Here is a 72,089-nt window from a genome sequence, read left to right as displayed (position 1 = left end):
CGGATGTTTTCGCAAAGCAATGCAACACTGAGGTTAAGAGCGAGTCCAGACAGACTGTGACTATAAAATGATGGACACACGGGTACATAAAAATATCGCCCTTCAAACAACACTCAGAAATCCAAGTTTTATGACAATGAGCCTCACTTTGTAAGTGCTCTCACATTTTCTACTTTTCTAGAAATAAAATTCATTTTCTAATCAGTAAAGGTGTTTCTGTCCATACTTCTAAAAGTTAAACAAAAAAGAGGTTATAGTTCACAAGAAGTATCAATGAATTGGTTTTAAATAAATGGGGGGAATTTTTTCCATCTCAAATATATCTAAGCAGATGAAAAACATAGTTTACATAGAAACCTTTCCTGCTTTAATTTAACGTTGTCTTCCTCTGGAAAATTTCCCGGAGTCTACAGACACTTTCAGGATACCTGCCTCTATTTTCGGTCATTTCACAACCTGACCCTTTTTAATTCAACCTAAATGCGTAAATGTATTAAGGCAATTAAAGTAAACCTACAGGAAGGAAGCAGTGGGGTGGACAGTTGAAAAATCACATTCAATTTGGTAAATATATTTGTACTTGTATTTATTAATGGCTGTATGAAGACGCTTTTCAATCTGGCTGCCGGGGGCCAACTCTGCGCGGTGAGTCCCTGTAGTTGTGCTGATGCTGAAGGGAGACTCCGGGAGGTCCGCCTTCCCTCCGGCCTCTTCTGTGACTTGTCTGGGGTCAATAAATGTTCGGGTTCAAAGGGCTTTTCTCTTCGCAAAGTAAACAGAAGGCACGGAGATGTGAAAAGTGCAAGTCACTAAGGAGGAATAGATAGTTTGCTGCCATTCTCAGGTTGGCGGGTCGTTTCCTACGATGTCCTCACTCACCCACGACGCGTATTTCACGCGCACCGTGCAGCACGGCGGCTCACAGGCTGGGCCACAGCCCAGGGGTTACCGGCAGTGATGCGGGGGTTTATCTACACCCACCCCGCAGGAGTGGTTTGCATCAGAGCTTATAACCGAGATGAGGAACTGATGGGCCGATGATGGAATCGACACTGCAGAGTAAGAACTGCACGCATTTTACAGCAGCTGGTTTACACACGGCTGCAAATACATCAACTTCCTATCCCTGCTCTCGCTCTTAAAACTCTGAGCCAGGCGGACAACTGCATCGTCCCGCCGCTGCACGGAGTCTCCTTCCCGCGCTACCCGGTCTCCCGGCCCCTGAGGGCGGCCGCTCCGGGGAGGGCGCCGTCTTCGTTCCGCCCCGTCCCGGCGGCCTCCCGGGGGAGGGGATCTCGCGGACCCGGATTCTCCCGCGGCAGCTCCGCGTCCCAGGCCCTCGCGCCACGGCTTCCCGTCCGCATCCGGCCCCATCGGCCTCCTGCGCCACTTATCCTGCACCTGTGCAGAGGCGCGGGGCTGCGCGGAGACCCCCACGCCACGCCCGCGCTGGGCTGCAACGCGGGGGCCCGATATTTGCGCGCGAGGAAACCTTCCTCCATCCATCCGGGACCCGCCCGCCCGCCGGCCTCGCGAGGCCCGGAGGTCGCCCCGCGCCGCAGCTGGCCGTGACGTCACCGGCCCCGCCCACCGCGCGGTTGCCAAGGTCACGGGGGCAGCGCGGCGGCTGTTGAGCTCCCGGCGAGCGTGGCCTCGCGCCTCCGCCTCGACGACGGGGCTTCGTAGGTGAGCGTGACAGGCCCTGGGAGGAAAATCACGAGCAGGCCGAAGACAAACCGCGAAATCCCCTCGGCAAACGGCCTTCCTGGGGGAGGGGGTAGCCCGGCGGTATCCAACCACCCGGGGGCACAAATCCTAAAATGCCGAGCGACCCGCGAGCCCGGCTTCAGGTAACGACCGAGAGACCAAGGGGCGGGTACATTTCCCTAAATTAGCCGGTTACGAATATCCATCCGCGACGAGGGCTTGAGATTTAAACCCAGGCGAGCCCTCGGGGGCCTTAGAGAGCCTAGCGGGGCCAGAGGGGGACGACGGCTGCGGGGCCCCGACTGCACGGCACGTCCGCACCAGCCGAGGTGTGCGGGGTGCTTTGCACCCCGAATCCTGCCCTGAATGTGCTGACGTGTCTCAAGGAGATGCGGTTCCTGCTCTACATTCTGTTGGCGTCATAGAGCCGCCCAAAGAAAAAGGCCGTCGCCGTCGCTCTGGGAACTTGCGCGTGCGGGCGTCTGAAGATGCCAACCCCCGCCTGGTTTCAGAGAGAGGAAGGGGGCGCAGCACTGACTTGTTCCAATCCTTAGCGCATTCGTGGGTTGATGCTCACGTGTGCCCGACCTGGGGCCCGAACCCGCACACCCGGGGCATGCGGGTGACGCTCCAGCCGTCCGAGAGGCGCCCGGCGAGGGCTGCGGCCGCCGCGGGTCCGTGAGGCGAGGGGCGCGTCTCAGACGCTCCGGAGGCAGCGCCGGGCTTTCAAAGAGCAGGGCTCGCTCGCGGGCGGGAGGCGGCGGGCTGGCGATGCAGCCGGCGGTTAGGGAAGGGGGGGCTGGGCGGCGGCGGCGGGGCGCCCGCGGGCCTGGCGCGCGCCGTCGTTTCCCGTGGGTTTCTAGGACCTCGTGCGCCTGGCATCGGGTCACCCCGGCGCCGGGCTGCGCGCGGGGAGAGCTCTTTTGCTCTGTTTGTCCTGGTTCAGGGTGACGTGCATTCATACCTTTTCCCCTCTCATCGTGCACCTTTTTATTTTTCTCCCCCGACAGATACAGACAAGGTGATAGACACTCATTTTGATTTCACTTTTTATTTTTGTAATGAGGTGGGGTTTTTTTCTGTTGCAGTAATAGAATGCTAAAATGGGAATATTGTCATTTTTAAAAACAAACAAAAAAAAAACATATCTATTGATTTGAGAGAGAGGAAAGGAGAGAGAGAGAGAAATATCAATTGATGAGTCGTTGATCGGCTGCCTCCTGCACGCCCCCTCCCGGGGACCGAGCCCAAAACCGGGGAATCAAACGCAGTGTCCTGGATTATAGGTCGATGCTCGACCCCTGATTCAAGTAAGCCGCGCCGGAGTATTGTCATTTTAACAAGACCCTTTAAGCAGTTATCCAGCATTTTGCATTATATTTGGTTAAATAAGAACATTAAAACAAAATCCTTTAAAAAGGAAAAATATGTCTCCAACATGTGTGTATATGTACATAATGTATATGTGTGTGTGTGATAAAGTGTATACAAGTAGTTCTTTACTGTAACACCTTACTACTGATATTAACTTGGAGATGTCATGATCAAGGAAGATGCATTGCCCTAACAATGTAAAAACACCATTTGCAAAATTCTCCGTGCTTTCAAAGTTTCACCCACTAAGTCCATAAGAAAACGTTATTTATATACAGGGTGTTCCCCCCCAAAATGTATACTCACTTTAACAGCTGATAGCCCAATTTTAAAAATGAAGTGTATTTTAATAAACACTGCCTTTATAATTATCAAAGTGTATGTATGTATACCTTTTTTGGGGACACCCTATATATGTGTGTGAAATATGGGCCTAATTTGATATTTTCCAGTCTTCACATGCATTTCTGCATAGTGAGATGTCTTACTCTACTGATTGTAAGAACATTATTAGAAATTATATGTTTGGTGTTGCAGTTTCAAATGCAACATTCAGCCTCTCAGTCTCTCAAAATAAGCAATAAAGTTGCAAGCAAAAGTTAGAGCCCTGAGCACTTAGAGAAGCTTTCCCTAAAGTGTGTTCTGTAGACAGCAGTTAGAACCTCTGTGAAAGCCTGTTTTTAAAAAGGTGGAGGGGATTCCTTGTTAAAAACATTTGGGAAACATTCTATATCCTCCCTGTAGGAGATTCACAACATCATTAGCATATTAAAGTCTCTTACATCTATGCTCAATTGAATTTCAACAGAGGTGCCAAAGCAGTTTAGTAGGAAAGGATAGTCTTTTCAACAAAAAATGCTGGGACAATTGGATATCCACATGCAAAAAGATATATTTAAACCCTTCTCTCTCATCATACTCAAATTTAACTCCAAATGTAAAAGCTAAAATTATAAACTCTTAGAAAACATGAGAGTAAATCTTCGTGACCTTCATAGATACAATGAAAAAACACAAGCAATAAAAGAAACTTCATAAATTGAATTTTACCAAAATTAAACATTTTTATGCTTAAACACTATTTAAAAAGTGAAAAGAAAAACCACAGAGGGAGCAGATATTTGCAAATCATACTTCGTTAAGGTCTTGTATCCAGAGTACAAGGAATTCTAGCAACACAATAATAAGAAAATATCCCAACTTTAAAATGGACAAAAAACTTAAATAGATATTTGAGAAAGAAGGTATATGAATGGCCAATAAACACACGAAAAGATGCTCAACATTACTGGCCACCAGGGAACCCAGAAACCACTATACATCCACTAGTTGGTGAAAATGTGGAAGTAACTGGAGCTCTCATACACTGCTGGTGGGAATGCAAGCGATTTGGAAGTTCCTTTAAAAAATAAGCAGGAATCTACCATGTGACTCCCAACTTCAATTCTAAATATATTCTCAAAAGAAATAATAGTGTGTCCATGCAAAGTTTTATACATGAATGTTCATAATAGTTGACAGCAGCCAAGAAGTGGAAATAATCCAAATGCCCATAAACTCATGAATGGGTGAAGAAACAATGTGCTATATCTGTATGCAATACTATTCGTCACTCACTTAAAAAGAAAGTAAATTCTGATACATGCTACATACTGAGTGAACCTCAAAAACTTTATGCTGAGTGAAAGGCCAGATAAAATTTCCAGAAGAGGCAAATCTGTAAAGGAAAGGAGATTAGTGATTACCTGGGGCTGGAGGTGGGAATTCAGAGTAATGGCAAATGGGAACGGGATGTTTTTGAGGCGATGGAAATGTTCTAAACTTGGATTTCAGTGATGATTGCTCAACTTTGTAAATTCATACAAAAATCATGTAACTGTACCTTTAAAACGGAATTTCGTATCATGTAAATTATATCTCAATAAAGCTGCTGTTGTGTTTTTTAAAGGAAAGAGTGTTCTCTGTTCAAAACAATTTGAGAAACATTTTATATCCCACCTCTTCGAGATTATTCACAATATATATTAACATAGACCAAGAAACTCTGGCAGCTGTGGGGAAGATCCATCCAGCCCAAGGGCCTTATGTGGCCCTCAAAATCATTTAGTGTGGCCCTGCCAAGGAAACCACAGGTGGGACTCGAAATTCAATAAATCTAGGAGATTTTTTTCATAGCTAGTTTTTAAGTTGATAATTTTGTATGGCCCACGAATGATGTTATAAATATCCAAATAGCCCTTGGCAGAAAAAAGGTTCCCCCCACTCCTGCTCTATGGTAAAGAAACCTACTTAATCTTTTAATCCAGCATAGACCAAATTTATGTGAACCACAGGAACTTTTAAAAATATTACACCAGTTAAACCCTTTCAAAACGAAAGTTAAGGGAAATGTACTTAGGGATTGCTAAGTGTAGTTCCTTTCACTGGCTGTCCCTTAACTTCTCCAAGCCCTCAGGTCCAAGTAAATGGCATAAACTTGACTAATTCCTGAGATTTTTTTATTTTAGCAAAAATAAATACAACATATAATAGTGAGCCTATAGGAACCCACAAGCTGGAAAGGCCTCTGCACCCGTTCATGGCTGCCTTTGTGTTCAGATTTGTGCTGGGGTGTCATGCTGACAGGCTGAGATTAAACAGTAATTATATTTGAAGCCTCTTATAATTAATTACATAATTTTGAGTTGTTGCAGGTTACATCCACTACTAAAATTACATCCTAAAATTAGAGCAATAAGAAGGATTACTGTCAAAAGAAAAGTAGGTGTGAATCAAGCACCTGACTCATGTATGAATCATGTCCGAAGCACTTGGCTCACACTTGAGTCGTGTATAACAGCTGAGTGACAAGTACTTGCTGGATTCCCCATAGTCATTAGTTCAGTCATGGATGCAGACTGTTCACATAAGAGCCCTGATCATGAGACTGCCATTGGAAAACACGGGAAGCCCCCCACGCCGTCCGTTGTTTTCTATGGGAGTTGAGTGTGGCACAGAAGACGTGAGGAAAGTTTGTTTAGGTATTATACCCAATTGAGTACTTTTTGGAGAATTTCTTATAACCATGTTAACAAAGAAGTATGAAAGCCACATGTCAGGACTATGAAATGGATTTGCTATGAGAATGATAGTTTTTAATGGTACTCTTTGGGGGGAAATGACTTCAAGCAAGGCACAGATGTTATTGGCCCTTTGCCTTTATTTCAAATACATGCAAATAATAATGATATTCACAAGACCAAAAGACATCAGCCAGAATTTCAGGAATATTGGTTTTCATATTTGAGAAGTGAATGTAGACTTTTGATGGAATTATTTTGGATTCATGCAGGGTAAAAAGCAAAAGGAACATTTTAAAATGCCATTTGTATAAATTTTGCATTAGCCTATTATTAATCATTTGTAACTAGAATAATCTTTTACACACAAGTATGTATTGAACAGGGAAATGAAAATCATCCAAGATTAAACTTGTTTAGGCAAGAGGAGAAAACTCTCCTTCTTAAAGCAACGGGAGGAGATCAAGAGCTTTGTGATAATCTCTAAAATCTGCATTTGTGTTCCAAATACACATGTAAACTGCAGCTTCGTAACGTGCAATGACAGAAGAGCAGGCCAAAATGCCGACAGGTATGCGGCCCTAGACCACTTTGGAAACCCAAAATACCCCTTCTCCCAACCACCCCCGTCCAAGTTAATGTAATTTTTGTTTATCGTCTAACTTTTGTTTATACCAGCACTTGTCTGTAAAGTTTGTGGTTCAACTACATCTGTTTTGCAAATTCCACTTCTTACTGGCTTTCCTACGTGAGTTTTAAGGTTTTTCCCTCAAAACCAGGCTCACCTCTGACGGCATCACAACATACAGTCTTCATTATCTTTTCCTGTAGACTGGATCTTGTTTTCTCAAAAACAGCTTTGCAATTCCTGATGTGCATTTTGCTATTTTCTAAATTCAAAAGAAATATTATTCACTCGTACGTATAAGCAGAATGCCTTTTGTTACCTCTGGGTTGTATGAGGGGTTGAGGATGTGACGAAGTGAGATGGAGAAGTCAAGCAAAGTCTCTTCCTTTTGAGGAACGTTAGGAACGGGAAGAGAGTTTACTTGTAAGAGAACTGTGTCCACCGGTGGAAGTCACCTCCGTGTGCCTCGTGGATCTGGGTCGTCGGATAAAGGAGGGGCCGCTGTCAAGACTCTTCCATATTTAGCCGTAGCTCAAAATGATCCCTGTTCTCTCCTGCTGGATCCAAGCATTGTTAAGTATTTAACAATTGTTTTAAAAAACATAACAATAACATAATTACCTTTACGGGATGTAGGGGGGAAAAGAGAAAAGAAAAATACCCCCCTTTATCCTACTGCGCTAGTGCAGCCTCTGTTAGCATCTGAACGTTTCCTTCCCTCTCGTAGGAGCTCTCCCGCACAGCTGTGATCACGGTCTGTTACCCAGCAGTGCGGGCGACTGTCACGTAAGATCCCCCAGTGCTGACCGGCCTGCACAACCCTAATGTGTGGGCCCTGCACGATGCAGTATACTCGACCGTCTTCAACTCTTTGACATTTTAAAAAGATCACAAACAACACTGAGATGAACATCTCTCTGCATAGGCTCTATCACTATTTTGAGTTTAATAATTCTCTTTACTGAATCTCAGTCCTCCCAGACGCAGGCAGTAGGGCAGAGTGGAGCTCCGGGAGGACATCCATTTGGATGCTAACCACCTCATTTTAGAAATTGGCACTGATTTTAAACCTTCAAAAATATGATTAGGAATCAGATTTGTAGTTTACTTAAATCAGCGAGCACTCGAGATTATAGGCAAGCCCGGCCGGTATGGCTCAGCAGTTGAGCATCGACCTAGGATCAAGGAGATTGGGGTTCAATTCCCGGTCAGGGCACATGCCTGGGTTTTCGGCTCGATCCCCAGTGGGAGACGTGCAGGAGGCAACCGATCAATGACTCTCATCATCAATGTTTCTATCTCTCTCTCCCTCTCCCTTCTCTCTGACAATAAGAAATATATATTTTTTAAAAAGATTATAGGCAAAAAAGAGGAAAAAAACATTAAAAGGATGAGCAGAGGGTGTTCGTGTCTGTTCCTTCCAACTTTACGAGCCCTCCAGGGTGTCTGCCAGAGAGCAGGCGGAAACGCTCGCATCTGTTCGGTTGGCTGTCTAAAGGAAGGCACCCTTGTTAGCAAAGTCAGACTCCTGTGGACTCGACAGCTGCCATTTTCAAAGACAAAAATTGGTAGTTTGACTTAAGTGGGAATAAAAAGAAAATTAGACTCTAATAGCCGTTAGTTCTCAGTAAAAATAGTTTACATTTTATCTTCATTAAAGAACCAGGGCAGAGCTACTCAGGGTTCTGCGCTGCAGTCTTTCGTGGGCTGAAATGCTTGATAAGCCCCAAACCGGTTTCTTCAGTCTCATTCTGCACCGCTTCCTCCCAAATAATGTATCTCATTGTTAGTATAAAAGTGCACTGCTGTGCTCTCAGAAGAACTTGGCAGTTCATAAATAATGTGGGGAAAGTATGCAAATCTCTGCTGGCCTCCCAGTCCCTTAAGGTTAATTTAACTGTCACAAGTGATTTCCCAGGAAAGAAAACAGCCTGTGTCCCCTGAACCAGGCAGTTAACGTATCTGCATTGCACACTTCACTCCTGTGTGATTTTTTTCATCACGATGTGGTTTAATGTATCAAAAGCATCGATGAGGTTGGTAACCACATTCTGTTCCTACTGACTCTTCAGTAATTTGGGGCAAATCATGCAGCATCCTGCAGCAAGTAATAGGCTCTTCATCACAAGATCACAAAACACTAGCTTTAGAGACTAAAGTTCCCACACCTGTAACAGGATTTTAACACATCAGTAAGATATTACAAGAGTGTGCCACAGTCATTCTGTAATCGCTTAACATATTTTTCTCTGCCTTTTCAAAAAAAAAATTAAAAATTCCAGGCATCACAAATGCATTCTTAATGTTTCTGTTTGAAAGTAAATAGGCCCTACTTAATTTTCCAGGGACTTTTGTCCTAGCTTGGGGTCATCCTGCTGTTTCTAACCCTACTTCCATTTGGCCATGTCACTTCTCACTGCACCTGGAATAAGAACAGGAAATAGAAGAAAGGGCTCCGAGGCCCTAGCTCTTCCCTCCTTCTCCATGGCAGGTGAGCTGGTGGTGGCCGTTCTGGTTACCTGTCGCTGTATAACAAGCTACCTACCTATACCTACTGGTTTAAAACAACCACTGCTTATTTTGCTTACAAATCTGTAATTTGGACAGGGCTCAGCAGGGACAGCCTTCTCCCTGCAGCATCAGCTAGTGACAACAGCTAGGGGCCAGAACCATCATCTGAAGACTCACTGGCATGTCCAGCAGTTGATACTGGCTGAGAGCTAGGACTTCAGCCTAAACAGCCACATGAGGCCCATCTCTGAGCCTGCTTGGATTCCTCGCACAGTAGCTGGGTTGCAAGAGCAAGTGTCCCAAGGGGGACAAAGCAGAGTCCATTGCATTTTATGACCTACCTTTGGAAGTCAGGTGACATCTCTTGCAACTATGCCGTGTAGATTGAGGCAGTCGCAGAGGTCTGCCCAGGTACAAGAGGAGGGGACATAGGCCACACAACTCGATGGGAGGAGCATCACCTTCCCATTGGATGGGATATATTGTGGCGGCCATTTTTGGAAAATAAAATCTTCCACAGCCGCTAATTAAATTATTCAGATGGAAATATTCATTTAAAAGAAGAACTGCCATTGATATGTAAGTACCATAATCTACACACTGGCAGCATCTCAAGGATAGTCCTGTGTGTGCTGAGCACTATGCCAGGGGCTAGAGTTCTAAGGAGGAATAAGGCATCGTCCTTGCCTGTCAGGGGTGTATCACCTATTGGGAGAGACCCTGAAGTAAAGAATTCCAATTATATGTGAAAAGTGCAATCGTGCAGGTAAGTATTAACAATGTGGAAGGAGAACTGCATCTTGTTCTACCCGAGTGAAACAGGTGCCCTTGCAGAGGAGGACCTGTGTGCGGGCTCTGGAAAATTGTGGTAATGAAAAAATGGGAGGGAGTCATTTACAGCAGTGGGAGCGGGGTACCCAGCAGCTAGGTTTCTAACGAGGACACCAACTTCAAGGCAACTGGCAATAAACGATCTTGTACTTGGATTGTTCTGGCTGCATCTCGAAGTTAGCTTCTAATGTAATATATCTGAGCAAATCGTACTTGGCTTGGCGACACTACTATCTCATGAAAGAGAATGACATGCTAAAAATGGTAAATTAATACATAATAGGAAATGTTATAAATGCGATAACTCTAAATACCTGACATTTCCATGAGACACTTTGTACTGGTTTCCAAACCATTGTTTACCAATAAATATGCATTGAGTAAGTGATTAAATAGCCATTTGTCATTGTCCTCAAATAGCTTTGTCTCTCAGGTATAAAGTGTTCCTTATGACTCCCAAAACAAACAAGACATGTCTGTGTGAGACCAAAGAAGGTGTTTTTGGATTAAAAAAATACATACAAATCCTTCTCATCTATGCCGTTTTAACATAAATGAGATGATTTCATGCATATAGCTCTGAGACTTTTTCACTTGCAGATTGGTGGTAGATATTTCCCACATCAGTTCATGCGGCTCTACTTCATTTTTTAACACGTACATACAGGGTGTCTTAGCATGTGTCTACCATAATCTAACCATTCCCTGCTTATGGACATGGGAGTGTTTCCCGTGTTTCACTGTCACACACAATGGTATCTCTGGGTGATGGACTATGGATTGGCTTGACTTTGCTGTATTTTCCAAAGTTGCATTTTGTAAATAATATGAAAATATATCTTTAAAAGGACACCCATGCGCCCTGACTGGTGTGGCTCTGTTGGTTGAGCGCCGTCCTGGGCACCAAGAGGTCGCCTGTTCAATTCCTGGTCGGGGCACATGCCTGGGTTGTGGGCTCGATCCCCAGTAGGCGGCGTGCAGGAGGCAGTCAGTGGGTGCTCCTCTCTCTCTCTCTGTCTCTTCCTCTCTCTCTGAAAAGCAATGGAAAAAATATCCTTGGGCGAGGATTAAAAAAACCATATTAAAAATCAAATAAAAAGACACCAATGCATCAAATGCATGATAGCCAGAGACAGGTAACTTATTGCATAAATCCATGATTCTCACTGGGTTCTAATTCTTCCCATTCCGTTTCAAAATATTTGTTTTCTAAGGGGAGTCTTCCAGAAGAAGAGCCTTCTGATTGGCCTATTCTTCATTCCACTTTTACTCCAACTAGGCAAACAATATAGGATTGAGAGAAACATTTGGGTAAACAGCTGGGAACAGGCTGGAAATAGTATCCTTATTTGGATAACTTTTAAAGAAATACCCTCCTGCATGTGGAATGATCTATTGGAGAGTTTAGATTCTTTTCTTGTTGAAAAGGCCCCCCCATGTTAGAAGTCAGGACGGTGGTTACTCTTGGGTGGAGAGAGTAACAGGTAGGGATCCCTGTCCCGTAGACTTCTGGGGTACAGGCAGTGTTGTTTCTTAAAAGTGGTGCAGGTTACACACAGATGTGCTCACTACTGAAAACATCAAGCTCTGCACTCTTGTTTCCTGTACTTACTGTATGAACGGCATTCTTTAAGTACACGTTTACAAAGGGCCCGGTGTGAAAGACGATGCCATTTTGGCAGCCCAAAGAAATCAGTGAAATAAAGGGCTGAGGCCAGAGGGCTTGTAACTTAAGGAGTGCTTTCAGGACAAAATGCTATCTACACATCCTTCAAGAAAACGAGAAAAGGTAGTTGATCGCACAGTTCCCACCATGTCAAATCATATTTTTACTCTTCACAATAAATTTAATGCTATTGCAGGCTCTGACTATTATTCCTTTGTTTATCCATAAAGTGGTCACCATGCTAGTGACTTCTCCCAGGTGGATCCCTCCACCTCTGTACTTGATCTCCCATCCCCACCCCCAAATCCACCAACACCTACTGCCTCAGTTAATCAGGCCCTGTCTCTGCCTCTCCCTGGGTTCCTTTCCCTCAACCTGTAAACATTTTTCGAATCTCTTCCTAACCTAGAAAAATCTCTCTGCACAACCAGGCTCCTTGCCCAGTGTTTGCCTTCATCTCCTGTCATTTCCTCCCCTACTTGCAGTCTCCATTTCCTCTGGTTTGGTTTGGTTTTTTTCCCATTGCTTTTCAGAGAGAGTGGAAGGGGGTGGGGGAGGGAGAGAGACAGAGAGAGAGAGAGAGAAACATCTATGTGAAAGAGACACACATCGATTGGTTGCCTCCTGAGCTGGGGATCAAGCCTGCAACCGAGGTCATGCCCTTGACTGGAATCGAACCCGGGACCCTTCAGTCCTCATGCCAACGCTCTAACCACTGAGCCAAACCGGCCAGGGCCATTTCCTCTATTTTTAACTATTCCTTAATTCTATGAACTCCAAAATGGTTACGCTGGCCTAATGCATTGTTGCGTTGCGTTGTCATTGTTTGTGTGTGCCCGCCCCACACTGTCAGAGTAGCAACAGTGAAGGGACGCTTCACGTCAGCAGAGCCAAGCACAATGTCTTCCTTTAAAACTGCATTCGTGTCAGCACCAGGAAACCTTGAGTAAACGACTCCCCCGGTGCTCTGACGTAAGGCGCATTCCACCTCCTTCCCCACGTTACTGCCCATCCCGTGGGGGTTGGATCTCTTCTGACTCAGGTTCCCGTAGAGCTGGTTAGTCCTGTAAGCGCTGGAGCCTCCCCTGCCCCCCGCCCCGTTCCCCATAACCGGCCCAGTGCCCAGCTCGTGGCAGGGGGTCATGGGTATTCCTCTAATAGATGAGGGAATAGGTGGATGAATGACAAAGAAATGTGGGCATGAACCTGACGTAGGCTGGCAGTTGGTGGGGCTGCCGCAGGGAGAAGGCATTTCTTGTTTTTATTCATTCTGTAGCCCAGGCTAGAGCAGTGTTCTTCAGACTGCTCATTAGGGTCAAGCAGCAATTGTGAAGGCAACTCTGTGAGCCACAGTTGACATTTTAAAATGAAATAGGATAGAATGAGACAGAGGAACAGAGTAAGATGGACTGGGATGGGATGGAAAGAAATGGAGAAGAAAATAGTGAGTTGCAGGTGGTAAAGAAAAGCAATATTTCATAAGACTTTTTCTCAGTCATGTGTATGGAGGCCATTCCCAGAGCCCACACTTAAATACCTGTGTTTCTGGAGTGTCGATAGGTAGATAGCCATGAGAGAAAGGGTATTGTAATGATCGGCAAAGTTTGAGCTGGTTATTTCTTTATTATTTTTGTAATCTTTTGGTATTTTTGGCAGCACAAAGTCTTCTAAACAAGTTAATCTTCAACTCAAAGGCACAGTTCACTTCGAACTGTCTGGAAATACTTTTTGAAATAGGAGATGGGTAAATCAACTCTCTGTAGAGAATATATTAATGTACCAATGTTTCAAAAACACTCTATACAGGGCTTCCTGTGGAAATAGCATGTGTTACTTTTTTTCTTTGTCAAAAAATAAGTTTTGATATATTTCAGATATATATGACATTTAAATACAGTTTAGGAATATTTTTACTTGACTCAATTTGCAAACTGTTCTCAGGGTTGGGTCTGCCTTCACATTGTCCGAATTCATTAGCAGTCAGTTTCTTAATGAAATATCACTTTATCTAATTCCTAGCTACCCTTCCAATCAGATTGAGCTGGTGACCTCCATCGTGATCTGTTCACTTGGATTCTTGTTGACTATGTTCCCCTGGAATTGAAAGTTACATTATAGCATCTGCTACTGGGTCTTGCTCTGGACATGCGTGTCTAGAGGCCATTCCCAGAGCCCTAGCAGAGGTGAGGGGTGACATGGTGGCGTCCATCGTCACTGTGGTTGGCAGGGGTGGGTTAGCTCTGCCTGAACCACGTGGACTAAGAATGGGATGACATCAGAGATTTTGAGAAGACCAAAGACCAAACATCATGAACAGAGGCTGCTCCCAGGAGGGCCCCCAGCTCCCAGGCTGCAGCCCACAGTCAGCTGCTCTCTGTACCACTGATTGGTTTGCACTGATGTGGAAGACTCGCCTGTCACATATTAATATTCAGTTTATTTTAATATTTCCTAAATCCAGATTGCATTCAGGAAGAAAGGAAGCAAGCCTGAGGCGGTCAAGATGTGGAACCAGACCAGACACGGAACCCTAAATACTTTCAGGTACACAAGAGAGCAGTTTTGGGACATTTCCTCAGAACCTATGGCAGTCGTAAAGGTGAGCGGTGACCTCAGGTTTGGTGACCCGTTGTCATTAGAGCTGTTTGAGTACAGGCCACGTGGTTCTTGTCTGAGCACTAGGTGAGGGAGGGAATGCCAGCCTTGGGGGGCGGGGGATGACCCCGCAGCTCCGAGGAGGCCCTTTTATCTCCTAGAACACATTTCTAGACGTTCTTCCAAAGCACACAAACAAGCAGAAGGTTTGTTTCCCAACTGCTTGGTGCTACTCGAGGTCAGCGTCTCTACTAAAGGCCTGAAGCCACTCAGGGAACTCTCTGACAGCCACTGATTTACAGATGGACAGATGACTCGGAGACACGGACGGCAGTCCGGGGCCTTTATCAGTTTGCTCCTGTGCTTTAGGAGGCCTATGCAAGAAAAAGGGCTGAACTCTATAAGCTTTGAGTATGAAAGCCATTTAAAATTATTTCAGGGAGGGAGAAAGTGACCTTGTTTAATGGGTACAGAGTTTCAGATCTGCAAGATGAGAAAGTTCTGGAGATGTGTTTCACAACAATGTCAATATGCTGAACACTAGTGAACCAAATGGTTAGGAATGGTTAAGATGGTAAATTTTATGCTGTTTTTTTTTTTTACCACAGTAAAACACTGTGTCATTATGTATGTTTTAAAAAATACTATTGAAATAGGAAAATTAGATCAACTGCCCTCTCTTTGCTCTTCAGTAGTCCCCAGATTCAACAAGGGATTACAATCAAATCAGGTGCTTCAAAGTTCTGTGCCATGTGGTTGTCACCCCAATAATAATGATGATGGCTGTAAGAACTAGGCACAAAGCTGCCGCCTGGGTGCAAAATGCTATTAGTGACCTCACCCGATACACAGTTGGAGCTGCACGTATCCCATGGGCTAGAATGCAGTTCTCATGAGCGCCTACTCAGCGCTGACCAGTGAAGATCTATGAGCCAGAAGAGGAGCTTGGTGGATTTTACAAACGGAATGTGCCATAGTGATCATTAGATGGTCTCCTTTACCACTCAAAATAGAGTAAAAGAGATGAATATAAATTAGAAACTTCCTCAGTTCTGTAGGTTGAAGTGTGCTTGGAAAGTTAATTGCCACAACACGGTCTATGTTAGAAAGCACCCAGCACAGAGCCAGACGGAGCACAGGTTTCTGTCTCTTCTATTTTATAATACACGCAGAACAGTGCTTGGCACATAGTAGATACTGAACATGTATTTGTGGACTGAAGGGATAGACAGGGCTCAGTAAGTGTTAGCTAACAGTGTCTTAGATCTCCAACTTGAAAGGAAAAAAGCTCTCTGTGGAACACGTGAGAAAACGGACAAAACTGGAATAAATCGTAGCTTAAGTTATTGCACGTGAGGAAGCTGTTGCAAAAACTTCAGACCCAGTAAGAAAGATGGTGAAACCTGTGAAAGATAATACAGAAGGGCAGCTTTGGGGACCCTGAGAACACGCGGAGGTCATACACTGTGTTGTTGCCTAATGTCCCTGCACCGAGGCACGCGGCTCTCAGACTTCCCTTTCCTCTTAGTGACTCAACTTAGTCACTATTCACTTAGCACACATCTCATAAGTGCCGGCCCTGGGCTTGCTCTGAAGACATGAGCACAGACGAAACCTAGGCCCGGTCATTGAAGGGTCTCCCAGTGAGGGGGAGCGCCGACAGACAACTAAGTAGCATATTGGGATCAGGCGACACACACAGCACAGCACAGCAGAACACAGGGTGACATAGCGGGGTGTCACTGGCCACACGGGAAGGCTGTGAGGGATGGAAGCATAGAAAGGGCGTCCCAGAGAAATGTTTTGATGGGAGTGGGGGTTTGCCAGGCAGATAACTAAACAGCAGGAAAAAAAGATAAATGAAAGGGAAAAGAGAAAATGCTACTTTTAAAATAAACATAATAATAATAATAGGACCTATCATATACCAGGCACTGTAGCAGGCACTTGAAGTGCATTATACATTACACATGTATTTCATTGACTTCTCTCTGTGTGTGCGCACACACGTGTGCGTGCACATCTTTGGGAACATCATCAGAGACAGAAGGAGGTCCTGATAGAAAAGAGAGAGGCAAGAAGCTGGCAAGCAAGTTCCCAGGCCCAGTTCCTATCCCATTACCTGGAGCCCCACCACCCTGCTTCCTCTAGCACCAGATTTCCTCTGCCCCCTTTCCTTTCTTTCTTCAGTGCCTGCCCCCCTCCTTACTCATTGCATCGGGAGAGACTCAGACCTGAAAGATGGGGCAGCTCAGTCCAGGAACAGCAGCATCAAGGGCCAAAGTATGGAAGAAATGACAGTGATTCTCACCTTTTTCATGTGGAGAACAATATCAAGGCGGCATCAGTCATTGTTTGGCCCCAGTATTGTGAGCACTCTGCTCACAAATATACATACTCTGCAGAAATGCACTAAGTTATCAAGAGCCTGCAGACCTCAATTACTTGCCTACACCATGACAAACTGGGGAAGAAAAGATGTACACACACCAAATAATCTTGCCCGGCTTTCTAGAATGGACCCCAGCAAGCCTGAGGCTGGGCCAGAGGACTCCAGAGTTGGTGTTGAAGCACAGAGGCTCTCCTCCTCGTCCTCCTCGCCATTTGCTTGGTAATAGTCACAGACCGTGGTCGGTTGTATCTGCTAACCAGCCTCACAGTGGCACTCCTGCCGTCACCTAAGAGGGAGCAGAGCCTGACCGGGCTCCTCGTGTGTGCTCCTCCCCCTAGAATTCCACACGACACTTGACTGGGGCTCCTTGGAAATAGAACTTAAAAAAAAGACTCTGGACAGGTCAGGTTATGGTGCAGATGTTATGTGTGGCCGGTGATGGGAAAGGATACAGTCCTCCCTCTGTGTTCGCCGGGAGTGGTTCCAGGACCCCCGCCAACACCCAAATCGGCAGGTGTTCAAGTCCCTACCAAATGGGCAGTACTTGCACACGACCTACGCACATCCTTCCGTGTGCTTTAAATCACCTCTGGGTAACTTACATTGCCCACTACAGTGTAATAAATGTTGTTATGCCGTATTGTTCAGGGAATGACAAGAAAAATGTCTGTACGTGGTCAGTACAGACACAACCATATTGCCTAACTGCATAGTGCAGGTCAGCAACAACGTGACGTTTTTTTTCTGAGTATTTTCCACCGATGGTTGGTTGGATCTGTGGCTGTGGAACCCGAGGCACCCTGACTGTACACTGTGGACTCAGGGCGGCTGTTCTGACTCACGTGCGTAAGAATCCCCAGGGGGCCTGTTACAAGACAGACTGGGGCCCACCCTCTTGCCCCACCCTTGCCCCAGTGGACCCAGGATTCTGGATGGGGCCCAGAATCTTGTATATCTTGTATATCTAACAAGTGTCGGGTGATGATGCAGCCTTTGAAAATCACTGGCTTAGGGCAATTAAATTTAGTTGGCCTTTAAACTGGGTGGGGAAGGGATGTTTGGTTTGTGTAGCTGCAGCAGCTGACTCAGCTGTCAGGGGTCGGAACAGTCCCATTCAGACATCCCAGCTCCGCCTGTGCTTCTGGCCGTGAGACACGTTGTCCTTCCACCTCTGAAGGCTCGCAGAGGGACTAGAGCTGAGGCTATCGGAAAACCACTTCTTCAGTGAGAAAATACGGTTTGCTGCTAGCAAAACAGAAAAGGGGTGGGTGGTGGGGTGGTGGCAAGCGTTGGTTCCTGGAGGAGAAGTTGATAATCTGAATCTGAGTGCAGTTTGGTGAGTCAGTCTTGGTGACACAGCACTGGACTGAGGCTTTTCCTGCCAGTGTGCCCAACCTGGGCTGCTGAATGGTCCGTGGAGGCAGGTGCTGCTCTTCAGCTCACACGGTGCCAAATCCAACATGATGGAGGGTGTCGGAGGTTCTGTGTTCAGCAGCACTACCCCACCGAGTCCCCCTAACCCAAGAAATCTTACTTGAGTCTTACCATTTGCAACATGGATGAACCTAGAGGGTACTGTGCTCAGTGAAATAAGTCAGACAGAGGAAGACAAATACCATATGATTTCCCTTACATGTGGAATCTGAAGAACAAAATAAATGAACAAACAAAACATACATACTCATAGACACAGAGAACAGACTGATGGTTGCCAGATGGGAGGCACATTGAGGGGCTGGGTGGAAAAAGTGAAGGGATTAAGAAGTACAAATCAGCAGTTCCAAAACAGTCATGGGGATATAAAGTACAGCACAGGGAATATAGTCAGTAATATTGTAATAACTATGTATGGGGCCAGGTGGGTACTTGAATTATCGGGGGAATCACTTTGTAAATTATATAAATGCCTAACCATTATGTTGTATACCTGAAACTAATATAAAATAATATTGAATATGACCTGTAATTGAAAAAAAATCTTACTTGGACCCCAGAGCACTGAGTCTGAGCCATGGGAGGGATAGAAAACCACTCTCTAATACTGAGCTCAGAAAAACAAACAAACAAACAAAAACCAGAAACAAACTCGCAATCCCAGAATCTGAGAGGCACCTCAAGAAAGTTCGAGGTGAACAACTGGCTTCAGGGCCTTAGGAGGGGCATTGGAGGCACAGACGTGGGTTTGAATTCAACCCTGCGCTTTATTTCATGTGAGTTTGGAAAATTTCGCTTAACTCCTCAGCCCGGGTTTTGGACACTGAGCTCTTTATTTTTCACAGTTGCAGACAATCGGTATCTGTACGAACACCCTTGAATTAATCTGCGGTTATGTAGAAGTGATTACTAGATGCAGCATCACCTGGTCGATGGCATGAGTTTGAGGCATGTGGTCAGATTGCCCTCCTCTCAGCTTCCAGCATTTCCTACACATTGACAGCGTGTGGGAGGGCTTGTTTCCCAGAATTCTTGATATCATGGGATAGTTAATTTTTTAAAAATCTTCATTTTGTGGATTTTACATGAAAATATGCATGCCGCTGTTGTGTTATGTGGCAGTGCTGTAAATGCTTATGAAATCGGATATTTTTCACGTTTATTGCCACTTGTATTTCTTCTTTTGTGACTTGTCAGTTCATGGCCTGTACCCAATTTTCTATTAGTCTCTTTGGATTTTCCTGTTTTGTAAGAATTCTTTGTACACAAAGAGTAGTACATTTTTATCTGCCATAATTTGCAGGTTTTGTCTTCTTCTTTTATAATGGCTTGTCACATATTCAGAAGCTTTAAGGTTTATATGGACTGAACAATTTCTGACGCTATTTGAAATTATTCAAATGTCCAATGTTTAGAAACATATGTATAAACCAACATAGGTATGTATAAACCAAACACCAAGGTATTTTGGTGTTTAAATATTTAAATAATACATTTACAGATAGAAATGATATAACGTGCTTTTTTCTGGAGCTAGCAAATGCACAATACATCAACAAAATATTCCATACTTATATTTATTCAAGCCACAACAATTGTGAATGTGAATGGAGCCTAAGAAACACGTGAATACTTTTTCTATGCTAAGACAGGATGCCTGTGTGTAGGAGAAAAAATATTAAATACAATTGAGATAAATAAAAGTAGACACATGTAGCACTTATATTTATTATCTTCTTTACCCCTTTTCCTTCCCTCTCGCTAAAGCAGTCAGAACTGAATCACTAATGTGCTGTTTGATATATTTTTTTAATGTGACATGAATCCTTTGAAGAGGACCCAGAAAATCACGAAAGAACAATCTAGATGAATTAGCCCATTTCTAGGCTAATGGCAGGTAGTGCCACCGCCCACCAGTCCTGTCCGGTGGGCCCCTCTCATAAATCATTCCCAGGATGACCGTCAGCACATTAAGGAGGGAACTAAAAGGTTAGAAAGGAAAGCTTCAGAAAAGGTTAAAGGCCGGGCTGGAGGGGCTAAGGCTTCAGATTGGCCCAGACCTGGTATTGAATTCCATTCTCCTAAAGCAAGTGATGCTACAAACACGGATGACATTTAGCTGCTAGTGTTTTGTTATTTGGGAGTTTGAAAATGGAGCAGTAGAAACAAATTTCTTTTTTATTTACTTTTTAATATATCTTTATTGATTTCAGAGAGAGGAAGGGAGAGGGAGAGAGAGAGAGAAACATCAATGATGAGAGAGTCATTGATCGGCTGCAGCCCGCAACCCGGGCATGTGCCCTGACCGGGAATCGAACCCCGATCTCCTGGATCCTAGGTCGACGCTCAACCGCTGAGCCACGCCGGTCGGGCTGAAGTTCGCTTAAGTCTTGACTGGCTTCACTTGAGCCTCTCTTGGGGCAGTTTTCTCTATATGCTAACTCAGTAAATAAGTTTCCTCAAAATGGCAAAATTATAATCACCAGTGCTTGTGATCAAAGAGCTAACTCAATCTTCTAAATAATAAATACAGAAATCTTTTGGTTTTCAAGCATTTTCTCTCATCCTAAGAAATACTTCCATTAAAAAAAAAAAAAAGACAAAGGATGTGAAACAATACTCAGAACCCATACGCCTTCCCACCATTTATCAGTCAGCCGCGCACTTTCCTTTCCCGAGCTCTGGGGTTTTCTTCTTTCCCTACAGTGCTGCTGAATAAGTCAGTGGCTTGATAATTATTTTTTATATTTTGCTGTATTTTTATTTTTGTTTTTACTCAGAAATAAAGTTATAATGATGTCAAATAATATCTATTCCAATGTCTTTTAGTAAAAGGGAATATAGGTCTGTGTTTTCTTTTCCAAATAATTATTTTCTACTGTAAAAGTTCATGTCAAAATTTTGAAAATGACAAAAGAAAGTGTAAAGAAACTGAAAAAATCACCCGCAACGCCACCGCTCAGGAAAACCCTCCGCACATTATGCTCTTTGCAGGGTTTTCTTCTCCCGTGGATACAGGCTTTTCTTCTTCTGCACTGAGTTCATAACCTCTCTCAGTTAAACATATTGCTTTTTCTCACTTACCTCTACAATCTACGGGTTGGCATTTCCAATCAGAAAAAACACAAGAAATGTGAGTGGACTTAACCCCACATGCTACTCAGGAGCATTTCAGAAGAAGCTGTGGAACTCCATGAAGAGCCTCCGTGGAGTCAGAAAACACGCAGGAAGAAAGTACTGTGAGTGCCAAGGGCCACCGCCCAGATCAAGCCAGCGGAGCCCGCTGGGCGGACGGAGAATCTGTGACTAGGACAGACGAAGAAGTCGGGCCTCGCGGGAGAGACTGAAATTTTAGCCGGTTCCTCCGTAAGCAACGCGTGGAGCATCCACTTGTGTGTCACAGGAGCACAGAAAGCCGTACAGCAGGCAGTTTCTGAATTAAAGTTTCTCTCCTGGGAAATTAATGAGACCATTGAAGAAAACTCATTTAAGATGTGAGCTAATTATTTAGATAGCAATCGAGATTAATCTGTAGGAAAAGAGCAGGCTTCCACACTTCCTGGGCTTCTCTGCAGTTAATAAACATGAGGCTGTTGTTTCAAAGGTAACTGGATCTGTTCAAAAGTGAAGTTAAATTTGAACATGATAAATTCAGATAGCAAGACTGGTAATGGAGAAGAGAATATGACAGTAAAATTGTCTAACTTGTTGGGCCTGAAATCAAGGCAAAAGCATACTAAGCTTGGTTTCTCTGATATGGACTTCTACCTAATAAATAGCCAAGCAGTTTTCCAAACGGCCTGGAGATTAGTTTCCTAAAGAGAAACATTTAAAGGAAAATAGATGACTTTTTAAATAATTTTGAAATGGGGAAGGTCTTTCTATACAAGACACCAAAGGCAGAAACCATAAAGAAAATAAAAAAGAATTTATTTGCCATGTTAAAAAATCATCTATACATTTACATACAAAAATCTATACAGAAAAAAAGATAGTAAATAAAACAATGTTTAAAAGTTTTTGAGTGTGGTATGGTAGCAGGGAAAAATATACCTTGATCCACTGCAGGGTTTTTTAATGTAATTATTTTGTTGAGCTAAATTCATTCTGAGCCTCTGACCATGCTGCCAACCAACTTGTAATTTGTTTTGGGTGGGATATGGGCCTTTGTAATTATATTAAAATAACCTCTAACAAAGGTTTTCTTAAACAACAAAACTTATACTTCACTGAGTGGCAAATAAATTACAGGGATGCAGGCTAGCACCGCTCAAGAGCACTTGTGGCCTTTGAAGGCTCACAAATCTGAGTTTAAATTCTGATCCTGCACTTGGTAGCTGGGCAGGTTATTTACCTTTCTCACCCACAGTTTGTTTGTTTTTAAATATGTTCTTATTGATTTCAGAGAGAGGAAGGGAAAGAGAGACAGAAACATCAATGATGAGAGAGTCAGTGATCGGCTGCCTCCTGCAGGGCCCCTGTTGGGGATGGACCCAGCAACCCAAGCAAGCATGTGCCCCGACCGGGCATGGAACCATGACCTCCTGGCTCACGGGGCAACACTCAGCCACTGAGCCACACCAGCCAGGCACTTTTCTGAACCATTGTTTTTAATCTGTGCAGTGGACCTAAGTGCCTACCACACAAGGCTTATATGATGATTAAATGAGATTAGGCTCTTGGGACAGTACTTGGCAAACAAAATATGTCTAAATATATGGTCACTATTAATACTCAGTACTACTTGGTGGTGGTCAATTAAGAAAAAAGAGCAGTATTTAAGCAGTACAAACTGTTAAAAACAAAAACCAAAACAGCAAATGTAGAGGCTTGGGAATGTGGCTTCCAGGAGACAGCAGTGAGGCAGGGCCTCCTTCCTCAATATCAAGTCAATTTGGTCTTGGAGAAAGTATAAAAACAATAGGAGGGAGGGAGGGAGGAAGGAAGGAAGGAGGGAAGGAAGGAGGGAAGGAAGGAGGGAAGGAAGGAAAGAAGGAAAGTTATAAAGTACACCAGTGCATTCCGTGAGCATGTCTGTGTCTGGAAAAGGAGAACAGTTGTGATTCTAAAATGGAAATGAAGGGGTTCATCCTGCCTCTTCATTTTGGTTTTAGGACTTGGGTGGGAACATGTGACAGAAACAGCAAGCTAGGCCAGAGGTATGATTTTTTTCTTTGCTTTACTCCTTCAGGATTTTCTGTACCATGAAAAGAATAGTTTCTGCCCTGGCTCGTTTTGCTCAGTGGTTAGAGCGTCGGCCTGCAAACTGAAGGGCCCCGGGTTTGATTCTGGCCAAGGGCACATACCTCGGTTGCAGGCTCGATCCCTGGCCCTGGTCGGGGCACATACAGGAGGCAACCAATTGATGTGTCTCTCTCACATCAATGTCTCTCTCTCTCTCTCTCCCTCTCCCTTCCACTCTCTCTGAAAAGCAATGGAAAAAATATCCTCCAGTGAGGATTAAAAAAAAGAATAGTTTCCAAGGATAGCATCTAACTGATGGGAACTCAGTTGTGACACTCACTGATATACATCATAGCAAAAGGTGACAGCTTTGAAGGGAAGCATTCAGCTACAGGAGTCAGCAACGTGTGGCGCAAATCAGACATGCCCCGTTTTTGTGTGACTGGCACACTAAGAGGAGGGAAAATGGTTGTACATTTTGAAATGGTTGAAAAACACTTTTCATGACATGTGAACATTATATGAAACCAGATTTCCGTGTGAATAAATAAAATTTTAGTGGAACATAGCCAATCCCACTCGCTTGGTATCCCTCGGCTGCTTTTCCACTGCAAGGGTGGAGTTGAATAGTTGTCATGGAGACTGGGTGGTCTACAAACCGAAAATATTTACTGTCTGACCCTTTACAGAAAAAGTGTGCTGACCACTGAGCTGGAGATAAGCTTAACTGGAAAGCAAAACAGATGACTATTTTAATAATTTAGACGTGGAGAAGGTGTTTCTAAGCACATAAATACAATGCAGCTGTTAAAATGATGAACTGGACCCACGTTTATTCACATAAAAAGATGTTACTATATTGCTAAATGAAAAAAGGGCATACAAATTTTTTAAAATAAAAAATTGAACCACCAATTGGTTGATCGATTGATCAGAAAAGGGTGATAGTCAACATATTTTGCCACCAGTAGGCATGGAGGCCAGGCCACCAGAACAGTTGCCAGTTGCAAATACCTGATGTGATTCTTTATCAGCATCTATCCCTGAGCACCAGCCCCGATGCACACATCCTTTCATGAACATTCTTTGGAAGAATATACAATAGATGTTAACAATGACTGTCTCTGGGTGGTTCTTTATCAGCACATGTCCGTGGAAACCAGCGCTGGGTGCAGACTTCTATGCATGGACATTACCTGGAAGACTATACAACAAATGTTAACAATGACTGTCTCTGGGTGGTGCAGTCGTGGATAATTCTTCATGTCTCTTTTTCATTTACTCACAGTTTTATGTATTTTCAGATATTTTTTAAACTAACAGCATTATTACTCTTAAAATCAGAAAAAGCACTATGTATTTGGAAAGTGAAATAAAGCAAAGGGGAAGAAACCAACCAACTAATCAACCAATAGCACCATTTCCATCAATCATGAAATGGAACTATGTTTCCTAAAAATAATAAGAAATGCTTTGATTTTAATTTTTTTTCATATAATTTTCTGATTTAAAAAAAAACTTGCAGAAAATTTGGAATACAGTGAAGGATAAAAAATAGTAAGTTATCCTATGTACTTACTATTTATACAAAGTTGAGAGCATATTACAGATCGTGTCTTTTTTCTTAATATTTACCCAAGATAATATATTATCAAACGTTCTTTCAAAATATTATTAATGGGTACGTAATATTATGAGAATCTACCATTATTTATTCCTACATAATTGGTTGTTAGTTTTTATTTTTCTCTTATAAATAACGCTTTGAGAAACACCCTTGTATGAAAATCCTCTATGCTTGGGACAGTGTCCTAGGAGCACACTGTGGGGCACGGACACTTGAACGACTCTTGAAATGGATTGTCGGCGAGCCTCTTCCAGCGGTTCCTTAGCCTCAGCTCACCTCATACCGGCCAATTTAGAGTAGTAAAATTTTAAAAAATAACACCGCCCATTTCCTAGAATGTTTTAATTTATATTTAACAATTCATTTCATTGAATTATTTGTGTATATTTATTTGTTATGTGAGTGGGATTTTGAAGGCAAGTGCTATTGCCATAGCACTATACCGGTGACAGTTATCTACTAAGTAATGAGCCAGAAGTTTTATTGAAAGGTTTTCTAAAAAAAATTTTTAACAAGACTTTAAGGGAAAATTTTATACATATGATTCTTACTTTTTGTTTCCAAAAATGTGATAGCCTTCTATTAAGTCACAAGATGGGAGCATTCTGATCTTACAGTATTTTAATTTCAGTTTAAAACGGTATAGCTGTTAATACTCATATTAAGCCTAGATCATAACCATTCAGTATATCATTAAGGAAAAAAAGAACTAGATTCAATTTCTAGCTTATGATACTTGCCATTTAATATATATGTTTGCAAAATAACATTCAAAAGGACTTTTTATTTCTGTGGAATCTTTTTCATGCAGTTAGTATGTGGTAGCATCAGATAATGACAGTGGCATATTTGTTTATTAAAAAACAAACAAACCCCAAACTTTAACTTGTAATGTTTAGGCTTAGATGCTTTAATAAAGTCACTTAGAAATGTCAAACTTTTGAAACAAACACACATAACTAACCTTTCTCACCAAATCTTAACTGCTACAATCACCATTTTATAACCCTGGTATCATCACCAGTCTTAATTATAATGATCCCTTCTACATTTCTGGGAATCTTAGCATCTGATAGTTATTTAGTTGGCTTTTCTATCTCCACTTCATGTGGGCTGCTAAACCTAATTAAAATGCTTTCACGTAATTGAGTCAATGGCTTTTGTTGTCTTTTTTAGCAAGCTCTGATGGGCTAGGAATAGGACAACTTAAAATAGGCTGTTCTGTTCTCTCATCCCACAAAAGCAAAAACCGGGAGAACAGAGGCATGTGGTGCTCATTCCCCAGGACAACCAGGGGACTAACACCCTCATCAGCGGGAGGGAGTCTTTAAGCTCCTCAGAGAACTTCCTACTGAGTAGCTCTAGCCACGCTGGGCCCAGGCACCAAGATTCATTCCCCTTAGCACTGCCCCGCAATTTCTAATTTCACAAGTAACTGGACAGGGGATGCATCAGAAAAACTGTTAGGAAGAAACTTTTTATTCATATACAGGACATTTTAGGACATATTCAAACATTTTTATAAACAAGGATTTGCTGGGTTCCATGATAATGGCCGGTGAAGATCATTTCAATATGTACACTAAAGTGTACGCTGAATGAATGTTAATAATTTCACAAAGGGGATGTTCACCCATTTAAGGAAATCTGGGTTTCAATACCAGTTTACAACAAAGAAGACGTGGGTGTTTTTTTCGTATAATGAAAATTATAAATTACTTGCTACTAACTCTCCATGTATATTGTATTAGAAAAATTGGTGGGAACAGACAGGTAATTTCATAGCAAGTTCCTAAATATAGCCTTGGGCCTCTTTGACATGTCTTACGCAAGAACTACCATGAGTCACTTAGAAAGTCTTACACCTAACAGGAAAACTTTAATTGCACCCAGCTTTCCCTGGTAAGAATGGGCACATCCCAGGAACTGCCGGTTACCTCCTGGCAAGAGCAACTGAGCAATCAGCTGGGAGTGGGGGGGGTGTTCCTGTTTTTAAAGTTTGGGCATTCACCCAGTGCTGTGGCTGACATTCCTGGGCAGGGCATGCTGGGAGTGGAAATAGCGAAGGTTATTCAAACCACTGAGCTCTCTGCTACAGAGTGGAAATCGGCACCCTTACTCCAAGCCTAGGTGCTCCACCCTCTCCTCCACCTGCCCCCCACGTCTACATTGGTAGGTCTTTATTCCAGCAGGCATGCAAAGGGAATCTTATTTATTTATTTATTTAAATATATCCTTATTGATTTCAGAGAGAGGAAAGGAGAGGGGGAGAGAACGATAGAAACATTAATGATGAGAGAGTCATTGATCGATCCCACAACCCGGGCATGTGCCCTGACCGGGAATCGGACCCCGATCGCCTGGATCCTAGGTCGACGCTCAACCACTGAGCCACCCCCGGCCGGGCATGCAAAGGGAAACTTAAAAAAATCTGTCCTGATTATGAGGACTGTATAGTGGTTATAATTACCCACTTATACATTTAGACAAATTATAAATATATAAATACAGAAACAAAACCCCTCTCTTAGTAGTTGGTGAGAATGAGGGTGCTACCGTTAGGGGGTTTTGTTCATAGAATAGCTTCATCATGAAAAATGCATCGAGGATCTATGATAATTTGGTATTTTTCTACTACCAGTATCCAAACAAGCCCTTCCAATGGTTTGACTTGTGGTGACTTCCTAATCAGAAGTGTGAAGTCACAGATGTCTCACCTTAAAGTAGGGGCAGTAAATAGGTCTGGTCTTGAAGGCCGACACCAGTGGGTGAGGAGTGACAGCCCATGGCACTACTGCAGTTGGTGATCAGTGAGACATCATGGAGTCCGGGTGGGGCACACTTACCTTGGATTTGTCATTCCTGACTTAAACAAAGACATTAATTGGCACACCCAGATTTGAGTCCAAAGTCTGTCACTTAGTAGCTGTGACCCCCCTCCCCCCCGGGCAAGTTACTTAATCTCCTTAAGTCTCAGTTTCCTCATTTGTAAAATAGGGTTAATAAAAATGCTTGATCTCATGGGGCTGGTTTTTAAGGATTAATGTTAGAAAGTATTTAACGCAGGGTCTGGCACACAAGCACTCAATAAACAAAAGCTACTATTACTATTACTGTTGTCTTCCTCCATGAATGTTTTTAAATTAAGTTGGTTAAAACAAGTTTTAAAGCGCGGGCCCTGGGAGCCAGCCAGATGAAAGGGAAGCTGCTGTGGAGGTCTGGCGGAGGCCCAGGGCCCCACCTGCTCTGCGCCAGCAAACCCCACACCCGAGAGGCATCTTCAAAGAACCCCTAGGATCCCAGAGCACAATTTGAAAATCCCTGAAGAACGTTATTTACAAGTGAAAACAATGCCCCTCTTTTGAGGTTTGCTCTGCATTTGTTAGCCAGTTAGGCTTAACTAAGAAAGGTCATAGTCAGGGCAAAAAGGCAGAGAGGAAAATACACTGCGAAGAAAGTATTCCTGGAAGTAAGGTATTCAGAAGCAGGCAGTCAATTCACAGGGTTACCCTTAGAATAAAAATGTTTAAATCAAGATTATTTTTGGCAAATAAAATAGGATTAAAATTCACTTAAGGTTAACTTGAGGATAACATGGATTCTTACTAGCTTTGTATTTATATCTAAAACATGGCTAGATTTAGTTAAAAGAATTCAGCCAGAAAAAATAACTCCCAACAGGTCTGGACACATTTTTCAATTATTCACCAAACTTACCTGCTCAAATAAGTAAAGTTCCTATGAAATTCGTTAGTTTATTCTTAAACCTAAGTCACATCCAGGAATCACGAAAACTTTTGCTTGTGGAATCAACCCTCTTGAACTGACTGTGCGCCGCGGGACTTACAGAAGTCCCTACGCATGGCTGTGAGGAAGTTTTAATTTCACTTCTTAGAAAGCCTGGCTTTCAACTCTGAAACTAAACTACAAAGGCGTTAAATATGTACCATATTCTAATATTCATCCCGCAGTGGACTACTTTAAACAAACTTATTACAATGGGGCTGGGTTACATAGTACATTAATCCTTAGTTTCTATTGCTTAAGATTTCTCTTTAATGGCATGATTAAGTTTTGCTTTCTGTGTGTACATGTGGCTACAAAAATAAAACTGACAGTCTCTTAGGATATACAAAACGTCAGATTTTGCCTTCACAGTTGCCTCATTAATCATCTCCAACAATGAATTATATTAATAGAGGTGGGAATATAAGAAAAAGGGTTCTATTAAAAAGTAGGACATTAATGACAGTATGATATATTGGAAAAATTCTCAAATCTGATTTTTCAAGTCACTTCCTTTATATTTGCAGAAAATGGACTTTTACAGTGGCAAAACAGCTAATGCAATTATTCACTTTTTTACTTGCAAAAAAGACTATGTCTGCCTCATTGATGCTTAGTTTCCCAAAAATTGCCATTCTGCGGTATGGATTAGAGTCAGAATCATACTATAAAGAAATTGCTTCCATCAAACATCAAAGTTATAGCTACCAGGCATGGTGTCAGTGAGTGGTAAGTGCTTAAAGAGTAGGCCATCCCGGATCTCTTCTGCTCTCACATCCATGACCGGCTGAAGCTGGCAATGAAGGTCATCACCTGCGGGCCCAGTGTGCTGGGGCTCAGTGCTGATGTTCTGGGGTTTGGGGTTTGGCTGAGACAGAGATGAAGGGTGTCTTGGTAACTTTCAAACAGCATGCAGCAAACCTTACAAAAGGCATTTTGGTAACTATTTTTATGGAGTTCCCTCACTCATATTTTTAAAGTTCAAACATTGAGGAAAAAGTACTGTGCTAATGAGCATTTAATAATTTTTAGGACTTAAACTGGCTACTAATAAGGACACTGCTCCCATTCTCCCATCTCAGTGACATAAATGCACATAAATGCATAATCTTCTTCAAAACAAGGCTAAAAAATAACAAAGCGGCCGTAATTACAAATCTGTCTTGCTGTGTAAAGGAGAATGGTTTGGGCCTGCGGGATCTGAAGTTTTATAAGAATTTAATAGAAATGAAATACCTCTCATGTCTTTCAGAATATTATCTAAAATGCGATTAAAATAAAAAATAACTCTCATCTTCCTTGTAATACATTTTCTAAAGGGAGTTGAATCATTAAATTTATATATGGTAAAATTATACTGCATTAAGAAGTCAATTATAGAATTCTTGAAAGCCTAGGATTAAGCAACATTAAAATTTTTATATCAAGCTGCAAATTTAATCTTACCTTGGAGAAGCAAGTTTAATCTTATATTAAGTGTAGTGCAGGCAAATTAACATTATACTTTTAAGAAATATTTCTGGATGCTTTTCTTTAAAAAGTCTCTCTTTGGGTATTAGTATTCTGTATTAAATATTTGGTTCTTAGCCTTAAAGTAAAAAGTGAAACATTAAACTGGAAAAGGGTAGACAAGCATGGGTCTCTGATATTCTTACAGAAATGAAAACACAAAATACTGCTTACTAGGAATGAAAAAAAATTGAAGGCCCTAAGCACTCCTCAAATACAGTGAACCCCCTTCCAGTTTCACAGACCATTACGTGGACATTACGTGGCACGGAGAGAGGAAGCAGCAGGTTTCACCTCCACGCTGCTCAGAGCGAGAAGAGTCTCAAGCTCAGATGACCTGCTTGAGAACATCCACAGAACGAGTTCAGAGGCTGGATAAACGCACGTGCAGTCCTTGTTTCTAAGGACTATTAGTCTGTATGGTTAACAGAGATATATATGTGCTGATATGACAGAATAAAGTCAGCCAGACACCACCTCGTCACATAGTGTGGACGTGGCTGGCATGCATTTCATATCCTCAGAAAAAAATCAAGGCTTTAATTCTTCTAAGGGTGACTTTCCTAGGCAATATCAGCTCATGGCGAGACTCCATAGAGTAGAATGTAAATCTAAGAGGTGAAAGAACCGAGACCCAATTAGGATTGTGACTAAAAATCCTTTGTGCCTCAAACAGTGCATGGTGTCAAACAAACATTTGTAAACTTTGAAGAGAGGTCAGTGATGAAAGTCACCAAGATTGAAGTCCCTGTGATCATTTGGGACTGAATAAGAACTCCCAGGGAAAGAACACCGGGAGAGTGCCCCTCAAAGAATTAAGGGAATACCATGCTATGGAGTCAGGAGAGTCAAATGAAGGAAATTAAGATCTCACCTGCTCTCAAAATAGAAATTTAACGAGAAGAATTGTGCTCAATACTTGGCTCGTTTGACATGTACTAATGAGCGCCTCCTATTCCAAGAGACTGAGCAACGCAAAGGCTACCAAGGTGTCCTCAGTGGGGTCACAATTGGGGAATCAGGGTGTTTGAAACAATGGCATAGATCTCCAGTTCAGTTTGATAGTCTTTGGTCTTGGGGATTTATTTCAGCAGAGGCTTGATGGAAAGTGTTGTTCAGGTCAGATAAGCTGGCTTAGTTACAAGCTCAGCATTTTCAGGCTACATCCAAATGACTGACAAGTCCAATTTACTGACACCTTTTATGAATGTAGACATCAGTGAAAGACTCCCAAGTAGTTTATATTCCAAAGGCTATGGAAGTCATAGTGCTCAGTTATGGTTGAGGCCTAACGTCAAATAAAAGGAGCTTTTCGCATAGGACATACTGGCAATAAAAGGGTCTAGATTAGAAAAAGACACAGTTTTATCAGCAAGCGGAAGTCTCTTCTTCCTCAGCTCTGGATTTCTGAATTGGATGTATTCCTTTTTTTTTATTTAGGCACCAGGGACTATGGAGGGGCAGCTTGTGTACTAGGATGTGGGATTTAACTGAACTCTTACTTATGAAGGTCTTATTGTTTAATCAGACAAGGTTTGTACACCTCTCGGCTAAAATGACACCACCAGAGTGTGAAATCTTGCTGCTACTCCAGATTTGTAATTCTGGGGAGGACAGAATCCACTGATGTTAAGGCACAGCCTTCTTCAGTGTATGTACTGCAAGGACAGAAGGGTGGGGGAGAGATGGGTGCAGTGAGAACTTATAGAGCAGGGGCCAGCAGACAGCAGCCTGCTGCCTAATGTCCTAAGTGAAGTTTTATCAGAACACAGCCACGCTATTCCCTTACAGTTCACGGTTACTGTCGTGGTACAATGGCAAAGTTTACTAGTTGTGATGGAGACCTTCTGGCCCACAAAGCCAAACATATTTACTATCTGGTCCTACCAGAAAAAGTCCGCTGACTCCTAGACTATTAGAATCCTAACCGAAAGTAAACTGTCACACACACACACACACACACACACGACTAGGATTTTGAGCCCGCATTATATCTGCTATTGAGAGATTTTGGTGAGGTGCATATATGCTGCGCTTTAAAAAGTATATGGAAATTGAGTGAAGATACTTAAGCGACCACGTTCCTTAACCACCACCCCGGAGGGGGGCTCAGATGCTCGACTCCATCCTTTGAGAGGTGCTCTTCTTTCCCTACCCAGTACCTCCGTGGGATGAACATGAACTCTTTCTGAACTGCTTTATTGGCTAGGAAAACGGAGAGGTCACCGCCCCTTCATTCATCCAGACCCTCACATCTACACAGGCTCTATTAAGGGTCAGTTTCCCTGAGTACATAAACGGTTCTGGAAAAAAAGAGCTTGTCTAAACCTGAAGAGTGGTCCGACAGCGACAGAGAACTAGGAGGCACCTAGAAAGTAATGCATTCCTGTCCCAGAAAAAGATACAAATGGCTAATATAAACATATTTGTTTACCAGTTAAGACAATATTAAGGTCCATGCAAAAATTACATAGGTAACAAATCATTTTCCCCAGACTTTATATTTTCAAGGTGAAAGTATTCTTTTTATTATGTTGAAGGGGGAACAATGAATGCAAAGTGCTGTGTGTGCATTAGCTGGCCTTAATATGCAGTTCTATTTTTAGTTATCCTACCTGTCCACTCCTCCCAATTACTCCTGCTTTTCAAAACTGCTGAAAGGAAGGGCCTTTCTGATCAAGTTCCCTGCTTGTTTAATCTTGTATCTTGCCCCATTCCAATGGCTTGTAGAAGAACTGAAAGCAGAATGTCCAGTGTGATCTCACTAGCCATCACAGGTATTTAACATGCATCTGGTGAATACATGTGCGCCCACAGAATGAAATGAGATCTCCCTTCTGAGTGTGGCGAGTCACCAATAGTAACAAAGAAGGGCCCACGACAGAGTAGAGCAGAGCCAAAACCTGAAGTCTAACGTAGGATTCTAATCAACACATTTAAACCTATTAATAATAAAATCTTAAAAGGCAAGTTTAAGACCACCAATGAAAGAAAAACCATACCTACATATATAAAATTCTAGTTGTTTACAGTCTTTAAATAATGTCTTAAATTTTCTAGGCCATAATGAGGATGAGGCCCTGGACCAGGATTCTTGGATGATGACCCAATTCTGTAACTGCCATTCTTTGGAATGAGCTAGTTATTTTATTAAGCGATTTAGGTGACAATTACTTGAAAAATTAAGTGTGATAACCTGCTTTAGAGAACTGCCTGTGCCTTTACATAAATACCACCATCCCAGTTTAGTAATTTAGTTTTAGAGATGGTGTATATTAAGAAAAAACACAAGACTTTTGCATTGAGACTTCTACATATTTGTTAGATAGGGTTTGGACACTGTCTTCCGGTATGGTCACCTATGGGTGTATTGGGGGAAAGGGTCCCAAGGGCCCAGGATGCATGTCACCACATCCCCTGTGCTTTGCAACACAAACTAATTCTAAACAAAATTAGCTTGGTAACTACAAGCCGTTAGATACTAGCAGGCAAAGTCCTTAAGTTACTGATGTCTTTAAATAATCATTCACTTAATATGGAGTTCAAACTATACACCAAGTATTGTATTTGAATATACTTTGTAGTCTCTAATCTCAAAGTTTTCTGAAATCTAAAACATATATTACATATATTGAACAAGTTCGATGTGGGGAAAGAATATTACAGTATAAGTTCAGCAGCCCTGGGGCCTAAGATTCATGGTCAATGTCACTGTGGTGACCTCTCTGGGAACTAATTCTTTGTTACGCTTAGAGTTTCTTTCAACCTAAAAATTTCCACAATTACCTTGAAACCATTTTATGCATTTTCTCTTACCAGCTGTTGGGACATGTGCCAAGAAGATTCTTTCACTAAGATTCTAACACGTACCTAATCATGTTGAAAGATGATGTTTTCATACTGCCCAACTTTGGTTGTGTTGGAGAAAAAAATATCTGGCTGATGGTCAGAAGGTAGAGTGTTCACAGCAAGGAAGGCACGGCACAACCAGGGAGCTGGTTTTCATTCACATTACCTCACTTGACAGGTATCCTATAGTGCACTTTTTATTTCCTTCTTTAGTACAAAAACCAGACAGTTATCACATAGCCTAAGACTTGAAGGACCTTTGGTTTCTTATCTAACCATCAACCCAATAATTAAATTGCCTACACCAGCTCCCACATATTGGTCTGTGATGACTTGTAGTGGAAAAGCAAAAAGCTCAAGTAGCAATTTTCATGAAGTGAAACATGATCTCTAAATTTTAACCGTGCCCTTTTTGATGACAAAATACCCTTCATGAGATAATTATGCATACATAATCTTAGCAATGTTTAGTAAAGTAGAACAAAAAAACTGGCAACTGCAATGGTTTGAAAATTTAAAACAAAACACAGCACACTTCAATGGGAATGTTTGGTCAATACTGCCTTAGCCATACCTGTCAGGTAATCCTCCACTTTATCCAGAACATCTCCAGGAGTATATGTGGGTTTTTCTGAAGCAATCCCATTTCACCTTTGGGTAATTATTTAAAACTGCCTTTTAATCTTGAGCCAAGTGGTCTCAACCTCTTGGAACCACACAGAATGTATCTAAATCTTCTGCCTTGTGACAGTTCTTTTACAAGGTTAAAGGAACTGGGCATTACATGCTACCAGGGCACCCACCCCTCCTTTAACTCGCCCTTCTCCAAACTAAATTGTGACTCTCACTCCTTTAGTCAAGCCTAAATATCCGGTCCTTCTGTGACTTCCTTTGTTCTGTTAACACCACAAAAACCTAAACTCAATAGGTATGTCTTCTCAGTATTATTAAAGTTTTAAAGACTTGAAATTTATGTTTACATAAATCCATTAATCTACTAATAGGCAATAAATATGGGATGAAGTGATTTAGCTTTGCTTTTCAACCCATTTCCCAAATTAAGCACAAGTGTAAATTACAGGGGAAATATTTTAATGTTTTCTAAAACCTGTAGAGAATCCTTAAAGTTACCACGATAAAAGACGAGCTGATTAGAAATCACTGCTGTTCACAAGAGCAGTTCTCCAAGCAGTACTAGGAGGTAGTTTGAGTCACTTATGCACTTCATATAAAAACATACAAACAAAAACCCTTAGAACAGTCTATAATCCAAACTTGTAAACCTTAAGTACAAAGATATCTGAATTATACATAAGTCAAAGTTTACAAAGGTGTTCCCCTACCCCAATTAGTCGAATTTTGTACACTTTAAATGCAAAAAAATCTGAATTAAATGTCAGAAGCAACAAAATTCACAAGTCAGAAGCAGTTTAGTGCTCACAAGTTTATATTTTTAGGTTTGATAAAGATTCTTGTGTATTTTCTAAATACACAGACAAAACAGTTGTGGAAGTTTACATACATGTCTTAGGACACTTATACTAGGTAGGTAACTTACATTAAAAAATTGGTCTTCGTAAAAGATCTTCCCAAAGAGCTTTTACAAACAGCAGGCAGAAGAAAGTGTTCTTTTTATGTTTACAGTGTTTAAATGCTGATTCTCCCATTTCATAATGGCCTCAACCATCCCTCTCCTCAACCCAAAACTTTGTTCTCAATAGCCAGTGTACTCCAAATCTAAGTACCCAATGTCATAAAATTCAGGGCTTCACTGAATTATCCCTACCCAGCTGAAAACGACCTAGAACGGTTCCACTTCACTTGAAAGCAGGGATACAGCAGGAACAAAGCTTTCCATTTTAAATCCTAGTGACTAAGAAAAGTCACCTGTACCATAGTTAAGTTTAAGGATCTGGGTGACTGAACGGCACAAAAACTGGGGTTCATAGCTTGTTCTTCGTTTAAAAATGAAAATGCCACAGCCAATCATAGCATGTGCCACACTGAGGCTGGGTGTCTTACTTGTAGTCGGGTGACGAAACAAAGGCTGCATCCGGAGGAAAGAGTAGTGAGGATACCTGGGGGAGAAAGGATTAGACACTCCAATTCCTAACAGCTGTTTTAAAGGGAAAATGTGTCTCCATATTAGACTCCTTAAAGAGCTGAACTTCTACAAAAGCTGTTGAACGAGGCCGCAGTGGAGCCTCCCAAAGAGCGCCTGGGCTGCTCTGCCCCTGCTGCGGGGCTGTCACAGCAGGCGGGCTGCTCGGAGCCTTCCCTCCTCTGTGAGATGGAGACTAGCACCGACCTCAGAAGGAATAGAGAAAATAAAGCTTAACGGGCACGTGTAGGCACTAAAAAATGGTAGCTTTTGGAATCATTATTCAGAAAAATAAACTCTTCATTCTATGTTGACAAAGTCCTAAAAATATAAATAAAGCTTATCAAAGTTTTAAAATTTATGATTTTTAAAACCCATCTCATCACTTCCCCCATGATTATGCTGCTCCAGTTATTTCCGGGCCTCTTACACTATAACGTAGTAGCAGAAGTTTCCAAGCCCTGATCCTTTCATTTCCTATTTGCTCCCTTTCTCGCTTCTTCTCTTCCTCTTGGTTCCGGTCTATTACTGAACGACTGCCGGACAGTGTCCTGAGCACTTGACATGAGCCTACTCAATTCACCCCGCGCTTCTCATCAGGATGGCTCTACCCAGACTAGCTGATGTTTCCCCCCAAATTTCAAAGCTACTCATGACTGTTCAGTTCCCCTTCCTGTAACGTTTCTTCTTTCTTCAGCTCTTAGTTGCGAGGGTACTAAAATTTAGCGAAACATCTAGTGACTATGAAAAATGAGAGCCAAACCCAACGACAGCGTGGGGACCACGTGGAGGCAACTGTCTGAGAAGCCTAACAAACAGTGCAGGACCTCGGTTTATCTGAGAGGGTCTGTATTATAGAGTGAGCAGGAAAGAGACGGGTTTATGCTCTTCCCCTTCATTAAAATTAAAAGCTCTAAACATTTTTCATTTAAAATATAAGTTACAGAGAAAAGTTCAGCAAACGTGTAACACATAATTCTGCCAGGGCTCCACAGACAAAACTATGAGTCTTCCGTGTTACCTCTGAGACCAACCACAAGTTTTTAGTGTCTCAACTTCCTAAAGTTGTACTGTAAGTCAGAAAAAAAGAATATACTTAAAAAAATAGAAACGTCCAGTAGTATACCTTAGTACTAAAACTATTTTTTTAAAAAAGATCTAGAAGGGTAAAGGCAGTCCCTCAAGATCATGAAACAAAATAAGTTAGGCAGTCAGCAAGTAGAAAAGTCTGTCAGCTCTGTTTCTGGTAAAACGTTTACTTTAAAGAAGAAACTTTTATATAGGCTGAGGCTAATATATTCAAGAGTATAAACATGTTTCCTTTGGATTACCTTTCTAAAAACAAAATTGTAAAGTATCATATTTCAGTTGACTAAAAATATAGCCCAATCTGTCACAACACAACATAAAAGGTAATGGACAATTATAGAATATTTTAAATTAACAGTAACAAGCATCTACATAAACCTTGTTCCAACTAAAACCAAAACAAAAGCACAACAATCCCGTAGTGTACCACATGTATTTCAATTCACTGTATGCAATCTAACAAAAATTTGGTCATAATTTACCAGATATACATAAATGATTTAAGTAGTAAAAAGAAAATTCAGCTTAAAAAGAGCAAGTTCATATCTTGGGAAAAGTAAAGTACATTTACACAAGAGTGTAAAGCCCAGTCCAGTTTCTATGCAATAAGTGACCCTGCAGTCTAATAAAGCAGATTTAGTGACTTTCAGATATATATCTCTTCTCTTTAATATATATTTATATATAGACAGATCTACGAATTGTAAACTATGGTTTATTTTAAAGGAGGGGGATAAGTGGGATGAAAGAAATCTTTATACTATACTTACATATTCACAATGCAGAACATTTTACGCTTAAAATACTTCTTCATTCATAGTATCTTTGCCCAACTATCATCTACTTTGGACCCCACCAGAACTACATTTTACTCATTTATCTAGAACACTGAGAATAAGATGTACTCTTCAGTCTTAAACAAAAATCAAACCAAAACTATTCATGTCAGTTTTACAGTTATGCAGAAACTATAATAAAGTTTAGATAATGAATGAAGCATCTGACCATGTAACTATACTTTATATTTTTTATTTATCCCGGCAGAAACATCACTAACACTTAAGCATCACTCTACTGAAATCAGAGACAATGGGAAAGCCTGTCTCTTAGAAAAGTATCGATGTTTCAGCCCTGATCAGATGGAGCACCAAAAGGGTTATGTCTGTGAAGTATGCTCTGCAGCTTCTCACATGGGGAGCATAACTTAGTGACCTGATACACAATAGGAAAATAGACTCACTTTCTATTTAAAAGAAAGCTGAAAATATGATATCCCTCACTCTCATATACTGTACAATATGTTCCTGATAAATGCTGTGCATGTTAATATTAATTACATGAAATGCTGCTTTGAGTTTTATAATCAGCTAATTCATCTATCATCGGGCTAAATCAACCTGACAATTTCTACTTTGTAATACATCGCCCCTTGTACCCTGAAGAATTTAGTTCATCATAAATTGTAAAGCCTCTCGATATTTTATTTGTAAGACTTTTGCAGATCACTGAATCAAAGTGACTACTAGAAAGACTGTCTATCAAGGTGTAGTGACTTTAAGGAATTGAGAAAATAATTGTCTATCATAATTTTAAAACACTCAATATCCCAGTAAGTATGAAACAAAAGAGAATGCAATTTTTGTGTTAATTTTAATGATAAAAGGGCACAAGAGTAAAAACCTGATATTTCACTTCTATTGCATAACAAGCTAACCAAACTGGACATGGAGGATCAATCATAAAACAAATCATTTTACTTTTGTTTCTATGACTTTTCTTTCGATCAGATTTCTGTCTTCAAATAGGACTGAGGTATAGTACACTGGCAAAAATAAAAAGAGGCAAACAAGAATAGTGCCAAAGTAACAGATACCCAAAACCGAATACCATGTCAGAAAACGTCATATAGTAACCATTTATCAGATTAGAGCAGCAAGAGGAAGTGACCTCTGAATCATAATCATTTAGTGGTATTTGTCGACTTCACCACGGTAACTTTGCAACATCATTCTTCATCTGTGAAGTAGTAAAATTCATGTCAAAAGGAAGGGGGAATGGAGGAAGTCAGTTAGTTCATTCCAATAAATTACCTCTCCAGTTCTTATAAACATGCCCATCAGCACAAAATTGAGAAATAATACCTAAGACTAGAAGAGACTTGGTTTAACTTATGAAGCAAATCAAAATGGAAAATACAGAAAAGTACAACCAATGGGGTTGAAAAGGCCCCTCACTGAAAATCTGTATTAAAAAAAATAAAATTAATAAAAATAAAAATAGAAACAAAACTCTACTAGTACAAACTAGCCTGAGTGGTTTGGTGGACAAGAGTACTGGGCCAGCTGTCACTGTATTCTCGTAACTGGATTTTCTTCATTCATGTTAAACTGGTACGTGAATGTCAGCTCTTTAAGGACAGGTACTCCATTTTCATAGGACCCAAACAGTTACTGTATATCCTATAAATAAAAAATATTTTTACTTTGATAACTGACTGAAGATGTGGGGACTCCATGTAATCCAACCACAAGGTTGTTTGCTGTACAGTCCTGTGCAAATATAAAAAAAATTTTTTTGCTATAAGGCTTTGACCCTACAGTTTTCACAGCAACATAACTACCATCCAGCATGTACCATATTTTGCAAGCCTTCAAGTTCAACAATTCAAACTGTCGATTCGTATTACGTCCAAATGCAGCATCCTTGAGGAGCAGAGTAGGCCAGTTAATCATCCAGAGACATACAAACATCTCCCGGCTCATCCCAGCGCGACGGGTCATTCTGATCTTCCCCATCGTCAGCCAGCTCTTCGTCGGCTTCCCCGCCTTCGTTCTCCTCATATTCCTCATCCCGAGGGAAGTCTGTGTCCTGTCCCTGATCCACACCTTCCTGCCCTCCTGGCTGTGATTTATCCGCACAGTCTACACAAACACCATAGCGTCGAGATCCATGTCTTATCCCAACGCTGGCAGCTAACATGAAGATCTTCTTACACACCATACATTTGTATTTCTTATCCTTTTTATGCACCTAAGTGAAGGGGGAAAATCCCATAAGGACGGCACGGACAACAAAATGCACTGGAGCCACTCAAATTAAATCACCCGGTGAACCGTGACCCATTGTTTTGCTGTATTAAGTTCAGTATCAGGCCAAAAATCATATTCTTGTTTAAAACTATTTAATAATCAACCTTCCTTAAAACTGCAGGCAACAGTGTCAAAATACCTTAAACTTTACTGACATAAACATAGTTTAAGCAAAAGATCAGTTATATTTAAAGTTACTTACCAGGGAATGTCTTTTTACATGCTCTCTGCGAGTAAACAGTTTTCCACAAATATCACAGCTAAAGGATCGGACTCCCGTATGAATGAGCAAATGCCTTTTTAGTGTTCGTCTGTATTTGGCTACATAGGTACAATGAGGGCATTTTAACTTGTTCATGTTTAGAGATGATTCACCTTTTGAGAATTAAAAAAACAAACACACAAAAAAGCACTTATATATCAACAGAACACTTGCTATCAAAAGCTCATCTATGCCTGAGAACAGGGCTCTACCCTCTCTCGTTTTTAATCCTCACCCGAAAACAGCGGGAACTTTTCCCATTGCTTTTTCAGAAAGAGCGGAAGGGAGAGACACACAGAGAGAAACATCGACCGGGTGCCCCCTGCATACACCCCAACCAGAGCCGGGGGTGGAGCATGCAACCAAGTTACGTGCTCTTGGCCCGAATCGAACCCCGACCCTTCGGTCTGCGGTCTGACGCTAACCACTGAGCAAAACTGGATAGGGCTCTCTTGATTTAAAAAAAACAAAACCAAAACATAATAATTTTGTAGATGTTTAATTGACTAATACTTGCCATTTTCCCAAGTTTCTTGTTTTGGCCAAGATTCAGGCAATAATCCATACTTGAAATCGTTTGCAGCACCTGGTAGCAATCCATACTTGAAATCATTTGAAGTACCTGGTAGCAATCCATACTTGAAATCACTTGATGGGCCAGGCATTAGGCCATACTTGAAATCTTGTGAAGTACCTAATACAATTGAAAAGTGATTTTGATATAATAATGGTAATAAAGACATGTCTCTTGCTAGAATCAAAACCAAAATAAATATATAAGCATTATGATAGAAGAGCTTAATATAAAATAGCTAAATAAAAAGACTTTACATTTAAGTCTAAAACTGAGATGTCCTCACATTTTATTATACTAAGTATAATATCCTGATTGGCAGGCATGTTAAATAGAAAACAAACCACAGTTTAAAATACGTTTCAAATGTAGGGTAAATTCAGTGAAATAAATCTGAATACTATTTAATGATGTGTGGAGGCCACATGAAACTACTACTTTTAATACTATATTTCAAACATATTCAACACAGAACCCTGTCTTAATAGTCGCTATTTCTAACTATTCTGTCAGTAGAGACCACCCCAAAGCCCAGCTGTGGAACTGGACAGTCTCCTTCTGTCCCCAAAACAATCCCAGTCTTAAGACTAATTGGTATAGAAAAGTGAACTAAGGATAAAAATATAAACAGATAAATTGCAAATAAAGTTCTTGTACTCTTAGACTCTTGTCTGTGGTTTTAGACACATTAGGGCAAGGTAGCTGAATGCCCTTTGGGGGGTTTTCATCAAAACCTCTTTCTACACCCATCCTTAAACAAATGAAAATCAAGAAGGTAGAATCAAAATAGAATAGTTGAAGTCCCTTAGGGAATTTGTGCCTGAGGATCTTCAGACTAGCTAAAATAAGAATTCTCCCCTCTGCACTCGATTCCATCTTGAATACTCCTTGCATCTGGGAATCCTTTGGCAATGTGAATCCAGAATCCACCATGGCTACTGCCACCATGACCCATTCAACCACAGACTCTTGCCTCTGGATTACTTTCAATAGCCATCAGCTTATCTGCCTTCCTAGAGTTTAGTTCAACACAACCATCGGGTTCTTTTATTTTTTTTACTTATTTTTAAAAAATATATCTATTAGTTTCAGAGAGAGGAAAGGAGAGGGGGAGAGAGAGAGAGAAACATCAATGATGAGAGAGTCATTGATCGGCTGCCTAGCCCGCAACCCGGGCATGTGCCCTGACAAGGAATCAAACCCCGATCGCCTGGATCCTAGGTCGATGCTCAACCGGCTGGGCCAATTGGGTTCTTTTAAACTTTTAGTCACAGCCTGGCACTCAAAAGCCTGCAAGGACTATCCATCTCACTCCAAATAAAAGCCAAGGACTCCCAATCTCCTCGAAGCCTTACCTGACCTGGCCCTTGCTTCCAACCACTCTCCTGGGTGCTCTGATCCAAACACACTGCCTTGGTGCTGTCCCTCTGGAAAGATACTTCCTACCTTCAAGATCTTTGCCTTGAATAATCCCTTCCAGGCTGTGCACACAGCTCACTGGTGCAGCAATTGATTACTTTCCCTCCCTAAGAATGCTTGTCAAAAAATGGGTTTTGTAAGAATTCATTTCCCTGTATCTATTTGCAGATACACTTGCCTCTCTTAAAAATTAAAATAACTTAAGACATCAATATCCAGCAATGCAAAAAGGTCTCTGAGGTACTTAAAAAGTGCACTTCACGACCATTAATGTAAATTGTTTTGTACTTGGAAAGCCACCCATTGTTTTAAATGTTAGGAAAGCCCTCTCAAAAACAAAAAGAGAAAAAGGAAAGCCCCCTGAATCCATAATTACATAATTTAACTATAATTATGTCTTGCTGTTTGGGGAAAAGTTTTCAGAATCCTAAAGTGAGACAGCATATATGTGTGTGGGATGGAACAGACCACTTTCACATTTCTAAAGTTTGAACTTTGTGACTCATAATTCTTGTCCAAATCAATGCAAAACAAAGCAAACTCTAAGAGTAAGGTTGGTGCCTGTCTTACCTTTGTATTTCTAATGTCAAAATAGACAGTCTTCAGTCATTTGTTGAATAAATGTATCTGGCAAATGCTAACATGTACATAGTATTTTTTACTTGCTCAAAATACTTGAAAAATTAACACAAAAAATGTTAGATATACTGATATCCTCAACTAAATATTATTCACTACATAAAGGACTAGAATCCAAGAATCAGAATTAAAGATTTTTAATACCTGAAATTCCATGTTTTTTCTAAATAACCTACAGTCAAGATATAATAAAAATCATTCATGTTAATAGGTGAGAGAGACCATTCTGAAATTCAAAATAATTCCAATTAAGAAAGCCTTATCCCAAACTCCTGTCATCTCTCCAAATTCTTACAACCAATAGGGTGTCTTGTAGGAACCCTAAGAGCAGCATGAAGAAAGGTATCCTTTGTAATTCAATCCACTGACAGATCATTAAGGTCATTGAAAATCTACCACATAATTGTGCTTATTGTTGCAAACTAAGAAAGCAGCAATGTTCTTAAAGTCAGAATTGTAAGATAAAGGCTGGTCTCAGTTGCAAAAATTCCAATGGATCAATGTGCTCTCCTACCCCCAAAGGAGAAGTGATTCTAAATCAAGGGTTTATTTTTTTTTGAGAATGAGATAAATTATATAGACCATTACCCCCTGAAAGAGTGTATGTGTAAATTTAAAACTTTACATATGAATTCACATAGCCCAACTGAACCCATCCACTCTTGAACAGATTTCTAAACCAAAAGAAAGGGCAATGAAATATTCCTGTATTCGGTGGTTCTCTGTACAAATAAGAAGTCCTCAAAATTCAACCCATGTGATCTGCAAACTGCTCATGGCAAAACCTTTTCTGTAAAGTCAACAGTTAGGAGAAACCACCTTAAGGCAGCTTCTTCACAGTTGTGGCTAAGTTTTGGTCAGTGTGTACTGTATTCAGAAGCCCAACTGCTTTCTGTAAGGAGTGCCCCTAGTTGTCCCCTTCCCATCAATCTTCAAGAATTTCAAGGCTACAGAAGATGAAACAATGAACATCTATATGCCTTTATGTATATTCAACAAATGTTCGTTTTACCATGTGCTCTATAAATATACATATACACACCTTTGATGTCTATTTAAAACAAGCTGTACACCCATCACTTCACCCCTAAACACGGTGTGCATCTTCTATCACATTCAAGAAATTTAAAATTGTTCAACGACTACATTTAACCCATAGGACATATTCAAATATCCAGCTGTTCCCAAAATGCCCCTTTAGTCCTTGTTTGGACCCTTGATGTAATCAAGACTGACACAGTGCGTCTGGTTGGTCTCCTTCAATCCAGTGGTGCCTCTGCTTGTGTTTCCTGGCACTAGCCTTTTAGAATCTGGACTAGCTGGGTTTCTGTCCATCTGCTTCCTTTCCCTTGTGATTAGATCTGGATGAAACATTTTGCAAGAACACCACATAGGTGATGTTGTGCACCAGCTCCTGCACTGCGTCAGGAGGCAGGTGGTTTCAGTTTCTTTCACAACTAGCACTACATTTAATCACTCAGTTATGGTAATGTTCACCAGATCTCTCTATTGTACAGCTCCCTTTTCCTTTGTAACTGAAGATGCTGAGCACATGTAAAACTGCCATTACAACACCCCTGTGCTCAGTCATGGAAGCCACTCAACAGCGGTTACCATCCAGTGATAATCTTGAATTATTTCCAGTGGGGGTTCCAAAATGGCTATTTTTACAATTCTATCATTCTTCTATATTTATTAGATTGGCATTCTTCTGTAAAGAAAGCTTTTCCCTTCCTAACTGACTCATAGTGTACTCCTGTAATTCTGTGGAATATTCATGAATTCTCTGTCCTTATGTTTAGGGTGCTTCCCCCAAAGTAGAGCTGATCTAAATATTCAGAATTAACATTTTCTATAGCCATCAAGAACCATACTATTATTTTACATCAAAGCTAATTCAAATACATGAACCATTCTGATAATTACCATTCTCATTCCATCTATATATTAAGCAGGAAGCCACCATAATTACTTTTGATATTCAAGAGTTTTAAAACATCCACCAAACAAACAAGAAATGCCTACTGATTTGTATTTAACAGGTTTCCAAAGTCTATCATAATCATAGAGGCCACAGATGAAAGTATTTACATATAATACTCTCCCCTTTAAGGAAAAGAAACCACAGTAGGTCCTTAATAAACAAGTACACACACACTTCCCAATCCCCAAATCCTCTTAAATGTATTCTGTATGGGGATGTGGGGGAAGGGGAGGAAATGGGGGAACATCTGTAATGCTATTTACAACAACAAAAAATTCCTGCTTTGCCTACCAGCATCGCCTCCATCCTGCCCCAAGCTGGCTTCTGCCAGTAAGTTTGTGTTCACACTCCTATCGCAGTCCGGCCCTGAGAGCAGAGCACCATCCAGATCTGAAAGAGATGGATAGTAATGTTATTACAACCATACCACAGCCACTACCCACACCACTCTCTTCTGCAACTGTTTCTTAGGCACACACAGAGAGGCTATCTGCAAGTGCTGAACACTTGCTCAATACCATAAGGCACATGATTTTCAACCACAAGAATAAATGCACACCCAATGGTAAGTACGGTGTGCTCTACAGGAATGAGCTTCAGAGCCAGGGTGAACTGGTACTCCAGCTCCATTGTCACTATGAAAGCGTGTGCCACAGTTTCCTCATATGCATCCACCTGTATCAGATTTGATAGAGAAATTAGGTTAATGCAAGCCAAGTGTTATCATTATGATGCCTGGCACCCAACAGATAGCGACTACTGCTGCTGGTACTAAGTACTAGAAGTATAAAACATTGTTTCTGTATGGCTCAGAGGTGGGAAAGACGGTTTAAAGTTAAAATAGAGAAGAGGTCATTCTCAAGAGCTCATCTTGAACTATGGAAAGGATGTGGGGAGGCAGCATTTAAAAAAAGGGGGGTGCAACATGATGTTTACTTTTGCTTCCAATCTGTTGATTCCCTTTAAATCTGTTCCATCTCTTCCATTTCTCTACCACTGCCTTTACTCGGGCGCTTGTTCTTACTCCTTGATTAGTGAGTATGCAACTCAAACAGCTCCTTGGTCCCCTTGCTTCCCAAACATAGTGCTCCCACTGCCACTCACTTCCCACATGCTGCCCGAGAGATCTTCTGAAAACAAATCCTTAAGTTGCTCCTTTTCTTAAAATCTTCCACAGTTAACCACAGCTTTTACATTAGTCTTCAAACTCCTTAGTTTTAGAGCATAAGGTAATGTTCAGGTTCCTGCTTATAAATCTAGAATCACCCAGTGGCACTATCTACTCTCTGAAATGAATTCCAAGTTTCTGAAGAGGGTTTTGAAATACCGCTTACTATGGAGAGTCTCTTCTGCCTTCCATACTAGACTCACCCTTGGTATTACCATCCTGCACTGCTCTGGATTCCCAACACTGAAGGTAAAAAGTTTATGGTGGGCAAATAAACTGGGTTATAGTCCTACAACAAAATGCAACCTAACCAACAATGGTTAAAATACTCAACAGATCTGGTACTTCCATACTAACAGGCCAGTAGGATAACATACTTTCAAAACAACTGAGAGAAGAATAGTATAGCTGATCTCAAGTAGGCACAAAGAGTTAATGTAGAGGCTTCAGTAAGGAATCTGGCCTTTTTTGTTTCTAAGAGCAGTAAAAGGATTTTAAACAGGGTGGTAATCTCATTTCCCTTTAAAAAAAAATTATTCCAGGTGTTGTAAGAATGAGTTAAATAGAGGAGATACAGGGAGACTGGTTAGGAAGCTATTTAAATACTTCAGGTGAGAGCTGGTGGTAGCTGTGACTTCAATGAATGGCTGTGGCAACTGGAGAAAAGTGGATGACTGAGTGTTTTTGTGGGGGGGGGAGGACTGACAGGGCTTGGTGACAGACTGGGTGTTGGGGCAGGGGTGAGGGTAATGAGTGAGTTTCTAGCCTGTTACTAATGACTGCACGGGACCCTAGAAGAAAATCAGTTTTGGAGGGAATAGGAGGTGTGGAAAATTTAGTTATGAACTTACTGAGTGTGAATACTTTAGAAAAGGTTTAATAGTATGTTTGCAGTGTGGACAGTGGGTTAAAAAGGTAAGCTCTGGATACTTCCTGGGACCAGCACTGCCACTTCCTAGCAGTGAAGCAGGTTACATTGCTTCTGTGACTGAGAACCGCTGCACTGGTCCCTACTGTGGTCCCTGAACCAGCAGCAGTATTAGCTGGGTACTTGCTAGAAATGTCCATTTTCAGGCCCTATCCCAGACCTACTCAGATACTCTGGAGGTGGGGCCCAGCAATCTGGATTTTAATAAGCCCTCTAGCAGATTGTGATACTTACTAAAGAAATACCTCAAAAAGAAATGGTCAGATTTCTAAGATTCCCAGGGAGCCTGTCTTGGTAGCTTAGGAAAGACAATGACCTATCTAGAGAGAAGTTTGAAGACAGGCACTTAGGACATTCCAGTTTACTGGCTCTATTTTCTCTGTCCGGTAGAATGTGAAGGTGTTGCCTAGAGGAAATGGGCTGCAAGTCAGGAGGATGACCGAGAAGTTCATGGGCAGTAAACAGACACAGGCTCCTTTACCTGTTCCTTCAAAGCAGGGACACTGTTTGGGTCTTATTTTCCCAGAATTTATCAAAATGGGTGACAGATAGAAAACTTTTCAACAAATGTTAAATGCTGGCTTAAATACTCTGCACTTTGCAACTGTATTATTACTAACTTAGTTATAATTAACAGTGTATGAGCCTGGCCTGTGTGGCTCAGTTGGAGCATCATCCCACGCACTGAAAGTCTGCAGGTTGATTCCTAGTCAGGACACATGCCCGGGTTTCCAATTCTGTCTCTGCTCAGGGTGCATACAGGAGGCAACTGGTCGATGTTTCCCTCTTTCCCTCTTTAAAAATCAATAAAAACGTATTTTTTAAAAAGTGTTTGAGGGCCTGGCCGGGCGTGGCTCAGCGGTTGAGGGTTCGACCTAGGATCCAGGCGATTGGGGTTTGATTCCCAGTGAGGGCACATGCCCGGGTTGCCGGCTCGATCCCCAGTCAGGGGCATGCAGGAGGCAGCCGATCAATGACTCTCATCATTGATGTTTTTATCTCTCTCTCCCCTTCTCCTTTTCTCTCTCTGAAATCAATAAAGATTTTTTTTTTTTTTTAAAGTGTCTGAGGAATAATTTCGCAGTTTTCTGGTGTACGATCACACTAAAACACATCCATAAACTTAAAATAATTAACTGAAATTCAGTAGCTTTGTTTTCCTATAAAAAGTTAAATGTATTCTAAAAATCAAAAATAAAACTCAAATTATTACTCAAACAATGTTACTAAGTTTCCAGTATCTTTTAAAAACAAACATTCTGAAGTGTAGTCTGTCAAATTCTCCCACATGGGTTTGTAAATACAGGGTATTTCTACTTATGTAACATTCTATAGGGATTTGAAGGCTTTCCTCTGCTGGTTCTTAAAACAGACATTTCTTGTCTCCTACTCTACCTGGAAAGTATTAGAATTTATTTTGTAATCTTTAATCCTACATGGACACTAGGCACAGAACACCTTACCAAAGAACTTGATAGACGGCTAGCGTATTCTTCCTGTGCATAGTATTTCCTCTCAAACCGAATCACACCCATGCTGCACACGCTAAATCTCTCCTGAGAGGTACCAACTACTTGGTTCTTGATATCAAAAACAAACCTCAACACAGGTGAGCTCTGCCAGGCTGACATCACTTTCATAAACACACAACGCAGGAATCAATATATCCTATCACTTCTGGACCTTATGTGACACCAGCCAAATTGCCTAGCAACTCATTTCTCATCAGTTTTGTTGATGTGAGTGGGAGAAAAGCCAGGCAACCAACTGTTCACTTGGTACAGTAAGGGATTTGCTTCACTGGGAAGCAAAAGCACTAACTCTTGCTCACTATCTTTTTCTCTAAAGTTATAAGATTAAAAAATAAACTCTAACATACTTGCTTTTTAACATTCTTGACTTTGCTATGGAAATCTTTTGCTTCACTTAAACTTAGCAAAAAGGGCTAAGATCTCTCTACAAACGACAGACCTTTTTGAAGAACTATTAAAACATTGGTTTCACAATATAACAGCTTTCTGAATGGTAGTAGGTATTAAGTGTACGTAGTATCATTCAAATCAGAGCTAAATGATAAGCCATGTATAATTTCTTCTATTTTTACAAATGTCTTTCTCCCATGAACAGGTAATAGCAGACCCCTCCCCAAAAGAAGACACAAAGAACAGATTTTATGCATCAAGCAGTAAGTCCTTTTGTATATGCTCTCATTTAAACTTTCCATGTTAATGCAATAATAGCAAGAATGATCTTATTGTCACTGTAAGAGGGAACTAGGGTAAGCTAGAGGCCAAGTGCTGCACTGCTTGTTAACTGTATTCAATGGCCCCGTTAATGTGTTATGAGCACCAGACGTGTGGCCTGGCACACAGCAAGCGATCAAAAAGGGTTCAATCCACAATGCTGGAAGTAAACGTAAAGATATCCATCTTAAACTCACTTCCCAAGAGATACCTGATATACTTTTCTGCGAAACAAACAAAAATAAACCTCACCTACACTCTTGGTAAACCAGTATTCAACTTTATTAACCTTCCCTTTATTTAATACAACTGTTTCCACAGTGGACCTTAGATTTCAACTATCATTGTTCTTTACATTTGTCTATCTTTAAAGCAACCTCCTCCTTAGGATTTTTTTTTTAAAATACTTCTCTGATTAACCATGTACTGCATTTTAAAAAAGTGACTTGTTCATGGGTTTTTAAAATATCTGGTTAACAAGCAATGGAAAGAGAATGTTTTTATAAACAAGTACAGATTATTTTCTCTTCCTTCACTGTGATCAAGGTATTTTTCCCCTGTACAGTGGGAGTAAATTCAGTTGCAACGTATTATATAAAGTGCCCTTGAGTTCCAGTAGCAGCCTAGAGACTCAACTAACAGCCCTTTCCCTTCACCCAGAACCTGCAGACTCTTAGCCTAGGCGCTACTGTTTCTTTACACTACTCAAGGCTGTTATTTCTACCCTGACTAGCCCTTCACAGGGCTTCCAGGTCGCTCCCCACTCCATGAACACCCTGCAAATGTTTCTGTGTTAAAAGCAAACATAAACAGATAGAATCTCTAGTTAAAACCTCTCATTGTCTTAGAGTCTGTAAAAAAAATTCACAATTTATTGCCATGTCAAGCAGAGAATCACAGTCTGGACCTAACCTATCCACCCAACCTCATCTCCCTGCTGCAGGCCCCCTTTCTATTCTTTTACCCACCATTCCAACTCCTTGTCACCTTGCAGTCAGTGAATGTTCTCCCTCTCCTGGCAAACTCTGAGATAGGAGAGCCAACCGCATTGCCACCTCTCTGGTAGGCTTTCCCCAAGCTTCTTAGTGAACATTTATCTCACTGCACTGGGTACTTGGCCATCCCACTGTGATCAAGTGCTCAGGTTTAGTCAACATCACCTGGCGTGGCGTCTTGCTTTAGTTTCTTGGGGTTTTAAATAAAAATTTTATTGCCATGTGGAAAACTACTCTGGAGTCCCAGAAATGTAATATTTGGTTAAAACCTAACTTTTCTGGAGAGTAAAGCTGTGAAAATTTAAAACTATCTGTTCTCCAAGAATATCAAAGCTGTGTCAGAAATCAAACGTTCAGTGTTATAGAAACTCAGGTTTGACATTTTAGAGGTTTAGAAAACATAATGCCCTCAGCAGGTGGAAACCACAAAGAGGCTTTTCTTACTGGTCCACACAAGCTTCCTCAACACCCAGCTGTAGTCTGGGCACACCGTCTGTTTCCTCAGGGGCTGTGACTTAGGTTAATACTTCTTGGGAAAACAAGTATGGCAGACAAGGAAGGAAAGAAACACAGGCAGAGGAAAACTAAAAATGGGGAAAGAGATGGTAGAATAGTCTTACCACCATATAGTTGCCTACCAACATTCTTTTAAGATTAAATATTGAAGATTCTTAGGTATATTCTATAGCCCAGTAACTACTGGCAGATATTTATTTTTTTTAAATGAGTATCAGAGCCCTGGCCAGGTGCCTCGGTTGGAGCGTCACCTGGTACACCAAAAGGCTGTGGGTTCGATTCCCAGTCAGGGCAAATACCTAGGTTGTGGGCTCAATCCCTGGTTGGGGCACGAATGGGAGGCAACCAATCGATGTTTCTCTTCCAAATCAATAAACATATCCTCAAAAAAAATAAAAAATTAAAATGAGCACCAGGCCTTCAAGCTACTATTTAAAAGCTGATGATTATAACAGTTTCTAAAGAAAAATGACTTAAACATCATCACTTGTAGCTCATCCTTTATAATACACTCAACCAAAGGCTGCCAGAAAGGTGGGGAAGAACATCTGGAATCCTTAGAGGAAACTAGCCCAAGATCCAGGCCCATAACCTGTTATCTGAAACACCCGCAGTGAGGTACAGAATGCAGGAATTTCAGATTTTAAAGAAGACATTAACTATGACACTCCCAGTAGCATCCTGTATTCAAAACAGTATTCCTGAAACAAAACATACATTCACATTTAAGGATAAGTAAAGAATAAGCTGGTTTTGCTGCCAACTGAGTATCAGGTTTTGTTACCAAAATGATTAAGAAAAAGCTTTGGGTAGTTTTTACAGCTTTCAAGATTTCAGAATTATGACATGTTCCTTCCTTCCTTTCCATTAGAGACATTATGTGGGATACACTCAGGGCTAGTTAAGTGGCAAAACTGAGTTCAAAGCCCAAGCTCCATAGTTTCTGAACATTATTTTAAATAGTACATACAGTACATGGCATGGTCAAAATATTAGAAGTCTCAAATCTGATGGCCATTTTTCAAAACTGTAAAAATGTTTAATAATTTAAAAAATACAATCACGTAGAAAGCATTTTAAGATATGAAAGTAATGCCAAATATCAACTACCACCCCAAACATAGCAGGGCAGAAGTGCTGGTTAGCAGGTAACTAATTAGTTTACTCTAATTAGAAGAAATAATTCATTTCAAATATGTGCCCCATTAGGCTATCTTAAAGATACTGAGTTTGAGTATTTTATTTAGCCAAAAGACAATTATAAAAATTGAAAATGTAAAGCTTTAAACCTGATTCAACTCTACTTGTAAGGATTAATAAAAACTTACAAGTGGTGTACAGATGTTTTCCCATCAGAAGTACAGATGAGAGGAAGGAGATTTTAGATTAACTCTATATTCCTTGACCAAGTAAGACCACCTTGCACTGAGTATTTGTACAGCATTAAGAAAAATCCAGTCATCAGTATAGGATTCTGTCAGCTTTTATGAAAGATAAAAATCAATTACAAGATCCAATGCTGCATTACTAGAGAATGCTTTTGAGGACACTGTCCCCGTTATAGCAGTTAGTGTCAACTCAACAAAACCACACTGGAGAGATTCCTTTCAGGATTCAGTGCCAGAAAAGTCTGTCATCCTGCAGAACTGCTGTTCCCCCCCTTTGAAAGAAGCTGCTTAGACTATATGACATTTTCCAAAAGGTAAAAGAGAGACATGAAAGGACCAGTAGCTATCAGGAGTTTGAGGACAGGGAGGGAGAGAGGGAGGGAGGAAGGGATGAATAAGTGGAGCTCAGGATTTTTAGTGCAGTGAACTAGTCTTTATGATACTGTAATAGTAGATGCATGTTAGGCATTTGTCAAAACCCACCGACCTCTATTACACAGTGACCAGTAATATAAACTGTGGACAATATATTAATAACAACTCATCAATATTGGTTCTTTTAATGAAGATAATTTTTATCTTTCACAACTGGGTCCAAGGGAGGAGAGACATACAGGAACTGTACATTATCTGCCCAATTTTTCTGTAAATCTTCTTCTTCTAAAAAAAGATCTAGTCAGTTAAAGGGGGGGAGCTGCTTAGCGCAGGCACCTCATTGTACTGCACTCACAGACAAACTGAATGAAGCAGGACGATCCACCAGCAAAATTATGACTTGTTTTTTTGAGGTGTTCTGGAACCCAACCCACAATATCTCCAAGGTGTGCCTGTATCTTAGAGCCAATTAAAAGCTTAATTAGGGCAACCATATTAACACACCCTTGACTAGCACAGTGCACTTAAACTTTATTTGCATTTTACTAATTTGTTTTGAGTCATTTCACAATCTTCATTCAAAATGAGGTATGTATGCAACATAAATAAAATGTACACATACATGCCAAGTAGTTATTTACAATGGGTGCACCTTGCTAGTTTGACTACTAGTAATATAATCTGGAGTGAGAAAAACATGGTCCATTAGCCTGAGCATCAAAAGACCAAAAATGGATTCAAATCTGATTTGTGCAGATTAAAAGTAACAACATATGAATACACTTTGAAAAAAAATTAGGCATAAATTATTCCTGTAATTGAAATTTACATTTTTATCTACTTATTTGCCTGAAATTTGTTTTCTGGTTGTAAATCAGCAAAACAAGGACTTAATTTTTTTATATTATCAGAGCAATTGACATCTTTTTTCCTATTTTATTACCCAGAATTTAGTTTTTCCTGTTGGTCTTAATTATCCTATAAACGCCAATAAAACAGTAAAAAGGAAAGAAGTTTCTAACCTCTCCTGAGTTCTACTTCCAAGTATCCTCATACAACAAATGATTCAAAGAGAATCTCAGTAGTAAGTCAAATAACAGATACGCTATATAAGATTAAAAACACCATCTGAATAAACTCCCTGATATTTGTAGGTATATCTTCTTACAACATTTCTTTGAGGCACCCATACATCAGCTTCAACAATATGTGGCAAAAAGACATTATCTAGAGCTGTGGTTTACAAGCTGTAGGCTTAAGAATCTGGGGATGTCACAGTTCCTACAAGGGACCCAGAAATCCAAATATGCCAAGCACTGCTTGGAGAAAAAGTGAAGAATTCATGATTACTCTCCAGACATTTAGGTACAGAACCTTAAATTCATTTAAAAGCATTTATTTCATGGAAAACTTTCACTATCTCCTCAATAAATTGAAATGAAAGTATAATCAGTATTGTGGGGGTTCATAAAAATGTTGGAAGTTTTAAAAGGGAATCTTTTTTTTTTAAAGACTATCTACTAGGCAGTCCTAATAATACATGAAACCTTCCTCCTAACAATACATGAAATCTTCCTACTAGCTGAATGACCTTGAGCAAGGCCTGACCCTTGGTAAACACAGACCCACTGTGTTCTCTACTGGTCAGAACTTGCCTGAAGAATTGTAGTCAATTCTGTCCACGAAAACTTCCAGGTGAAACAAGCCATGTCATGTCTGTGACTGGAAGAATCCACAAGGGAGGTATATAGCACTTAGCCCAGAAGAAGACTTCAGGAAATTTTTTAAATGCCTAATATCTGAAGGGTTATCAGGCAGATTAGAGATTAGGCTCAGATTATATTACCCAAGATGACAGAAATAGGAAGTTAAAGCGAAGCAATTTGGGGCTCAATATAAAATAACTTCCTAATAATCATAGTCACCCTACACTGGAATAGGCTGCTTATAAAAGTATTCTAAGTATTCAAACAGAAAGTCAAGCTGAAGCTATAAGACCATTTTATCTAGAATTTGGTGGCAAATACACTGCACTGGAAAACTTATTTTAAATAACCTCAATAGTCTCCCAACTTTAAAGGGTATTCAAATGACGATAGTTGTTGTATTTTTATGTACCATATTTTAAAAATGAGGAATCTGAGGGCAAAAGTTAACTTAATTTGATCATGGTCACATAGTGGGTAAGTAGAAGAGCTCATTTTCAAATCCTGAATCTACTGGCGCTCTTTCCTCTCTATTAGTGGATCTCAACCTTGGTTCACTGTATAATCACCTGTATCCCACCAACCAGGCCACATCCCAGACCAATCATCAACTCAAATCACTAATGGTGAGACCCAGGAAAGTTCCCAAGTGATGCCAACATACAGGCATGACTAACACCCACTGCTCACTAAGGGTCGGCAATCAAGCTTTACTGAAACACATCCATGTGCATTTGTTTCCATACGTTATGACCACTTTCGTGGTACAATGGCAGAGTTAAGAAACTGACCTTACGACTAGCAAAGCCAAAAATAGTTACTGTTGTTTGGCTCTTTACAGTAAAAATTTTCCAACCCCTGGCTCTATATCAATTACGTTCTAACCGTAATACTCTTATAAGCCCCTTTTTTCTACCACTAAATAAAGTGGGAATTAGAGGTACTAAAAAGTTGTAAAAAAAACAACCAACAACAAAAAACCCAGATAGAATGTAGCACACATCACTGATAGAAACAAATTTTTTCAGTAAGCAATGTTCAGATACCAGCTTGATACCAACATAACAGATTTAAGAGAAATTGAAAGCATATTTGACTGGCAAAGATTAATACATCCTTACATCAATACAACCTTAGCTAGAGTTGCTTGCTAAGATAACCGCTAGTGATGTTGTATTTCCTTTTAAAGTATGCATTGTGAATCAATATTAGCACTTCCCTTTTCTTTGGATTACTCCAATTATTTGTGGGATTAATTTTAAGAATGGTGCTAGCTCTGATGAGTTTTTGACAATCAACTACCGCCCAGAAAACCTGCTTATCCTTTAACTGCATGTACATTTATGTATTTAAAAAACAACAACACAATAATGTTCCCACTGTGCTATTAAACAATCCACGCTACAGAAAAAAACAAATGTAACTACATTTTGAAAACTGCTTCAAGGTCTTCAGTATTAAAAAATTAAGCGAAAATGAAGTGCTGCTACTTTAAAGAGATAACCTCTGGAGTTTTTATAGCTAAAGGTTTATTTTGATAAGCAAGATGGAGAAGAGCAGCAGTGTTCATTATACATGCCCGCTGATTTTCAAACAAGTAAAATTTCTACCGACGAAAACTAAACCCAAATCTAAAAAGCCAGAAGAACCATTTCACAGGATTGCTATGGCATTCTGCCCTTTCCTCCCAAAGGGAAAAGGAAATAAAAACAATTCCTTCTTTTTAACAGAAAAGTACTCCATCCTCAGATGATCACCATCATGGAAATCAGACACTGAGCAGTTACAGAGCTTCAGGGCACAGCACGCATTACATCACCCGGCCCGGCCGTGCCGCACAAGTCTGGGATCTGCACGGAAAACCTCCAACCCACCGGGCCCCTGCTTCAAATAAAAATAAGTTAGATGGGCAATTATCTAGTTACACTCTTCAATAATGCCCCCTCACCCCATTTTTTTAAAAAAAGCCACACAACTAATGTGATATTAAAGTGTCTCAGAGGTTCTCTTAACTAAGAAAAATGAGGTGAGCCCTGGCCAGTTTGGCTCACTGGTCAGTGCGTCAACCTTCGGATGGAAGGGTCTCGGGTTCAATTCCAGCCAAGGGCGAGGACCTCGGTTGCAGGCTGGATGCCTGGCCCTGTTGGAGTGCATGCCAGAGGCAACCAATCAATGTTTCTCTCTGTCTCTCTCTTCCCCACTCCCTTTCACTCTCTCTGGAAAGCAATGAAAAAAATATCCTCTGGTGAGGATTAAAAAAAGGAAAAAAAAAGTGAGGTGCTAGTGGGACAAACTTAAAATAGACCAGCTTCTGTAAAATATAATGTGAGAACAGCAACTCTAAACAAATTAGAATAATACCATTACTATTTGCAAAATTCTATAAGCATTTGTAAATGTTTAATTAACAAAAAAAAATCAAAGTAAAGGATGTTAACTAGATTTCAGAAGTGTTCTGAAATGACAACATATTACAACTAAAGAGTTTATCCTTCCCAGCACTGGGTGCAAAAAAGGTGAGCTCGGAGTCCAAAGATCAGGAAAGTCAAAGAACCACACACTGAGTGGAGTCCACATGACACACAACATAGGCGAATGCCGGATTATTAACATAGCCTTTGCGAAACGCGTATCTGCATGCCTAGAGAAAAAACTAAGATACTAAAATTAAGTCCTTGAATAATTATCCCCCTTCTACTTAAGTATTCAAATTTATTATTACTTCCATGTATTACTTTTATAATATAAAAAAGTTAAAAGTATACTTCAACATTATATCCAACTAGATAGAATTACAATGAAAACTGAAATAGCTCTGTATGCACAGTATTTACCTGGTTCTTCCTTAATGAATGACATATCTTCTTCTGGGTAGGCAACAGGAGGCTGCATCACTGAGCAATCTTCTAAACTTGTTTCATTATTAGGTGGTATATTATAAATAAATCTCTTTGCAGTTTGGTTTTTCCTCCTTGTTTTGCTGCCAGTTTCTTGAATTCCCTGGGAGCCCATATTATTCCAAATAAACACTTTTGTCTGACCTTGGGCTTCATTTTCAGCCAATTCAGGTGAACCATCCTGGACCCAACTACTGTCATTCATTTGGTAGTTTTCTATTTGGCCCTCGTCGACATTACAGCCATCATTTTCAATTTTTACATTACTTGCCAAATTGGTAAGATTCCGTGTTGCCCAAAAACTGGCAATTTTTTGATCCCGTGATGAAGACAGACCATCTCTATTAACTGGCTTTCTATTGTTATAGTCCACAACCACAGACTCTGGAGCTTCGGATTTAATGCTTATATTTAAGGCATCTTTAATGAAATTTCGGCAAGTTTGAACAACTTCGCTCATCTGCAGATAGCTGGCCACGGTCATCACTTCAATGGCATTTTGGCTTGTGAGCACCAGGTTACCAGAGTACAGGAAGTCCAAGATGACTGAGAAACCTTGAACTGCAGCAATATCTAAATGGGTAGTATTGTTTTGGTTAGGGCTTTCTTTGTTTGAAAAGCAATATAAAGTCTTAAAGAAACGGCTGCCTGCAACCAGGATATTCTTATGAGCTTTAAAGATTTTTCCGCTCACCACAATGCTGACATCACAAAGAATACCTTTCTTTCTCTGCTCATTTAGTTGTCGAAGAAGTTGATAGCAATAAGAGTTCTCATTTGGCCTACTATTAAAGTCACAGTATCCTTCTTCTGAAGGTATTTCAGATTCCTGTTAAGTGAATGGAAAACATTAATATTAAATTTTAAAGCACCCAAAACAAGAAAAACAAGTATCATCATCAATGTAACTTTTTAAAAGCACTGATCAAAACAGTTATCCCTCAGCATTCATGGGGTTGGTTCCAGGACTCCCCCATACCAAAATCCTGGATGCTCATGTCCCCTATATAAACGGGTAGTACTTGCATGTTCTTCCATGTACTTTAAATCATCTCTACATCACTTACAATACCCACTACAATGGAAATGCTGTTTAACTAGTTGTTATACTGAGTTGTTCAGGGAATAATAAAAATGTCTGTACATCTTCAGTACAGACTCAACCACAGCAGGTGTAATACCATAGTGCGTATCAGCAACAACGTAGTATTTTCTCCCAACATTTTTGACCCAAGATTGGTTGAATGGGTGGATGCAGAACCTGCAGGTGCAGAGGGCCCAATGTACACTGTTAGTAATCATCATGAAGTGCTCACAAGTACGGGGGAAAAGGGGGGAACAGCTTGTTCAAGTCACTGCTAGCATAAGAAAAATTAAACATCTGAATGAAGATCAGCAGAATTTCATTTACAGGATAACGTGTCATGTCATTCTTGAAATATAAAATAAGGACATTAAGAATTACTTAAAATTAAAATAAGACACTTTTCAGCGCATTAGCCTTTGCAAGTCACGAACTGCTTCACGTTTATAGCTGCACTTCAGGAAGGAGGTGGCAATCATTTTAGGCTTGGTCACTGTGTTCTCAATTTCCTGGGCTGGTCCCAAGTTCTGAAATTCTCTGCCATTATCAGACCAAATGTCCTAATTTTTAAAAATAACCCAGACAAAAGCCTGTACACCAAAACATTTGCCCATTCTATTTTAACACAAACTACACAAATCAAGCACAATTATCCAACTACTATTTTTTCTCATTACTATTGTATAAGAACAGTAATGTCCCTACTTTTATAAGCCACACTAGCAACTTCTTTTGCACCACCGATTAGAGCACTGAGCTGTGTTTTGGAAGCACCTATTAAATATGCTCTTGGCGGCAACGATTGCTTTATAAGTCAAGAACATGTATACTCTCCAAGGGGAGTGTTACTTGAGGATTTGGGTGAAACAGAGCTAAAATAAATGGCCAATATTATTTGCTGAACCAAATAAGTTAAGAAAATTCTTATACTAAAGACTAAAAGTTATCACTAGTGGGCAAGAGTCCTAAAGTACCGAAGAATATGACAAGGGTGTTATGAGAGCAGACGGGGTGGATTAAATCCAGGTCAGAAGTTGGGGGGGGGGGGGGGCGGTTTGGAGGAAAAGATTTGAGCAGAACCTTCAAGGATGCAAGAGTAGGATGGCCCAGTAGGGGATGGCTCAAAGGTTGAACACTGACCTAGGATCCAGGAGATGGCAGTTCAATTCCCGAGATTAGGGCACACGCCAGGATTGCAGGCTCCCTCCCATGATGGGGGAGGGGCGGTAGGCAGCCAATCAATGACAACTCTCTCATCACTGATGTTTCTATCTCTCTCTCCCTTCCTCTCTCTGAAATCAATAAAGATATACAAAAAAAAAAGTAGCCTGGAAGGATGTGCATTCTAAACAAAAGAGACTGTGAGAAAAAGAACCAAGATGGCCTACAATATCCTTACAATTCCAGATTCATGACAGAACTTCAAGGTGATCCAAAATACCCAAGATATGCAAATGTGCACTTACAAACATTCTGAGGTGTCTATAGCTTTCATCAGATTATCAAGAGATAAGAATCCCTGCCCGGCCAGCATGGCTCAGCCGTTGAGCATCCACCTATGATCCAGGAGATCACAGTTTCATTCCCGGTCAGGGCACAGGCCCGGGTTGCGGGCTTGATCCCCAGTCGGGGGCGTGCAGGAGGCAGCCCAACCAATGACTCATCGCTGATGTTTCCATCTCTCTTTCCTCTCCCTTCCTCTCTCTGAAACCAGTAAAGATACATTTTTAAAAAGATAAAAATCCCTGACAAGACTAAGAATCACTTCTGTAGGCAGAGGACAGAGCTTTAGCACAGTGGGCGGTCTGATTCGATTAGCAGAAGAGATGACTGGCAGCTAAGTAGGGACTAGTACTGGAGATACTCTGACCAGGGGAAGCTACTGTTAAAAAGTGCAACATACTTGCAACAAACAAGGACCTTAACTAGGGAAGACGGATAATGTTAATAGGGGGAGAGGTGGTGAGGCAGAGTCTTGGAAAAATATCTGGGAGGTAAAATCAGAACTTGAGCAATTAACTAGATTGTGGGGATTAGGGAGAAAAGAATCACAGGCTCTTCAGCATTATAGCTTGGGGAGCTAGATAATGCCACCAATTTGTAGGGAAATCTACACCACCCTTCTGAGGGGGAGAGTGGTAGAGATAACTTCAGTTGCAAATGGTGAGCTCATCTGTAGTCAATCCATAAGTAAGAAAACGCTATTTAGCTAAAAATCAACAAGTAATTAGTATTTACTTCCGTACCCAGAATTATAGTCCTCTTTCAATAAACTACAGAATCAAACACAATGAATGTTAGAACCTATATAATATTCCACAAAGTGGTTATTTAATGGGCCATAGGCTCATCTTTAATATTTCTACTTCTTAGTGAAAGGTTTTTCAGATTTTCTTCCTAAATCGTTAAAAAGAACAAACCTTGAGCCATATTTTTGCCAAAATCAAAGAAGGGTGGTAGACTTGTTTCACCTTTGCTTTAGCTGCTGACCTCAACATATTCCACTTAGTAATTTCAATCAGACCACTGATCTGAATTCAGTATTACTTTCTGGAAAGGCTAAATAAATTTATAACACCAATCTCTGAGTGTATATTTCAGGGTTAGCAAACTGGAAACGGTTGACTGGATGTGTGTGTGATTCAGGCTATGAAATTTCACAAGTTGGTATAAAGTGAACTGAACCAACATACAGAGGTATAATCACTGTTAAAGAAATTTTAAAGTCCTCTAGACCAAATGGTCAAATCCTGTATGAACTAATTGTTGAATTTGATTTAATGAAAATAGTCGATTGTTACTCAAACTACAAACTATATGCTGTCCCTTACATCCTATATTCACAAATCCTTATGAAGAATACAGCAATCTTGCTTGGCCGGTGTAGCTCAGTGGTTGAGCATCAACCCAGGAACCAAGAGGTTTCATTTCAATTCCCTGTCAGAACACACGTCCAGGTTGCCGGTTGCCGGTTGCCGGTTGCCGGCTCCATCCCAGGGAGGGGGGCGTGTGGGAAACAGCCAGCAGATGTTTCTCTCCACCCCTCTTCCCTTCCTCTCTCTAAAAATCAATAAAAACATATTGAAAAAAGAAAAATACAAGGATCACTTTGAAACAGGAGGCTCAGAACAGATTCTGAAAGCTTATTTACAGATTCTTCCATGAGAAGTCCTTAACAACAAACATCTAATTAACAAGAATATCAGACGTTTAAAGAAGATGCTATAATGTTTTGGTCACCACCACGGACAAATGAAAAAACTTTTCTTAGTTACACAAAAAATAAGAAAAGTAACTTGGCAAACAAGATTTAGCCAAACTCCTTTCAAAAAACAGAATTCCTTAAAACTAAAAAAAGGGTGTGTGTGTGTAATAAAGGGAGTGAATTACCCCAGCCTCCAACTGAATTCTTGCCTGAAACTCCAGAACTCTCATTTCAGTATTTTTAAGAGAAAGTTGGTGCAAGGTATTTTTATTAAGCTGAGAAAAATCACACATATGATGAGAAAGTCTCAGAATGTTCAGAGAACTAGATGGCTAAAGTCTCTGAAGGTATGAAAAGGGAGCCGGCTTGCTCTCTTAGTATCAGTGTGATTCATGAGATAAAGTGGTTTCCAAACTGATAAAATTGGTAACACTGAGACAAGAGAGACACCAGGCCACAAAAAGCATCTTGTTACACTTATCTGTAAAGAAAATAATTACGGTAAAAAAGTTATTTACCGATTATGTGCTGCCATATATTCTTTGCATACATGAGAAAGTTTTGCCTGCCAAGAAAGAGGATTAGGGCTCAGGTCCTCCTAACCTTAAACCCAAAAATGCTCTTACAGGCTATGTTATACTGCCTCCTACAGGTGATCAAAGACTGCAGGACAATGATGAACTCTGGGGGGGAAAAAATAACTCTCCCCACAGGAATGTCAGTTCTTGAACCTATCACTCATATTAACAGGAGAAATGTAGGCAGTACCTGCAAGCACACACAATAGCAAAGTAACACCCCAAACTAAGGTTAGATAGAATTAAAAGAGAGAAATGGTTAGGATCAATTCAGAGTGGGAACATTCAAAATCCAATCAAGGGAACCAACAATATACGACCTCAGACAAACTAAACTTGTACCCCCTCAGTCTGATATAATAGTGTCCAAAGAGAAAGAAGATGGGCTACAGATTAGATCTATAAACAGGGAGCTTCAAGGGAGGGGAAGGGGTTGGGACAGCAGGGATAATTCAGAGATCAAGTTTAATAATGGTTTTACCTAGGAATGAATTCCCTGATCCAGATACATGTCTGGGGGGGAAGGACACATGCACCATACCAAGTCTGTCGTAAGGTGATCCAACTAATTCCCCTCCCTCTGATTTCAGGTTTACTAAGCAGCTAATTATAATCTGCACTCCCATTCAGCTTTGCCTACAGGGAGAGACTATGCTGATAAGAGGAGTAACTGGTCGACTGTTTATTAGGAAAATTCATTCTAGTGGTCTTTAATTTTGCTGAATAACCAACCTACCATTATTTAGAAAAGTCTACTTTCATTTTCACAAGTCACCCACCCCCATCATTTTACTAGTTAACTTCAGAATTACATTACTTAAACCTTTAAAGCCTCAGACTCCTGTAAAATGAGAGCAAAATGATTCTTTTGCAGAGTTAAGGTAAATGGGTATTTGGCATACTGAAGACAAGGAAATGTTAGTTGTATTTCACTCCATTGCCCAAGTTCACAAAGCTAGTAATTGCTGAAAGCTGAGATCTCAACCCAGGTTTACTCTAAAATCCATTCTTTTCCCATTACAACATTCCTTACCGTCTCTAGTCTCAGTTGTCACCAAGGGCTCTAAGACTCAGGACAATTTACTTAACCTTTCTGGGCCTTATATTTTTAAATAACTCTCCTTTTGGGCTTAGGCAGCTAAAATTTGTGCAAAAACTATTGCCAATGTCCACTGGGAAAAATAAACCTATGCTTTCAAGTTCAAGCCTGAACTTCTGAGAAGATTCTGGGCTATGGGGTTATTAGATACTGCCTAATTAACTCCAGTATAAGAGTTCTGAGCAGCAAGACCACTCCAATAAACAGAGGGGCTAATATGTGCAAGTGGACTTTCTAAACCAGTAACTGGCTACCAGTACAAAAGAATGAATTCCACCCACCACCACAGGTTGTCTAAAAAGTCTTAGAGAACTAATTAACGTCGAAGGGCTTGAAAGGACTATCTAAATGATAAAGATGACTCTCTAGATTGGAAATATTAAAACAAAAACAAAGAGCGTGCAGCTTGCTTTGTAACTAAGGACTTGATTTCATGGAGTTTGGTAAATATGTACTCTACCTGTCCAAATCAACTTTTGAAAAAGGTGGATTACATAAAATCTCAACACAGAAATCTGGGTAAAAAGAAACAGTTTTGTAAAAACTACAATAATTTACCCGAAGCAAAGTTCTAGTTCAACGGAGATGAATTTAGTGAAATTATTCACAAGAGAACGTAGTGTTAAGCAAACAGCTTCTACTACATTTACATACTTCTCTCACATTTCAAATTATTCTGACCTGATATAAAGAATTTTCTCAGCTGGACGTTTTCCTAAAAGAAATAGCGTCAAAGGTTAAGGAAATTGTTTAATTCATTCTTCAAAGGGCTGCCAGATTTGCCTTCCACCAGGCATGCTATAAGATACTACGAACCTAAGGAGCTTTTCAAAAATCACAGGCAATAAAACTTTTGACCGCAAAGTCAACCTTTCAGGGTTAAAACCATCAACCCTGCTTTACTAAGTTTTCTTGCAGATTCAATCTGATGGGCAAAGAAATCTGAGCCATGAAAAATTAAACAAATCCAGCGCCGCGATTAGTAAATTGTCATTTCCTCGCCCTCCCCCCAACACACAGGCAACTTCTGAAAACTTGTTCCCAGGCTTTCTAACCTCCCACGCATGTTTCCCGCACCTCTCCCGACCGAAACGATGCTTCCCCCAAGGAAAGCGGCGTTTTGCGATAACCGCTTCCCCACAGGATCTGAAAAGGCTGGACAGGATACACTGTACCTGGGCGTTGGCTTCGTGGAGTTTGTGCTCGGTAGAGACGTGGTGCCTCAGGAGGAGGGTTTTCTTGTAGTTGCGGGTCCCTCGCGACAGCTCGTCGTGCCCCACCGGCGGAAGGTCGCCGCCGCCGCCGTCCTCGGGGGTCTTCTGGCACCATCCGCAGGACATGAGGCCGGTGTCCTTGGAGTACCGCAGCCAGGGGAAATCTTTGAGCCAGGCCGCCTGGAAGGAGCACTGGAGCTTCTGCATCAGGGACTTGGGCCGCGCGAGCGGGAAGTGCTGGACAGTCTCGCTGTCGCCGGCCCCCGCGCCGCCGCCCTCCGCCTCGTCCCCGCCGTCGCCGCCCGACCGCCGGCCGCTGCCGCCGCCTTCCGCCCCGCTGCCGTCGCCCAGGCTCGCCCCCTCCTCGTCGTCCTCCGTGCTGTCGCTCAGGGACGCGCCGTCCGGCACCAAGTCCTTCCCCTCCAACGCGTCCAGCTCCAGCTCCGCCGCCGCCGGCCCTCGCCCATTGAAATGCCTCAGGGGCCACGCCGGGGGGTCGGGCCGGCCGCGGCTGCTGCCATTGTTGCCGAGACCCCCCCCGCCGCCGCCGCCACGGAAGGCCAGAGTCCGACGGTTCCTCTCCGGGAGCAGGGGGCCCCCCGCGCCGCCGCCGCCCAGCGAGCTGGGGCCGCCCGCGTCCGGGGGCGGCGGCGGCTCCTGCGCCTCCTCGGCGGCCGCGCCGGCGGAGGCCTCCGGGTCCTGGGGCTCCGGGCCCTCCAATTCCGCTTCCTCGTCCGCCCCCCGCCCGTTGAGCTGCTGCGGCGCGGGTGGCGGGGGCTGTCGCGGCGGGGGCTGCTGGGGCCAACCCGAGGCCTCCCCGCCGGCGTTATTGTTCGCGGAGCCGCCGCCGGCGAGCAGCCCGCCTCCTCGGAACGCCAGCGTCCTGCGGTTCATCTCGCTGAACGACATGGCGCGCGCCGCCGCCGCCGCTGCCCGGCTCGGCCTGCCTCGGGCCGCGTCCCGCGCGCTCCCCGCGCTCCGGTCTCGCGGGGCCCGGCCTCGCCCTCCCGCCCGGCCGCGCTCGCTGCCCGGGCTGCCTCACGCGTCCGCCGCCGCCGGGCCGCCGCCTCCGCCCGCCTCCGCGTCCTGCGCCCCCGCCCCGCCGCGCTCCGGGCCGCGTCCCGCGCGGAGAAGGGGCGGCGGGGAGGCGAGGAGCGGCGGGAGCGTGCGGCCTTGGAAGTTGGGCGGAGTGCGGGCGCCCCTCGCTGCCCCTCCGGACGCCGCGCCGATCTGCGAGCCGAGAGCCTGCCCGGCGCGCCGCCCGCCGAGCCCGCCGCCGCCGGTCCGAGGCGCTGGGGGCGCGAGGCTCGTTAGAGCGCCGGGCTCCGCCACATAACGCCCGACAATGAAGCCGGCGGAGCGTTTCCGTCCGACCAGGCCCCGGCGGAGGTCGAATGGCAAATGAACAACGGACCGTGCGCCCACAATGCACCGGGGTAGCAGCCACCGCTGGAGGGGGAAAGGGTGGGGGCCGGGCGGGGAGGGGGCTGGGCTTGGGGCCGGGCCGCTGGGGTGGGGGCGCCGGGACCCGGGCGGGCGGGGGCGGGGGCGGCGGCGAAGGCCCGCGGGGGGGCGGGGGCGGGGGCCGCGGGGCCGGCGACGGGCCGGGGTCTCGGGAGGGGCGGGCGCGTGCGGCCGGGGCCTGGCTCCGCGGGGACAGACAGCTGGCGAGTGTCAGGGGCTGGCCGCCTCCCCGCCGCCCGCACGCACCTACCCGCGCCCGGGACGCTCATTTTCCTTCCCTCGCCGCGCGTGTACCTGGGACTTTGGAAATGACTGTGGGAGCGGTGGGAGCGGCGCTCCGGCCGTGTCATTTGCCGGGGGCTGGCGGCGGCGCCCGAGGAAGTGAACTTATTTTATTTTGCTCCTCGACAAAGGCTGGCCCGGGCGTCGCCTTTCGCGCGGGGAGGCTCCAACCACGGACACCTCCGGCGGCGACGCCTCGTGTGTGTCAGGCAGCACCTCGGCCCCAGGCGACAATCGTTTCACTCGAAACGCACCGCCCCGAGTGTCTTATTGCTGTGATGAAATGGAAATTTAAATAAAAGGTCGAACACGTGCGTTCACTGGGAAGTATTGACATGGGTGTTACATCACCAGCAGCCAATCAGATAACCGCAGTGGTGTTTATACTTCTACAACCACCTTGTGAGTATTACACTGTCATAACGTTATAAATATTAGGCAGGGTTTTCCCCAGGAGCGGGGAGGAGTCTGCTCACACGGACGTCATGTGGGGCTCTGATCACTGTTCAGACACAGGAATCCATTTCTAGGACTTTTTTAACTGTTTACATTGCATATGGAATTTAGAATGATTAGAATAGATGGAGCTGGAAATGAAATTCATAATCCTCATCGAGTTTTTCAGAAAAAGGCTTTCCAGTTTAGAGCCCTCACTAATTTAAAAAATTTTAATGTGCTAAACTTAGCAAATTCTAAAGTGTTTAGATTCATTTTACTAATTTTAAAATGTGAAATCTCAAATTACTTTTATTCAAACCTCTTTCAGGTAAAAATGATGTTATCAAACTATGAAGGGGCTTTTTACTCTTTTAAGAAATATATTAAAAGTTTAATTACAAACTAATATAAAACATATTTAAGATAATTATTGGGTGGAAAAGGATATTTATTTACATTTTTACATTAATATATGTATATTAGGATGTGCAAAGAAAAAATGAGACATACATAATGGACTCTGCAGTTATAGTTTACCTAGTGTTAGAGGTTTTAATTTTCTGTATTATATATTAATGGAAAGTTGCATGTGTTCTATAAAGAGCATGTGCTACAATATTTAGACCTTCTAGTTTTATGATTCTGTTAAGATTCTATTTTTAAAATAACAGTGTTTAAAGCTTTGAATATATAATGTAGAATATGTAATATGGTATGTTTTTCAAGATTAACTTTAGAAAACAGATTTCATGGACATGGTATTATAAAATTTATCTTAATATTTTTACTTTTTAAATATATCTTTATTGATTTCAGAGAGAGAGAGGGAGAGAGAGAGAAACATCAATGATGAGAGAGTCAGCATTGATTGGCTGCCTCCTGCAAGCCCCCCACTGGGGATTAAGCCCACAACCCAGACATGTGCCCCCTGACCTGGAATCAAACCAGGATCTCCTGGATCCTAGGTTGATGCTTAACCACTGAGCATGCGCCGCCAGGCTATCTTAATATTTTTAAACAGACTACACCCACGTAGGCAGAGCCAGATTCTACTATTGATTGTATAGATTTACTCAAAGCAGCTTCTACTTAATTCACTGCAATTTTAGTATCTATGTAATACACAAAATGTAATTTTAATGTAGAGACTGATACTACTAACCTGCCAAAGAAATATTTTGGTTTTGGGTAATTTTTCCAGTAATGATCATATTGTCACCTGGCCACCAGTGATCATCACCTTGAAATTCCAGTATAGGTCCTCAGATAGTACAGTTTGTGGGGTTTTTAAAATTTTTATCCTCCTTTGTGTTAGTAGTTGGGAAGTTTAGGGCAGTAGAATCTCTGACGTTGACCTATTTTGTACCTTGGAGAAATGAGAGGATTCTGCCTGCTGGGATGCATTTAATATGTGCTTCCATGGAATATATGGAAGAATGTAATAATAATGCTGTGCTTTGTCCTTAACACATTTTTTAAATTCCAGGCACTTTGCAAATAAATGCATTGTTTATTATATTTTAACCAGCACTGCCTCCCCCATAAAAAGAGGCAAGAGTTACTAAAGTTAATTGCTTATCTAGGACTAAGGTAATGGGAAGTGAAAATGGACTTGAGAATTTTGATTTCAACTTCAAAGGTTGTTTTCATTCCAAGACTGTTAAATTCATATCTTTACTTCTTTTCATCTTATATGTCTAGTACATAATAGGCACTAACTAAGTTTAATGCCAGCAATATTATTTTTGTTTCCTGGTGGTCCCAGAATCATCAATGTTGGGGTCCAGCAAGGCCAGCATGGTTCAGTGGTTGAGCGTCGACCTGTGAACCAGGAAATCATTGTTAGATGCTTGGTCAGGGCACATGCCAGGGTTGAGGGCTCGATCCCCAGTAGGGTTCGTGCTGTAGGCAGCCAATCAATGATTCTCTCTCATCATTGATGTTTCTCTCTTTCCCTCTCCTTTCCTCTCTCTGAAATCAATAAAAAAATAAAATAAAATAAATTAAAAAAATAAAAATATATATATATATAAAAAGTTAGAATCATAATGGCATTGTGTCAGCAGTGAATTTTTCTCATACATCTATCTTACCTTACATTATCTTCTGCCTGGAATTATGTTTAAATGTGGACTAATTAGGAATGAACAACAATTAGATTCCAGGGGTACAAATAAATGACTTCAATTCAGGGACCACTGAACTCCTAACAGCCAAGCAGTGTGCTTGTGTGGTATATGCCCGTGTGTGTATTTATACTTCTGTCATTCTATGCGTATAATTATATATTCAGTTGTCTTCCTCTAAACCCTGAAGGAAGATGGAATCACAAACAAAGTTCACAGGGATAGTAACCAAAGATGTCTCAGAATACCCCGGATGAGAATACCAGAAGGGGATCTCCTATTCTGTAAATGGAGTTTTTAAGAATTCCCCCACCCCTTCCAGTCTTCTGCTAGTAAGTAGGGATCTGTTCTCCCCTCTAGCCACTATGCTTACTGTTGGGGTTCCACCATATTCAAGGGGATTCCCCCTTATGCTTACCAGGGGAACCCCTCAAGAATGGGGCATCCCCAAGCAATTTATCCCCTAATTTCACTTTTGGCTGAGTAAAACTGCTGCAGGCCACCTTGATACTGTCCCACCCTCGCTCAGTAATGAGGCTGAGCTCCCGCATCTGGCTCAGCTGACCCTGGTGGTCAAACTTGACTGTTCTTGACTGCCTTGGTAGAGGCTCTTTGCCTCTTTAGGGTCTCGGGATGATGGCCCATGATTCTGCCTGTGGGTGGACATGTGTCATCCTCCACAGTGAAGTACCTGAGAAAAGAGACTGTGTATTATGCACTCTTATAGTCCTGCACCCCAGCCCCAGCCTGGCTCACAGTAGGTAGTAAATGCTTGTTGACTATCTTCTCTTACCACCTATTTGGTAGGCAAGTTTTTTTTCCTTAGTTAATTAAAATATCTTTTAAAGGTATCGAGCTAATGTTTTCATTGCATTTACATTAAAAGCAACTTTAAAAAGACAGAAGTCCTGCCATTTGTATCAACATGAGTGAACCTGGAAGACATTATGCTGAGTGAGATAAGCATAAGCACAGAAGGAAAAAAATACATATAATACCACTTATATGAGGACACTAGTCAGACTCAGAGAAGCAGCAAGTGGAGTGGTGGTTGCCAGGGGCTGGGGAGAGGGAAGTGAGAGGCATTAGTCAAAGGGGGCAAAGTTTCAGTTACCAAGATGAACAGTCCTAGAGGTCTGTGGCATAGCACAGTGCCTAGAGTTAACAATACTCTATTGTGCACTTAAATTTTGCTGAGACGGTAGATCTTAAGTATCTTGAGCACAAAATAATGAAGTGGCAGTAGAAAACCTTCGGATCTGATGGATGTGTTTATGGCATAGACTGGTGATGGTTTCACAGGAGTAGACTTATTTCCAAACTCCTCTAGTTGTGTACAATGAATATGTACAGCTTTTTGTATGTCAGTCATACTCAGTAAAGGGGTTTAAGTCAAAGAAAAGCAATGAATACACTTACCTGGCAGGGGAGATGCCATGATCACGAAGGTGGTTTTCCCAGGGTGAGGCTTATCAATTGCACTCTGGATGTGCTGACTCCTTCGAGTTTCCCAAATGTGGGAAACAACTGCGTAATTTGTGGTCATGGGGGCTACATTTGTGCTCTGCCCTGAAAAAAAAAAAAAAAAGAAAAGCAATAATAATCGTAGTTGAATGTAAATAATACATTTTTAGCACCATTTTCTATGTAGCTTACAGTGTATTACAATTTACACAACGTCCCTGTGAGTTAAATCAAGATAGGTATTATCTTCATTTAACAGATGAGGAAAGCCAAGTACAAAAGGGTGAACTGACTTGGTGATACTCTAGTCTACCTACTAAAACACGTGATATACTTAACGATGTTATATCTGCATAGTTATGGGCTACACTAAATTTTACACTTTTATTATTCAAACATGCTCATGAGAGAAAAGAAGAAGAAGGACGATCACCCATTATTCCCAGTGCCCAGAACTAATCACGATTATGTAAATAGTTTTCTTTTTCAGTGCCTGCCTAAATTGTTTTTTGGTGTTCATGAATTGAATCTTAGCATATTGGTGCTTTTAGCAATTAATGTTTTAATATGATTAAATCCTTTTAGTATGTTAATGGCTATGGATATACCATAATTGGTTTAACCAGCTTTCCATTGTTGAAGTTTTCATTGTTAACAGTATTTTTGCTTTTTTTTTATTATGAACAACTCTTTAGTGAATATCCTTGAAACTAAAACTTTGTATTTATTATTTCCTTAGGATGGATTCTAAAAAGGGGAATCTCTGGCAAAGGAAATTAATATTTTAATAAAATTTTACTAGTGTCCCCTGATTGCCCTCCAGAAACACTTCCAAAAGTGTGAAAGCACCCTCGGTGGCAAGGCAAGTGAGGGAGGCAACCAGTCAGTGCATCTCTCCCATATCCATGTTTCTCTCCCTCGCTCGCTCCCTCCCTTCCACTTGCTGTGAAAAAGCAATGGAAAAAAATATCCTCGAGTGAGGATTTAAAAAAAAGTGTAAAAGCTACCCGAAGAAAATACAACTAGGGACGTATTTTCATCCTGGGGAGCAAAAGACCTAGTTCTAAGGGAGAACACAAAAGCCAGAAACCTTAATGGAGAAGGTTGATAGAATTGACCATATAAATTATAAAGCTTTTGTTTTTCAAAGACATAATCAACAAAGGTGTTTTTAAAGTGAACTAGAAGAAAGAAGGCTGGGATATATATGACAAGGCTTTAGATCCCTAATGTACAGAGGGCTCCTATAATCAATAAGACAAACACACGTCTAGTAGAAGAAAAACGTACAAAGGACATGTATTAGAAAATCACACGAAGAAATATAAGTGACTGTAAAATATGAAAATAAATATAGTTGTGAATGCAGATAGGAATAACTTTTCTGGCTGACTGGCTATATGCATAAAAATTTGAACTATATATATATATATATATATTCCCCCAGCAATTTCATTCAGTTCTAAGAATTTGTTCTAGACAGATGTGTGAAGGTGTCTGTGCAAGGATGTTCACTATAGCACTGTTTATCAGCCTAAAAAACTTGGGGTCCCATCAATGTGGGGTTATTTACACATTACGGGACATGCCTATAATGAATTATTGACTGG

At 41.5% G+C, this 72,089-nt stretch overlaps 1 protein-coding gene across 1 annotated transcript; it reads right to left on the bottom strand.

Annotated features, from left to right (window-relative positions):
- Window positions 1-38,979: 38,979 nt before the first annotated feature.
- On the bottom strand, window positions 38,980-65,734 carry ZBTB10 (zinc finger and BTB domain containing 10). Its single transcript, XM_081116786.1, has 6 exons — window positions 64,667-65,734; window positions 57,463-58,354; window positions 45,601-45,699; window positions 41,211-41,387; window positions 40,634-40,806; window positions 38,980-40,372 (listed from the first exon to the last, which is right to left on the bottom strand). Exons 1-6 carry the CDS (start codon window positions 65,612-65,614, stop codon window positions 40,067-40,069), a joined length of 2,595 nt encoding a protein of 864 aa, XP_080972912.1. The 5' UTR covers window positions 65,615-65,734; the 3' UTR covers window positions 38,980-40,066.
- Window positions 65,735-72,089: the final 6,355 nt, after the last annotated feature.

Source organism: Miniopterus schreibersii, assembly GCF_964146895.1.
Source record: "Miniopterus schreibersii genome assembly, chromosome: 17".
NCBI lineage: Eukaryota > Metazoa > Chordata > Mammalia > Chiroptera > Miniopteridae > Miniopterus > Miniopterus schreibersii.
The sequence above is the reverse complement of the archived record's forward strand: the minus strand, read 5'-3'. Positions and strand labels throughout refer to the sequence as shown.

Excerpts from the sequence above, each read along its gene's own strand:
- ZBTB10 (XM_081116786.1), bottom strand. The coding sequence starts at position 65,614 with ATGTCGTTCAGCGAGATGAACCGCAGGACGCTGGCGTTCCGAGGAGGC. Across the intron at positions 45,700-57,462 it reads ATTCATTAAGGAAGAACCAG|ATCTGGATGGTGCTCTGCTC; the intron begins GTAAATACTGTG and ends CATCTCTTTCAG. Across the intron at positions 40,807-41,210 it reads ACAAGAAACTTGGGAAAATG|GTGAATCATCTCTAAACATG; the intron begins GCAAGTATTAGT and ends AATTCTCAAAAG.